The sequence below is a fragment of the Zingiber officinale genome, chromosome 4A, assembly GCF_018446385.1.
Source record: "Zingiber officinale cultivar Zhangliang chromosome 4A, Zo_v1.1, whole genome shotgun sequence".
NCBI classification, from domain to species: Eukaryota; Viridiplantae; Streptophyta; class Magnoliopsida; order Zingiberales; family Zingiberaceae; genus Zingiber; species Zingiber officinale.
The window spans coordinates 130932859-131004947 of NC_055992.1; the positions used below are offsets into that span (position 1 = coordinate 130932859).

At 39.9% G+C, this 72089-nt stretch overlaps 3 protein-coding genes and 1 long non-coding RNA gene across 5 annotated transcripts; 3 read left to right on the top strand and 1 right to left on the bottom strand.

Annotated features, from left to right (window-relative positions):
- The first annotated feature begins 17669 nt into the window (after positions 1-17669).
- Positions 17670-19644, top strand: LOC121973678. The gene is made up of 6 exons (XR_006109701.1): positions 17670-17793; positions 17881-17981; positions 18680-18745; positions 18827-18997; positions 19285-19396; positions 19469-19644. It is a non-coding gene; the product is annotated as an uncharacterized LOC121973678 (long non-coding RNA).
- A 6157-nt stretch (positions 19645-25801) lies between these two features.
- LOC121971231 (probable serine acetyltransferase 2) lies at positions 25802-33733 on the top strand. Of its 2 annotated transcripts, none has more exons than XM_042522390.1 (10): positions 25802-26182; positions 26517-26714; positions 26795-26854; positions 27053-27148; positions 27259-27283; positions 27910-28004; positions 29409-29575; positions 31862-31935; positions 32032-32091; positions 33292-33733. In XM_042522390.1, exons 1-10 carry the CDS (start codon positions 25970-25972, stop codon positions 33324-33326), a joined length of 1023 nt encoding a protein of 340 aa, XP_042378324.1. In that variant the 5' UTR covers positions 25802-25969; the 3' UTR covers positions 33327-33733. The 2 variants fall into 2 exon arrangements, with proteins under 2 accessions (XP_042378324.1, XP_042378325.1); XM_042522391.1 differs by having other exon boundaries at positions 33307-33733.
- An 868-nt stretch (positions 33734-34601) lies between these two features.
- On the top strand, positions 34602-44655 carry LOC121971232 (ubiquitin-like domain-containing protein CIP73). Its single transcript, XM_042522392.1, has 18 exons — positions 34602-34823; positions 35909-36029; positions 36709-36826; positions 38138-38272; positions 40336-40460; positions 40562-40642; positions 40711-40860; positions 40941-41010; positions 41102-41256; positions 41743-41904; positions 41976-42047; positions 42122-42239; positions 42308-42802; positions 42953-43074; positions 43200-43376; positions 43497-43901; positions 44079-44237; positions 44429-44655. The coding sequence occupies exons 2-18, from the start codon at positions 35910-35912 to the stop codon at positions 44501-44503; spliced, it is 2739 nt and encodes a 912-aa protein (XP_042378326.1). The 5' UTR covers positions 34602-34823; position 35909; the 3' UTR covers positions 44504-44655.
- Positions 44656-45107: 452 nt separating this feature from the next.
- LOC121972797 (E3 ubiquitin-protein ligase ATL23-like) lies at positions 45108-45533 on the bottom strand. The gene has a single exon (XM_042524427.1). The coding sequence runs from the start codon at positions 45531-45533 to the stop codon at positions 45108-45110; it is 426 nt and encodes a 141-aa protein (XP_042380361.1).
- Between the last annotated feature and the right edge of the window lie 26556 nt (positions 45534-72089).

The following is a 72089-nucleotide window of genomic DNA, read 5'->3' on the forward strand; positions in this document are numbered from 1 at the left end:
TGGCTATAATTATTTCGTGGTCATCAGGGATCCCATACGTCCGAACAAGACGCCGAGCGCCCTCTTCATCAAACCGACTCTCCATGGTCATATACCAAGGGCCATGAACACCAACAGCGGGCTCAGAGGAGCTTGCCATCTCGGAGAAGCAATAAGAGGGCAAGAAAACAGAGGAACGGGAACGAAAGAGGCAAAACGACTTGGGAGGACCTTGTAAACGAAGGGAGAAGACTCACTGAGAAGGAAACGGGCGGAAAAGATCACCGGTGGGTTGGTAGCCGCCGAAAAACAGGAACTGGATCGTCGGGAGGTCAGCGGAAGAAGAGGCGGAAGGAGGACAGCACGAGCAAGCATGCGGCGAAGGAAGTAGACGGAGGCTTTATACTGCCGAGGTTGGTTGGCCTCCGCCGTCGGATGCAGGTCACGAAAGACGAGGCCCTCATCCGACCGTCTATTTCAAAGCAATCGCGTCCCATCGTACTAAGCGTCGCCGCCACGTGAGAAGAGCCACGTGGCGCCTTGCCACTAGGCGCAATTAATGCGCGTCATACCGCGCATGCTGCGACTTAATGGGAAGGATTTGCGCGATTTTCGAGAAGATTTAAGCAAGCAAACGTCCACGTTGAACAACAAGGCATCCGAAACGAAGAGCCGAGCGGCCGAAAGGGCCGAGCGGCTAAAGGAAGATTATGGAAGCGGCGGCCCGCTCGGACACATAGTCCGGTCGGTCGGACTCACTGCCTCCTTCGACTAGACTTGAAGGGAAGGCAAGTGATCCGGCAGTAAGAATGGGGGACCCACTTCCTGAAGGGTCTTAGCTTGAGAACCGATGAAGGGCTGACTAAGCGGTTAATGGCCGAGCCGATCAGCCGGGTTGGTCCGAGCGGAGTTAGAGATAACCCATCCATGGGGTTGGGTGTCCGACGCCAAGGCAGGAGGATCGAAGGGCCGACCGGGAGCCCGAACGACAGGGGCCAAAGAGCCGAGCGGGCAACCCGCCCGGGCAAAATAAGGGCGAGGGGACAAAAAGGTGGCCGAGCGGCCTATGCGCTCGGCTCGGGATATGGGATATCGGTAGAAGCATGTCTGATGATTAGGCCGTACACAAGATCGCACGATGGAGGATCTTGCCGTCACATCATGGAAAGGTTGATACAGTAGCAGTATGACCTCAGGGACGCTTTTTCTGACGGATCCATATCTGGGCATGGCCCTTCTGACAGACCCATGCCTGGGCATGGTCAAATGCAGGTGATTGCTTTGATTGGCGCGCCCAGGCTTCTTCGAGGGGTCTATATAAGGCCCCAATTTCTTCACCGGAGGTATGCACGTCTTCATCTTGAGGCCACCTTTTTGTCATTCCTCGCCTGACTTGAGCGTCGGAGGACCGTCGCCGGGACACCCCTCCCGGCTCGGTTTTGTTGCAGGTTCGCCGGAGCACTCGAGGATCCAGCAGAGAGCGCCACGTGCCCAGTGTCCACTGACTCTTGGTTCGGACAGGATCACCAACTTAATAAAAAGATTAAGGTGGTTCGAAGTGATCGAGGCGGTGAATATGCATCACCGTTCGCTAAGTTGTGTGTTAAACATGGGATCAGACACGAAACCATAGCTCGTTATATACCTCAATAAAATGGTGTTGCTAAGCAGAAGAATCACACTCTAATGGAGATGATAAACGCACTTCTATTAAACTCTGGACTGCCAAAATTCATGTGGGGGGGGGGGGGGGGGGGGGCTATGTTAATAACTAATTACCTTTTAAACAAGATGTCTCGTAAGAAAATAGATAGGAGCTCTTATAAGTTATGCAATAGAAGACAACCACCCTACAAATATTTATGAATTTAGGGGTGTCTTACTAAAATTTTGGTGTCTAATCCGAAATTGATTAAGATAAGACCAAAGTCTATTAATTGCATATTTATTGGATATGCATATAACAACAGTGAGTATCAGTTTTTTGTGTATGAGTCACAAATACCGGATATACACAATAACTTGATAATAGAATCGAGAAATGTCTCTTTCTTCAAGCATGTGTTTCCGTATACGGCCCGAGAGGAAGCTAGCTTCTTAAAATGGGCATATGAAACACAAGATAGAGATGATGATGAGGACCCAGACGAGGTTGAGCTTAGATGGAGTAAAAGAGCTCGAGTGAAAAAATCCTATGGAATGAATTTTATCAGTTTCATGTTAGAAAGTGAACTCCGCATTTACTCAGAAGCAGTAAGTTCTTTTGATGGACCTCACTGGAGAGAGACAATTGCATCTGAGATAGAATCTATTTTGTAAAACCACACTTGGTAGCTTGTGAATCTTCCTTCGAAAAATAAACCACTAGGTTGCAAGTAGATATTTAAGGAGAAAATGAAATTAGATGACACAATTAATAAGTATAAGGTCAAATGGGTAATCAAAGTATACCGATAATGAGAAGTCCTTGATTACTTTGATACGTATTCTCCTATTTCAAGAATAACTTTCATTAGAGTATTGTTGGCTATAGTTGCTTTATGGAATCTCGAAATATATCAGATAGATGTAAAAAATAATATTTCTAAATGAGGATTTAGAAGAGGAAATATACATGGAGCAACCTAAAGGGTTTTCTGTGATAGGATAGAAAAAACAAGGTTTGTAGATTGGTGAAGTTATTATATGACTTGAAACAAGCATCAAAGCAATAACATGAGAAATTTGATAATGCCATGGAGGAATGTGGATTCAAAATTAATGAATATAATAAATATGTCTATATGAAAACCATAGAGAATGACTACATCATCTTGTGCTTATATGTAGATGATATACTTGTTATATGGTGTAATGATAAGATAATCAAATCCACTAAAGATATGTTGAACTCAAGATTTGATATGAAAAACATAGGCCTAGTTGATGTGATCCTGGTGTTGGTTGCTACTCGGAAAACCTAGAGGTTCCACTGTACAAAAATTTTGTACAAAGGTCTGAACCTTTTCCTAGCTACCATGTGTTCTTTTAAATTAAATTTTGGATCGCCTGCGGAACTTAACACGTTTGATCCAAAACTTAATCTATTTGTTCTTTTAGGTTTTGACTTGGATCTCCTGCGGAACTTAACACGTTAGACCTAAATCACCTTAAGTTATTAATTCCATTAAATATTAATTTCCATAATTGGTTCCCAGTACTGACGTGGCGAGGCACATGGCCTTCTTGGATATGAGAGCAACCACCACCGACTAGACAAAACCTTTTATGGAAAGCTAATATTTAATTTCCTAAAATAACTTTAGGTTAACCGAAAAGAACAATCAAATCACAAGGAAAAATAAAACAAAAGAACACATCATCGAAAAACATATTCGAAATACTAGAATCGTTAGCCTCTTGTATTTGGTATTATTTCCATAAATAACTAGCATGATGCGGAAAGGAAAAATTACTAGTTATACCTTCTAGAAAGACCTCTTGATCTTCTACCGTATTCCTCTTCTAACCTTGGACGTTGTGTGGGCAATGTTCTTCCGAGATGAGAAACCACCAATCACCTTCTTCTTCCTTGCAAGTTTCGGCCATCAAAACATCTTCTAGGATGAAGAGGTTCGGCCACCACCACCATGCTCTAAGGGATGCTAGAAACGAGGCTTGCTTTCTCTCCTTCTTCTCCTTCCTTGATCCGACCACTAACAAAAGCTCCACCAAGAGATAAGTTTCGGCCAACAAGAGGAGAGGAGAGAAATAGGGCCGGCCACACCACCAAGGAAAAGAGGGAGAAAAATAGAATAGAGTCGTTAGCCTTGAAGCCTCCTCTACCCCCTCTTTTATAATCCTTGATCCTGGCAAATAAGGAAAATTTAATAAAAATTTCCTTAATTCTTTTCCATTGAAAAGGAAAAATTATTTAATTAAAATAATTTTCTTTCTCAATTTTATTTGGCCGGCCACATAAAAGCTACAAACAAGGAGAGTTTTAATTAATTAAAACTTCCTAATTTGTCTCCAGAAATTTATAAAATTTCTCCAATAATTTAATCCCTTCATGATTGGTTTATAAAAAGGAAATTTAATAAATTAAAATCTTTCTTTTAAACATGTGGATAAAAAGAAAGTTATCTCTAAAAATTAAAATCTCTTTTAATCTACAAATAAGGAAAGATATCAAACCTTTTCTCAATCTTTTGTAGAAACTAATAAAAGAGAATTATTAATTTTAAACTTTCTTTTAAATCATGAACATGGTTAAAAGGAAAGTTTTCTTAAAATTTAAAATCCTCCTTTAATCAACCAATAAGGAAAGATTTCAAATTTTAAACTCTCTTTTAACCATGTAGATGATTTACAAATAAGGAAAGTTTTACCAAAATTAAAACCATCCTTTTAAACTACAAATAAGGAAAGAGAATAATCTCTTCCCTTAATCTTTTGTAGAAAGCTATAAAAGAAAATTTTAATTTTTAAACTCTCTTTTAAAATCATGATATCCACATAAGAAATAATTTTAATAAAAATCATTTTTAATATTCTAGTGGTCGGCCACCTAAGCTTGGGACCCAAGCTTTGGCCGACCACCATCTGGCTCATCCACTTGGTCTTGGCGGCCCTAGCTTGGGTTCCAAGCTAGCTTGGCCGACCCCATTGGATGGGTAAGAAGGTGGGTATGCGGTGGGTATAAATCTCTATATACTAGAGGCTACGATAGGGACCGAGAGGAGGAATTGGTTTTGGTCTCCCGATGAAATTAAGCATCCCGTGTTCGCCCCGAACACATAACTTAATTTCATCAATAATAATTCATTCCACTAAAGAACTATTATTGAACTACCGCACCAATCCCAAATTACATTTTGGGCTCCTTCTTATTATGAGTGTGTTAGTCTCCCTGTGTTTAAGATAACAAATGTCCACTAATTAAGTAAGTTACTAACAACTCACTTAATTAATATCTAGCTCCAAGAGTAGTACCACTCAACTTCATCGTCATGTCGGACTAAGTCCACCTGCAGGGTTTAACATGACAATCCTTATGAGCTCCTCTTGGGGACATTCTCAACCTAGATTACTAGGACACAGTTTCCTTCTATAATCAACAACACACACTATAAGTGATATCATTTCCCAACTTATCGGGCTTATTGATTCATCGAACTAAATCTCATCCATTGATAAATTAAAGAAATAAATATCAAATATATGTGCTTGTTATTATATTAGGATTAAGAGCACACACTTCCATAATAACTGAGGTCTTTGTCCCTTTATAAAGTCAGTATAAAAGAAACGACCTCTAATGGTCCTACTCAATACACTCTTAGTGTACTAGTGTAATTATATAGTTAAGATAAACTAACACCTAATTACACTACGACCTTCCAATGGTTTGTTCCTTTCCATCATGGTCGTGAGCTACTGTTTATAATTTATAAGGTACTGATAACATGATCTTCTATGTGTGACACCACACACCATGTTATCTACAATATAAATTAATTGAACAACTACATTTATCACAAATGTAGACATTTGACCAATGTGATTCTTATTTCTAGATAAATGTTTATACCAAAAGCTAGGCTTTTAGTATACACTCTAACACCTGGGAATAAAAAATTCTAAGAACAACGGAAGAACTTGTTCTTAGTCAGTCTCATTACGTGGACAAGATTCTTAAGGAATTCACCAAGGATGATACTGCATTGACACTAATGCCGATATATACGAGTCAACATCTATCGAAAAATTGAGGTGAAAGTATCTCTCAGATATAGTACTCTCGAGTGATTGGAAGTTTGATGTACTTGATAAGTTGTGCACGACCAGATTGGCTTATGCAATAAGTAAACTGAGTAGATATACGAGTAATCCTAGTGTTGAGGACTGGAAAGGGATAACGAGAATATTGAGGTACTTGAGGTATACTTGTGAATATTGTAGACGCAGCGGGGACCGGCAAGAGGGGGTGAATTGTCTGTAAATAAAAATAACCCTACTCAAAGCTTTTCAACTCTAAATAAAGCAACACTAAATAGAAAGAGAACTAAAGACAGACTTTTAACCTGGTTACAACCAAGAGGGTTGTTAACCAGGGCGATGGAAAGTGCAGTAAGAAACTCCTTCTTTAAAGGCGGAGAAGCCTTTTACACTTTGACAGCACAGTAGTTGCTAAGAGAATGAGATTACAAGAGTTGAGTTTCGCTCGTGTTCGTTGTTCTCTAAAGCTGCCCGAGACCCTCTTTATATAGGGGTTCTCGAGCTTATCAGATCACCTGATCCTTCGGGATCAGGTTTGACTCGAGAGGGATCGGTCGACCGATCCCCAAGTTCGGTCGACCAAACTTGCTGTACATGCCCGGCTTTCCGTCCAGGTGTAGTCTCTGTTGATCGAGCTCAGGTTCAGTCGACCGATCCTTGTGTTCGGTCGATCGATCGGCCAACGGTCTTCCTGTGCGCTGGCCCGATGAAAACGCTCGACTTAGTCTCTGGATAAACTTAGGTTTGGTCGACCGATCATGAGGTTCGGTCGACCGATCACTTCACAGCTGGCAGATGTGTTGCTGACGCGTCACCAACGGCTGACTTTGGTTAATGAAGGGTTCGGTAGACCGATCAATAGGTTCGATTGACCGAACCGTTGACAAGTCAACTCCAGTTGACTTGCTCCGGTTCGGCTCCTTGAGTGATTGCGGCCATCCGGAATAGGGCTCACCCGAACCCAGTTCCCGGCCTTCTCCTCGAGCAGTCTTCCGTCCGACTTCTTATCCCTCAAACGTCGCGCACATTCTTCTCGCTCCATCGGAGTACTCTTCCGCAGCTCTCTCGTCCTTCAGACGCATCGAGCCCATCGGCTCCCTTCCCTTGCCGTCCTTCTTGCTAGCTGTGTCTTCCGCTCGACTTCCTGCGCTCCTAAGTTCCTACACACTCAGACATAGGGTTCAGACAAAACGCAGGACCTAACTAACTTGGTTGATCACATCAAAACTACCACGGGATCCAACAAATATGAATTGCACTATATGAGATATCCTGTTGTGATCGAAGGATACAACGATACGAGTTGGGTATATGGCATAAAAAGGCTCTAAGTCTGCAAATAGATATGTATTCACTCTTAGAGGTACAACAATTTCTTGGAAATCTTCTAAGTAAACCATAATAACTAATCCACGATGAAATATGATTTTGTAGCTCTTAGCAAATGTGGTAAAGAGACTGAATGACTATGACAATTCTTATAAAATATTTCGAGATGACTGAAACTTGTGTCGACAATTTACATACATTGTGATAGTTAATCAGCAATTGGTCAGACACAGAATTATCTGTATAATAGTAAATCTAGACATATACGTCGTACACATAATACCATCAGATAACTACTCTTAACGGGAGTTATCACTATTGACTATGTGAAGTTAAAGGATAACCTAGCAGATCTGTTAACCAAAGGGTTAAACAGAGAGTTAGTTGCAAGTTCATCACGGGGGATGAACTTAATGCTGATGAGAAATGTTGGTGCAAAGGAAATCTAACCTATGCAAACCGGAGATCCCAAAAACTAGGTTTAAAGGGACAACCTAATTGCACCGACAAAGTTACTCACTATGAGGAAACGACCCAATAGATCAGTGAAGGATAGAGGTCAAGCATATGACTTTTAATTATCTAGTAAAGTAATATGAAATACTTTTAAGAGATCACTTATGTGAAAAAGAAATGGGGCCGCTTCGAAGAGAATTGACGCATAATTTTAGAGCTTCTCACAGAAATAGGCGTGCTTAGGGAGAGTTTAAGATTTATGATTTAGGGTTCAGGGTTGTACTATTTATATAATTGCTTTTACAACTATTTTAAAGTAATTTTGATGGAGTTCAAATAATTTTTATTGAGTTGGTAAATAATATTTTAAACCCTAACTCATAAATCCTAAACTCACACTAAACACGTTAAACAACTACTAAATAATTTCTATAAGTTGTAACAATTGTTGTTAACTTCTACATGACAATAATTTTAAATCATAAATTCATCCTCAATACATTATAATAGTTATTAGATAATTAACATACATGGTAAAAGCTATCCGGTAGCTTTCACAATAATGGTTAATTGAGGGGTATTTATTTTTGAGATAAATGCTCTGTTTATGATTTATAAAATTTAGGACAATTTTTTATCTTTGTCTAAAAATAATTATAAATCGGTCGTTGGATTAAATGGTTATAAAAATATCTTTTTTCTATTAAATTATTTATTAAAAAATAATATATTTTAATACCACTCTTTAACCATAATTGTCATTCCTATGTAATTATTAAGTTGTTATTCCATTCTGATGAATTAATGCGCGAAGTTCTGGTGGAAGGATAGAGTCATCAATAGGTGACAACCCCTCAAACACTAGCCATTAGATCGTCCTAAAAGGACTGATAGAGCCACCAATAGAGATGCTATGGATAGTGTCGAATGCTATATGCAATTGAAGAAACATGGAGGGATGCGATTTCTTGACTTAATTTCTTTCAACAAAGCATTGTTGACCAAACAAATTGAAGGATAATATCATCTCCATAGTTGTTGGTGGCTCGGGTTTTGAAGGGGCAGCACTTTAAATATTTAGATATTATTGCGACAGATATTGAGTTACATCCCTCGTATGTTTGGAGATCTTTACTTTGAGGTCAGGGTGTTTATTTAGAGAGGCTTGTGTTTGTTGGCATGTGAGGAATGGACAGAATATTTTGGCTAAGTCAGATCCGTGGATTCCAAGCCTTCTCGCTTTTAAAAGTATGTTTAATTCATTGATATATCCCTCGATCAGAGTATCACGTTTTATCAATGACAGAGATACATGGGATGAGGATGCACACTATAATAAAAGTGACTTTACGCGTTACATCATCAATGGCATATAGTTAAACGCGCCGTTAATAATAATTTTTACTACGCGTCTAATTATGCATGTTGCGAATAGTATCATATTTATACAAATGAAGACGTACAGAAAAAATGTAAAATACCGAAAATAGGCAAATAATGATAAGGGATTTTTCCGGAATTTTTGGAAAATTTTCGGGAATTTTTCGGAGTTCGTATGGACGATTTTACGGGGATAAAATAGGGCCCCGGGAAAAGCCTGTTTGGGCTACCCATTTAAGTGAGGAAATGTTTATTTATAAATACATTTTTTCTTTTCTTTTTCTTATTTCTTTCTCCCCCCGCCGAACCCCTGCGCCGACGCCCAGTTGTCTTCTCCCGATCTTCTGCCCTAACCGCCACGAGAGCACCGCCGGCTCCTCCTCTCGGCCAATCCATCCTCGCCGGCCGACGAGAGCCAAGGAAAAGCCCTGTCGCCGGCCACACACCGAACCACCGAGCCCTAGATCTTTCTCTTTCGGCGCCGACACCCCGATACCTCTTCTCTTCTCGCGCTGCCGCCACCTGAGGTCGAACAGAGCAGCACCAGCGCCCTACTGCGGACACATCGCCGAGTTTCTTCTCCTCCTCTGAGCGCCGGCAGCCGAGCACCTTCCCTTTGCCTAGTGTTCGTGCCCTAGCCGCCCAATGCCGGCTGCCATCTTTCTGCCCTAGCTTCCGTCCCCGACACCGACGCCGGCATCTGGCGCAAGGGTTGTGGTCACCGGAGAAGGATCGACACAAGGGGGGGCTAGGGCTAGTGTTACTCCTCACGCATGGACCCGAGCGACACCTCTTTCCACCCGAGAGCAGTGCCTTCTTCCTCTATTCTGTCGCGAGATGCCAGGCCACTGTTGATTTCTGGCACAGCCAAAGTGTAGCCGACAGACGCCATTTTTCCGGCCACAAGAAGATTTGTATGGAAGCTTCCGGCTGTGTAGAAGCTTGCTGCCATCGCCAATCTAGGGTTTCCGATGACAAGTTTTAGGTGGATTTTCTGTGAAGTTCCAACTAGAGCTTCAAAGGGTAAGAGCAGTGGAGTATTCTGCTACCGACTATCATTGGAGGTAACCACTCATTGCTAATAAATGTTTTTGGTGTAAAGCTATGTGTGGAGTTTTGGTTGTATTTCTATGAATATTTGGAGATATGCATTTGTATCGGATTATGTTGGAGATGTGTAATCTGCAGTTGCTTGGTTAGATGTGGATTTAGGTAAGTTATGATGGATTCATGTTTAACTTAACCTAATATAATTATGGAAGGCTTAATCTATTGTAGTTGTGATGAATTAAGTACAGTTGAGTTATGTTGGATTAGATTTAATCCTTGGATTTATTAGAGATGATCATATTACTAATCGTAAGTTAATCAGCGAAAGAAAATGATTGTGTTGATTGAGAATTATTGATTAAGGAGATTAATTAGGATTAATTAATGATGGATTGATTAGGGTTTTCCTAATTAAATTGGGTTGGATTTAGCTAGTTGTTGTTTATAAAATTAGCTAAATTGTATATCACGTTATCTGCAGGACTTTGATTCGAGACGGTGTCTCGACGAGGGATCTATTTCGGATTGGACCTTTCTATTGGAGGCGGGTACCTTGACTTATCTTTTTGATATGTCTTGTTGATATGTCTAGTAGATCATAGCTTTTAGTAATAATTATGTTCGTCATTGTTTCGGTATGTCACTTTTGGATACCTGTAACATGCATGTTTGCTCACCTGATATGCATTTTATGCTAGTACCCACATGATTATATATATATATATATGCTCAGAGAAGTAGTGATATACCATGCTTGTTATGTTCAGGACCTAGGTTTTTGATATCCTATCTGACCTATGTACTTTAGATCTTCGTATTTGACCATCGATATTATGATACTCATTTTATGTATATGGATATGGTTATGTTGATCAGTTTATTGCTATGCTTAGTGTCATGCATCATGATTGCATGCTGCGCGATTGTCGGCTCCACTATGGTTGAGCACATCGCCAGTTACATGTACTGCACACACCACCACTCATGTGTTAGTGGTATATCAGACAGGTGTGTGGCGGTTCTGCTGTTTGGCTCCGTTGGTCTGAGGACTCAGCGTGGTAGCCGGCAGACAGTTCCGCTCTGTTTGGCTCTGCTGGCATTTAGTGTAGCAGTGTAGTAGTCGGCAGACGGTGGACTCTGTTTGGCTCCGTTGGTCAGGTGACTCAGCGTGGTAGCCGGCAGAGATACCTCCCCGTCATCGTGTACCGGGAGATGAGAGCATTGAGCTCCCCCATTTATGATTTGGGGTCACAGGACAGGAGTACTCCGACAGCATCCCGTCCACTCAGTCACTCATCAGGTATGGTGATGCTAGAGTGCACGGTTGTCACAGCCCTACCCACTCGGTCTCACCATTGTGTGTGAGATGACTGACTGGCGTCAGGGGTGACCAGGACGCATCATTGGCATCATACACATTTATGCATTTACTGCTTGTGTTTGCTGCACTTATATGCTGCATTTGGATGGATGCATATGTTTGACATGCATACAGGATTTATGACACTTCCGATCTGACGACTTGATTATTCTGATAGGTGGCCCTGGTGAGTACAGTACTCTTTAGCCTTTTCTATTATGCATTACCTTCTTTTGTTCAGGAGACTGTACTCCATAGTTATTACTATTTGATATAGTTTACTATACATGTCAACTAGGTATCTGCTGAGTTGTTGAACTCACCCCCGTGGACTCTATATTTTTCAGGTACCAGGTTGTTATGACGTCGCTTGGAGTATCCTATCTGCTGGTCCCCACGTCACATCAGAAGATTTATCGGTTTCACGTATGTTTTGTTTGTTTATGTATCAGTTTGTTTAGCTCTGTACTTCGGATTTATTTTTGGAGTGTTGATGTTGATATGTGGTATTTTGTATTTGTTATTGGTTGTGTAAGCCTAGCTGGCTAGCAGTCTTTGTGTTTTGGTTTTGTTCCAGCCGAGTGGGCTGATGATATATATATATATATAACTGCGTGGTTGTATGTATATATTCCAGCCGCCTGTGGCTGATGTATATTGTGTATGTAGAAAGTTTCAGATTGTCACCCGTACAGGGGAGGTGCTGCCGAAATTTCTTCGGACAGGGACTCCTCTGGGGCGTGACAAAAAAATACACTGTTAATAAACATTTATATGACGTGTAAAGTGCACTGTTAAAACTTAATATTAACAACGTGCGGAGTGCACTGTTAATAATTATTATACCGAATTAAAATTACTTTTAACGACGCATTATTGGTATCTCGCTGCGGATACACTACTGTAAAATCCTATTTTTTTAAGTAGCCACATGTGCATCTTTTGCCTTCGTAAAAAAAATCCCTGCCGCCTTTCCTCTCTTTGCCTTTGCCAAAAAAAATCCCCGCCCCTTTGCCCCTCTGTCTTCGTGGAACACCGCTGTCGTCGTCCACTCCCCCCCCATTCGAGCCCTATCCCTTCAAGCACCATTAGCGATAGAGGCTCCATCCCCTCCCTCTCTTATAGCCCTCTCAGCAGAGGTGCCCCCCTCTCCGAGCACCATCTCCCTCCCTCCCTCTCTTCAAGCACCATCAACGACAGAGGTGCCATCCCCTCCCCCTTCGAGCACCATCAACGACAGAGGTGCCATCCCCTCCCCCTTCGAGCACCATCAACATTAGAGGTACCTCCACCCTCTTTGAGCCCTATTAATAGCCCCTCTTCGAGGCCCATCAGCAAAGGTGCACATCAGCAGCAGAGGCCCTCCCTTTGAGCCCTATCTCAGTAGAGGTGCCCCAGCGCCATCTACGAAGGGGACGGAACGAGGCGTGGCAATTTTTTTGGCCCGATAATAGTCAAATGACATCTTGGTTTCGATTTCCCTTCTTTGAATCAAGCCACCATGGCGGCAAAGGGTAGCTCGTTGACGGGAACAGTAAGTGATCCTTGTGTTTGCCTTCTTATCTTTGGATCCATTGTGCTAGTACTCAGTTGATCCTTATGATTGGTGTATTTCTGATCCTTAGCTCAAGGTGGATGAGGAAGAGTTATTTAGTGTCGAATCCTGCTGGGTTGAGGCTCGAATGACCTGCGACCACCTATCTGTTGGAACCCCAAGGTGTTTTGATGTGATCAAACAAGCTAAGTTAGGTCCTGCGTTTGTTTAACCCTTGTGTCTAAGTGTGCAGGAGCTTAGGAACATAGAAAGTCGAGCGGAAGACGCGGCTAGCGAGAAGGACGGCACGGGAGAGAGCCGACGGGCTCGGTGCGTCTGAGGGACGAGGTGACCGCAGAAGAGTACACCGGTGGACGAGAAGAACGTGCGCGGCGTTCGAGGGACGAGAAACCGGGAAGGAAGGCTGCTCGAGGAGAAGGCTGAATCATGGGTTCGGGTGAGCCCTATTCCGGATGGCCGAGATCACCCAAGCTAGTGGAGCCGGAACAGAAGATCCGGACCGAGACGAGCTGAACCGAAGTGGAACGACTGGACGGAAAAAGTCAACCAGAGTTGACTTTTGGGGTCCGGGGCGCCCGGAACCATCCGGGGCGCCCGGACCCCTCCGGGGCGCCCGGACCCCTCCGGGGCGCCCGGAACGAGGTTTTTGATCAGATCGAATCAAACTCGATCTGAACGTTGGGGGATAAAGTTTTATTCCCCAGGGCACCCGGAACCCCTTCGGGGCGCCCCGACCAGTGCTATAAATATAGCACTGGTTTGCACAGATCAGAACAACTACTTGTAATCCAGTGCTTTCATTTGTGTTATTTCTTTCTGTGCTTTTAACGCTGTAAGAGGCTACTCCGCCCAGAGGAGAATCAATTAGTACGCCTTCTTTGCCTTGGATTAGCAATCCTCTGATTGTAAACCAAGTAATTCCTCTGTGTCTACTTTCTGTCTTAATTAGTCTCTGCCGTTTTAATTACAAGTTCTTTTAAGTTAGTTGAATATCCGAGAAATGTTCGAGTTTTATTTTATAGGGCAATTCACCCCTCCCCTCTTGCCGGCCTCCAAAGGGACCAACAAGTGGTATCAGAGCAAGGCGCGCTTCAGGAGGACTAACCGCCGATCGAAGCAACAAGATGGCCGGACCAAGCATCGTCCCACCAAAATTCGAGGGGAACTTCGCAGACTGGAAGCGTCGTATGGAGGTATTCCTAAAAACAGATTTTGAAATTCGGTTTATTATGAAATATGGTTTTGTAGCTCCAATAGATAAAGATGGAAAAGAAAAAGAAGAGAGTGATTGGACAAAGAAGGAGCAGAATGAGTCGGTAGCAAACAGCCGTACGGAACATCACCTGCTGAGCGTGTTACCGCCTCAAGAGGTCAATCGCATCGGAAATTATTTATCTGCTAAAGAACTTTGGGAGAAGTTCTTGGAACTCCACGAAGGCACGTCCGAAGCAAAGCTCGCTAGAAGGGACATTCTCTGCAACAAACTGATGAACATCCGTCTGGAGAAAGGTGAGAAAGTAGCCGGTCTACATGCAAAGGTAAAAGAACTAGTTACTGGTCTCGAAAACCTTGGTGAAACGGTAACAAACCGGGACACTATACGCTACGCGCTCAACGTGTTTCCAAGAACTCCGGAGTGGATATCAATCGTCGATGCTTACTACATTTCAAAAGACCTGGAGGTAAGTACTCTAGAAGAGTTGTTTTCTACCCTTGAATTACACGAAGCTAGATGTGCAAAAATATCAAAGGACACAACCCAAACTATGGCACTGAACGCAGCCAATAAGGATGAACCCGAGTCAGACTCCGAAGACGATCAAGAAGCGTACATGGTAAGAAACTTTAAAAAGTTTTTTAGATCTAATAAATTTAAAATGCAGAATAAAAAGAATCAAGGTAGAAGAAAGGTACGGTGCTACCAGTGTCAGAAGGAGGGACACCTAAGGGAAGACTGCCCAGAACTCAAGAAGGTCAAAATGAAGACACCCAAGAAACACAACCTAAAAGCAACTTGGGATGACACTTCTTCATCTGAATCAGAAGCTCAAGAATATGCGGGGATTGCACTGATGGCAAGCCACGAAGGACAAAGCACATCAGAACCCAACATCGATGAAGGGGGAGCGACGTCAGATGGAAGTAGCGAAGCAGGGGGAGATTCAGGCTTCAAGTCTGATATGGTAAGTGAGGTATGCCTCTTACCCCCTGATGAACTTTACTTTGGTATCAAAGCTATGACTAAATCCATGTATAAATTAGAAAATAAAAATGCCAAATTAGAAAATGAAATTTTAGAAACAAAGAGAATTTTGGCAAAATCATGTCTTATAGAGGATTTTGAAAAATTGAAAATGAAAATGAAAAACTAAAAGAAGAAATAGAAAGATTGAAAATATCTAATGGTTCAAATATTTCTACTTTTAGAAATTATGGAGATTTAAATTGGTATTATAGATTTCATCAAAATTAAATTAGAAATATATCAAAAATCTATATACCTAGGAAATACTTGGTTAATCCTGTAGGTAGGAACCTCTATTGGGTTCCAAAAACCTATTTAATTTAAAATTAAAAATTAGACTTAGCATTTTCAGCAAGGAAATTAAACAACTAATTTCTTTATGAGGCTTTGTCTAAGGAAGTGGTTGTTGCTCCAATAACCAAGAAGGCCTAGTGCCTCGCCACGACCTGGAAGCCAAGTATCGAAATGAAAAGTTTAATTGACTAACTGAAAAAGCATTAATTTAAATTACTTGATGCTTTAAAAGAGTTATTTAATATGTGTTAGAAAATATTTTATTTTCTTAAATTTTTTTTATTATCTTAGAAATTTTTATGAAAATTGACTTAGAATTGTTTCTTATGAATATTAACTTAGAATTTTTTTCAATTAATTAGAAAATTTTTTTGGGGGATGCTGAGATAAGTTTCAAACGATTAGTAATTATTTTACACTTAAAGCTTTTGTTTGAATTTACCTTAGACTTATTTATAACCCCAATTTTTATGTGATCAAAGGGGGAGAAGTATGTTAAGTCTAGGGGAAGGTACTATAATTTTTCAATTAAAAAATATTTGGCCTAATTGAAATATAAATCGTTTTTATTGCATATGGTTACCCTAACTTAACTTGGGTTGCTCACATCAAAAAGGGGGAGATTGTTGGAACCCCAAGGTGTTTTGATGTGATCAAACAAGCTAAGTTAGGTCCTGCGTTTGTTTAACCCTTGTGTCTAAGTGTGCAGGAGCTTAGGAACACAGAAAGTCGAGCGGAAGACGCGGCTAGCGAGAAGGACGGCACGGGAGAGAGCCGACGGGCTCAGTGCGTCCGAGGGACGAGGTGACCGCGGAAGAGTTCACCGGTGGACGAGAAGAACGAGCGCAGCGTTCGAGGGACGAGAAACCGGGAAGGAAGGCTGCTCGAGGAGAAGGCCGGAACATGGGTTCGGGTGAGCCCTATTTCGGATGGCCGAGATCACCCAAGCTAGTGGAGCCGGAACAGAAGACCCGGACCGAGACGAGCTGAACCGAAGTGGAGCGACCGGACGGAAAAAGTCAACCAGAGTTGACTTTTGGGGTCCGGGTAGGGATGGCAATTTCACCCGAACCCGATGGAGGATCCGACATCCGACCCGAATGGAGGAGGGTATGGAGGGACTATCAATACCCGATACCTGACCCGAATACCCGATTAAATAATATATATACATATATTAAAGAAAATTTTCTTTTTCAAAAATCAATTTACTATTTTTTGTTGATATTAGTAGGCCTATATAGATGTTTAATCTATTTTTTATAATTATATATAAATTTTTTAATAGGATGTTAATTTTAATATGTTTTTTTGAATGATAATAGCTCGATAGAAAGAAGAAAAATTACACGTATAAAATATATGTGGTCCTTTAATGGGTATGGGTATACCCATTGGATATCCTATACCCGATGGGTATGAGTACGGAGGATATAGAATCCGACCCGAACCCGACCCATTGCCATCCCTAGGTCCGGGCGCCCGGAACCCTCCGGGGTGCCCGGAACGAGGTTTTTGACCAGATCGAGTCAAACTCGATCTGAACGTTGGGGGATAAAGTTTTATCCCCCCAGGGCGCCCGGAACCCCTTCGGGGCGCCCCGACCAGTGCTATAAATATAGCACTGGTTTGCACAGATCAGAACAACTACTTGTAATCCAGTGCTTTCATTTGTGTTATTTCTTTCTGTGCTTTCAACGCTGTAAGAGGCTACTCCGCCCAGAGGAGAATCAATTAGTGCGCCTTCTTTGCCTTGGATTAGTAATCCTCTGATTGCAAACCAAGTAATTCCTCTGTGTCTACTTTCTGTTTTAATTAGTCTCTGCTGTTTTAATTACAAGTTCTTTTAAGTTAGTTGAATATCCGAGAAAGGTTCAAGTTTTATTTTATAGGGTAATTCACCCCTCCCCTCTTGCCGGCCTCCAAAGGGACCAATACTATCATCGTTGTGCTACGACCTATCCTAAATTCCTCTTCCAGTTCCCCTTGCTCTAGGTTTGCCTCTTCATCAACTTATGAATATCTGAATATCTAATTCAAGCTTCTTTTTTTTTTTTTACAGCAAATTATCATGCTACGATTTCATGTATTTGGAGATCAAGATGAATCAAGGTAGGAGATAAATCCTAACCATTTTAGAGGTTTTGTAAGGCCCTTCCTCGATTCGAATGGTTCAGTATGTCTAAACTCCATCACCTGTTCGTAATAACGTCTCCGAAACATCATTTAGTTAACTGGTTGTGTTAAAGAAAATTTCAAGTGTCATCACCCTGCTGAAAACTAGTTGTGTTTGAGCTACAAAGATGTTTTCTGCAGTCGTTTTATCAATAAGCACACGGAGAACCATCACCAAGAAATTGGGCATTGCCTTGCTTTGAATTTCAGGTTAGATAAATTACCCTCTTAGTCCATGAGATGATTAACTTTGAGTGAGTGCCTGTTTAATGCTTTGTGATTAACAACATCGGGCAGCGATCTATCAGTTTGGTGCTTTAACAATGATGCATATATGGATGTTCAGATGATCATGCAACTATGACCTATTTATGAAGTTACCCATTTGCTAAAATTTGGTGAGTGATCTTCAACTATCACTCAAATTTTAAAGACAAAAATCAGAAACTTGCATCTTTGTTAGCAAGTTGATTTTCTTTCACTGTGTTATTATTCCCTAGTGTTTCCTTCAACTATTATGAAAGCTTTAATCCTTCTGGAACCACAAGTTAAGTTACATGAAGTTGTTATCATATCTGATCCTTTTTAGTTTGGTAGAAATCTATATGAACTTTATTAGATGGCAGTAAAATGCCACATTCTATATGTTAGCAGTTACTTTTTATTTATTTTCCTTGTGTTTTTGGTTTATGTATTTCATGCGCATCACCTTATGTAAACTTCAGCTATTTCTATGTTTCGAAATCAACATATATATTTTTATCTTACAATCAATGTTAAGAACGTAAGGTTACTTTACTCATTGTCCGTAGTTTGATGAATTGAATATATGCTAAAGGTTGAATCCAAAAATATGTATGCATAAAAGTTTTTCATGAAATCATCTAAATGAGGTTTAAGAAAGCCAACTGAATCACGTAGTTAGTTATTGGTTCATTCTTACATTATTGTCTATTTGACTTTGAATTCATTGGTTAGTTCCACTGCTAAATCTTTAATTAGTTATTTCTGTTCTTTTACTAGAATTTTCACTTCACCTTTTACATATTTAAAATTAATCTATGTAAGCCTAAGCTATGATCTGAATGCATATCAGCTAACAGAGGAATTGACAAAGTTGGACGAGAAGCTTAAGTTCTATGAATCACTATTGGAAAGCAAGGTAATCATTATATTTCCTTCATCTAGTTTTTATTGATATTTGTTTTGTGAATTAATTGTTGATGGGTGAGTAACTTTGCAGAATCTTGAAATTAAGAAGATAAATGATGAGAAGAAAGCATCCTTGGTTGCTCAATTTACAATAGAGGCAACACTTTGAAGAGTTTATGCGACTCAAAAAGATGATGACACACCTCCAATTGAAGCCATTCTTGCACCACTTGAGGTAGAGTTGAAGTTAGCATGACAAGAGGTATCTGGTTGAAATTTTATTCTAGCAAAATTATTATTCAGCTAATATTTCTTGGAGAAAACATCTCAATTTTGTGTTTCACATCTATTCCTGTCATTATCCAACTACCTTGAATCAAAGAACAACTTAATTTCTGTACGAGATATATGGATCTATTTTTTGTATTATACAACTTAGATATAAAGGAAACTTTTCAACTGCACAACATGATGTTCAAATTTGTCATATTGGGAGGTAGTTTACTATCCTAAACACAACTATTCTGAAGCTGTGTATATGCATTGCAGGTACCTTATGGTTATTCAGATACAGATCTATATATGCCTGTTATGATCTGATATCATTTGAACAGACAGTTCCATGTTATTCAAACTTCAGGCCTTAGTCTTTCCTGTTCAGGTTTAAAACTTGTTCCGTTGAAGATATTCCATCCTTTTTGGAAGGTTAAAATTTCTTCTATTTTTTGTGTAGATTGCAAAGCTACAAGATGACAACAAGGCTTTGGATCGACTTACTAAATCAAAGGAAGCAACACTATCTTATGTAATGCGTTTTTAGTGATGCAAAACCTTGGGCTTGCTCCTGAAGGCAAAGACTAACTTCTATTTAGGAAGACTAGATCAAGCATTTGAATTGCTGAAGAAGCTTGGACAAGAGAAAAGTATAGTGGACAAGTACTGTTAAATTTCATTAATTTTTTTTAGAATTTAACAGGATAATGATTTTCTCTTCAAATATGTTCTTACAAACTATGACTTTTATTAATAGCCAGTTTGTAATAGTAGAATTTAACAGGATTATGTAATAGCTAGTTTGTTATAGATTTCGTATCTTGTTTTGGATCTTCAGACTTTGTTTTGGTATAATGAAAAACTAGGACTTTTGTTAATTTTATGTGTATTTGATTTGCACTAAATTTGTTGTAAAATTTTAGTTTATTGTCTTTGTTAATGAAATTAATTTTTTTTTAATATAGATAAGACCATCAATAACATACATTTGCACGCTGAGGATTATTATCTGCAGCGTGCACTGCACGTCGCGAAAAATATTTTCTACGGCGTGCATTGCGCGCGGTGGATAATATTTTTTGCGACGTGCAGTGCGCACTACAGATAATCTAGTGCTTTCAACAGCTTTTAATTGTGCAGCGCGTAATGCACGTTGTGGAAAGCAAATTTACACGTTGCGAAAAGTTATTTTTGTTGTAGTGGCGGTTTGAACAAATTTTGCTCTCCAAGAGGCCAACTCAGTTTTTGAAATCTTTTTGCACCATAAGGGATGCGAGGATATAAGATTTTGAAAGGGTAGCCCCGAGGCTAATATATAGTTAAAACAATGATCCTGCCCGTGAACATTTATGAGTGAATTGGCTCTATTACCAACTTAATCGCTAATCAATACAATGATGATGATGATGTGGTTGGAAACATGGTTGGAGACAAACAAGAAAGAGAAGAGGGTTAGAATGACAGTCAAGGTTTCTTCGATGTTGTCACTCTGACGCTCAAGTTAGAGGATGAAGATGAGTATTAGGGTTTCGATATGCATAGGTGTGAGTATCCATACCTTGGATGTTGGAAAGGACTACATTTTATAGAGAGATAACAGAAATTTTTCTTCTGTTTAGATTCTCATGCTATCATTATTTAATTCCTTAAATAATGTAAGATTTATTCATATCGCTGCCTTTTTCCTAAAATAACTGAGATTAATAGAGTTTTTTCTTCTATTTCGATCATCGCACTGTCATCATTTAATTTCTTAAATAATGTGAGATTTATTTAGGTTGCTGCCTTTTTTTCATAATAATTTAAGATTTGTATGATGATTATCATATTCCTGAAATAGTCCTCTATCCTGCATCACTTAGGAGCCAGGAGGTCTTAGAGATCGGGAGGTTGTGGAGCCAGGAGGCCGGAAGGCTAAGAAGATGAGAAGTCTTAGTTGTCGGAAGGCTTGAGAAGCCGGGCAGGGAGGCTACAGAACTGAGATGGGAGGCTAAGGATTGGGGAGGCTTGAGGAGCCAGGAGGTCGTGAAGTTAGGCCATGAGGCTGCAGAACTAGGATGGGGGGCTAAGGAGTTGAGAGGCTTTAGAGGCAAGGAGGCTTGAGGCCTTAGAGGTTGAGAGATTTGAGGAGCCGGGAGGTTGAGGAGTCGGGCTGGGAGGCTATAGAACTGGGATGGAAAGGCTAAAGAGCCGAGCTAGGAGGCCCTAATAATCGGGTATCGATTTGACCTTCCATTGGAACCCTATTCGAACCACCTCAGCAGATCCACCAATCTTCTTTTATCCATGTGACGCCCTGTTGATCATTTTCTGGATCACAAGTCTTTCCTTTAAGTATAATCGAAGGAAGCAAGAATTTGACTAAGTGGACATTTGTCTAACCTGAATGATTCCAGTTGCCTTCACTGCTTAAGCCATGTGGCAAATCCCCTACATATTTTCAAAAAGATTACACATAAAATACCGACATGTCTTGGTCATCATGTTCTTAAATGCGATCACTTCTTTTAAACACATCGTCTGCATCATCCACCTTGAATTCTGAGCCTAGAATACACTAGTGAGCCTCTGAGATTGTATCAAATATGATGGGACTCACGGTAGAGAAGATAGGGCGTGTTTTAACAGGTAATGATTATTCTGAGTTTTTTATATGTCCTATGTGCTTGATCCTGCAGTGGAAAACTTGTTCCGCCCTCATAATCACATAAATCTAACGATCAATATTGAATGAATTAGGCTATATTAGGTCAGATAAGAACGTTTCTACACGCAATGTTGGTTCTCCCATCGCCATTTCTTTGTCTTCTTCGTCTACTTCATCTTCTCCATCTTCGAGTTTTCTTTTACCCAGTAAGTTGTTTTAGTTTATCTTCATGATTTTTCCTTTCACTAATCCTTTGATAGTATATTTCATGGACAGAAAATCTTCTTTTGCTCCCTGGTACAAATCCACTACTTCTAGTTTTACTAACGCTTCCTTAGATTGATTGAGGATGATTTATGTAGTTCTGACTAATCACTTGTTAAGGCTTCCGAATGCCAATGATCGATCGGACTGCCCTCGTCCATGCTTTATAACCTTTTTTTTTAAGCCACTTACTGAGCGGGCTATGCTTTCCCGTCCCTGCTTTCTTCATTGAAGTGTCGCTTTCCTGTCCTTGCTTTCTTCATTGAAGTGTCAAACTAAGCATGATTATATTTAAATCATTTATGTCTCAAGAAACTATGCAAATTATCTATCAAATTATCAAACTATACACATAGGATGTCATTCAGTGTTGGCGATACCCGATCAGTGTTGGCCGCAGCTGAGCAGTGTCGATCACGGTCCTGCTCTGCTGGCTGTGGCCCTACTTTGCAAGTCATGGTCAAGCATTGTTGGCCATGGCCGAGCATGTCGGTTGTAGCCGAGCAATGTCGTGCCCGATAGAGAAAGGTCGTGGCCTACAAAGCAGTGTCGCGGCTGGCAGAGTAGGGTTGTGACCTGCACTAGCTGAGTAGTGCTGGCCACGACCAGCTCTTGCCGAGCAGTGCTGGAGGAGGAGAAGAGGGAGAAGAGGAGTACCTGAATATCGGAGGAGGAAAAGCCGAAGGAGGGAGGAGGAGAAGTCGAAGGAGGAAGGAAAGATCGTCGAAGCAGTCGAATCGTCGGAGCAGGGAAGAAATACCCGATCATGCAGAGAGAAGAGATCTAGCGCACGAGACCTAATATCCTAACTTTTACAACATAAATTAAACTAATCCGTCGGTAATCCATCAAAATTGTTATTTTTCGTCAGCTAAATATAAGGACTAGCAATGGAAATCAATTAATTCATCTCTAGTAGCCACAGAAATTAAAATAATTCATGGCTAATAGCAACGAAAAATCAATAAATTCATCTCTATTAGCGACGAATAATTAAAAATATGTTGCTAACCGCGACGGATAAATATAGTCTATCGTAAAATGCAAGTGTAGGGTTTAATACTTCACACCGGTTAAATGTAAAGGGCTAGCGACAGATTAATATATATATATATATATATATATACACACACACACACACGTGTATGATGGAGTCGTCCATATTTAAAAATAATGTAGATCTGTTACATTAATGATCCCTTAGTGTCTGTCTCATGGATATAAGAAAAGGTAAATATAGGTACACAAACATTAGACGCAAGGTGGGGTAAATCTCAGGTAGTCAGTTTCTGAGAATTGACTTTTGACTATTACGCCAGAGATATTATGCGTCCACCGTTTGTGCTACACCTTGATGACGCGTCGTCCAGATTAAAAATATGCACGCCCATTGTGAATAAAAAAAATTAAATTATATTCTAGATCTACCGGAGATGTTACGAAAATCAAAGAGAAGTTTATTGAATTTAAAATTAAAAAATCAAAATTAAATCTTATCTATAGAGATGACTAAAATCTATAATCTCAACTTATCAGCATCGGTTGATTAGGTCGAGCTGCTAAGTTATTAGAGACATTATTGGAAAAAGCCTTGTGGTACTGACTGTAGTGAGGTTTGAGTGGCCCTAGAGCATCCGAGTCACCAAATGTCGAACTTGCATAGTCGCCAAGTACTAAGTTTGCTGAGTTATTGAGTCGCCTGACTACCAAGTCGGTAGAGTAGCTAAGTCATCGAGTTCGAGTGGGCCGCATGGTCGCTAAGGATAGCAATGCCTCGGGCTCGGAACAGATTCCATATCCTTCATTCTCATATCCATTAAATATATATATAACTTATTATTTAATCCGGTATTTAGGTCAGATATCAAATATTGATAGTCCATTTATACTCTCTTTTATTCGGGTCGGATATCGGATCTTCAATCGAGTTAGGAGGAAATTGTCATCTCTAGTTGTCGTTGAATGACTTGAACGAGACATGCGTACCTTGAGTGGGTGAGATGCCGAGTGGGTCTAACTCCTGAGTGAATCATCGAACACGAAGTTAGGAGGCCAAGGCCGAATGGGTCGCTAGGTCAAGGAAAAGGAGACATCGAGGTATGGGTTTAATACAATTCTTTAAACATATTCGTACCCCTCTTGATTCTTTAAGGTTATGATGGACGTATGTTTCCCATGATACAAAGGTAAATTGCGATCACCACTAAGCACGAGTGAGTTGTGACGAATTGAGCTTGTACCTGAATGCTATCATGGGTAGATTGACGAGCAAAATGCATGATAGATAGAAAGAAATAAGGGGATAAAGGTAGAAAAATTTCTTTGCTACTCCTGCTCAAGGACATGACCTCCTTATATAGGAGCTCATCCCCCACTACATTGAATGATCGAGTAATTACCATTCATTGTCTCAAGCCATTTGACCATTAATAGTTGATTATTTCAAAATCGGTGGTTACAAATTCTTTATTAATCACATGTTAATGCATCCATTACACTTGAGCAATAAGCAAAATAATATTTCGGGTGACAAAATGTTGGTTGATTCGTTTAGACAAATTTGACTCCGACCGATCCGATATTCGACATGCATAGATTATGTTCATACACAAGTCATCGTTGGTTTAGTATAACTTTAATCCTGGACTTGCACCCCACAGATGTACTTGAGATAGAATCTCTCCCCATATATATATTCAAAACTTAATATATTATAAACAATCATAATATCATGAAACTTTGAATGAATGACTAAACTCCTGTTATCTTCCTCATGCCCATCCTCATTTTCTATTCATATTTCCGACAAAAATTATACAATAAAAAATTTTAGGCATATAACTTGAATCCCACCTTAAATAAATAGTGAGTTGTAAATTGGAAAGAATCATTCTTTCATTGTCATTAGCCTCTTTAGCTTAACCGTCAAAAGAAAAATAAAAAAGATACACTATGAGATTGACGTACAAATTAGGAAACAAAGCATCCAGTCGGAAGGTTCGGTCGAGATCAGACGCATAACAATACTTCAGTCCGGCAATACTCTAAAAGTAAGAAACTGAAAAAGTATGTCATGGCAGCCGTTTAAATGAAACAACCATAATTTGTTGCGGTTCACATCAATCGCACTGCGGTTTTTTGTATTCTTTTTCACCGCCGTTTCTTTCTTTCTCATCCACTTTAATCGTGTAGACGCAGACAAACAAATTGCACTATTAGCCAAAGCGTGCGGGTCACAGCCACCGCTCCTTTCCTTTCCTTTCCTTTGTTTTCTCTTCTCTGCACAATCATGTTGTTGTCTACCCTCCTCTGCTTTTGTCGCCCTGCCTTGAGCCGCCGGACCCGCAGCGAATTTCCGATTCTCGATCTAATAATTGGACCGGGTCACTTCACTTGGACCACCAACCAGTCTGTTTGACTCATCCATCACTTTAGAGAAAACGACCACGAAATTGATTAGGCAGATACTAATCCGGTTCAATTTCTTACCCGAACCGGATTAGGGTCCTAATGGCTGGTCCATAGGCCATCGTTTAAAAAAATTAAATATGTCTTTTAAATTTTTTACAATTGCACCATTATAAATTATCGAAAATTTGTCTCTATGATTTAGAAATTTAATTCGATATATTAATTCTCGCACAGTTAGGATTCTTAATGAAGAAAAATATTAATTCATTGCTTTATTATTTTCCGACCACTCACTTGCGTTTCCCGTGCAGGCTGTGTTTACTTGCACGAAAGGTAGGCATGAGCCAGGAGGGAGAGACCTTACCTTATCACGATTCTGAACTCGTGGTCAACCATTTTCCGGTCCGGTCCGGTCCAGGAGGGGCTCGCTGTGCGTCGATCTGATAAAATGAATGAACCGGGCCAACTCGTGGAGGAGAGGAGTACCTTCCTCGCTCTGGTGCGTTTTCATTTCCCCGCAGACGGCTGCCCTCCTTCTATAAATTGCGCCGGGCTGCGCCGCTCCTCTCTTCTTCCTCCCCTGCTCTCGAGTTGCTTCTGTTCTCGGTGGTTCCATTCGGTGCTTGGTTCTGTTCTTGAATGGCTTGCCGATGCGTCGTCATCCAGCAGGTGGACGAGGGAGGGGAGGAGGCGAAGGCAAATGGTAGGGTTTCGCTGGGAGGATGCCACCGGGAGACTATCTTCCCCATGTATGCAGTGGGAAGATCCAAGTCGAATTCTATCTCCCGGACGATTCTCGATGTTGCTGGCGACCCCATCTGGGACTCTATTAGATCCGATGCCCGATTCGAGGTTGTCGTCCAGTACTTCCCCTAGTCGTGTTCTGTACTAGAAAGCAGTGATTCGAAGTTAACAGTGTTTTAGTGTACCAGTACTATCACTCGTTTTTGCGCTTTGTTGGGAAGAATTGGTTTTGGGGTGGTGACGTTTCGTAAATTTGTGTTTCCTTGCTCTGTTCGTTCCTCGTAATATTTTTATGATTCCTCTAGCTTCTGGTTGATACCTCACACTATTTTTGTGTGCGTCTATGTAAACATATTTGTACTTCTATTTATACCCATTTGTACGCATAACGTGAGTGTTTTCTTTTTAGTTGCTGTACTCTCAATTTTTTTTTTTTTTGCAGGCGGATAAGGAGCAAATTTTGAGCAGCTTCTTATACGCTAGTGTCTTATCTCATGATTGCTTAGAGCGTGCATTGGGGTTTGTTCTATCAAATAGACTTCAGAATGCAACACTTTTGGCTACACAATTAATGGATATCTTTTATGATGTTATGAAGAATGATCGAGTTATTCAACGCTCAATTCGCCTAGATGCTCAGGTGACTGACTTTGTCATTTTGCTTGCCGGTTGCCTTGGAATTGTTTTTCCATTAGTAAGTTGCACTATTTTCTCATGCAGGCATTCAAGGACAGAGATCCTGCTTGTGCATCATATAGTTGGGCAATATTGTACCTTAAGGTGCAATTTTATTATAGTTGATAGCTGAAAATATAAGAAACATAGCTACCTTAAGTGTGACTTTGCTATGATGTTTTTGCATTTGTTTGGAGTGGATAGGCAAACATAGAAATATCTAAGGTTATTGATCTAATTTATCATAGTTTTCATGAACTTTTTGTAGTTATGTTAGTTTGGTGTGGGGTGTTTCTTTTTCAGGGTTACCATTCTTTGCAATCATATCGAATAGCACATGCTCTATGGAATCAAGGGCGTAAAATCTTGGCCTTGGCATTACAAAGTCGAATTAGTGAGGTGAGTTGATGTGATTCTATTAGCTATGCCCTCTTATGTGCATTAATGATAGCCAAGAAATATAGTTTGCCTTTCTAAGTTTATTTTCATGTATTGTGATCTTTCTCTAGGTTTTTGCTGTGGATATACATCCAGGTACTTGTTAATTTTAAAGTTATACCACAGAAGCCTTTTTTTGTTATTGTTGTTTACACTAGAACCATTTGGTATCAAAGTGAAACATAGCCTAGTGATTAAATATTCTCTACTGTTTGTATGCATTAGTACCATTTCGTGTAAGTGTGCTCCTGCTTTACTAATTTTGATGTTGTAGTAGAGAACTTGGATATCTTATTCTATCAACAAATAGAAATATGACCCTCTATTTATAGCTTATACAATGACTAATTAATCTAAAAATTAGGTAATTGAACTGGGTAATGTAATGACCGTGTAATTTGAATGAACTAATAAAATAAATAGAGGCTCACATTAAGGTTATTGTAAGACATTGGTTAATGGCAGATGATAACAGAATTTTTTTTCATTTTCTTGTTAAGTGCTATGGTGGAACTTAATATCATATGAAATACTATTCTGTCAACATGTTTGATGATCTGTGCCTGGCACTAATTGGCATAGGCTGCTGCATAACAGTCAACTGTTGCCATCACTTCTTTTTACTTCATTTACATACAAAGAATTGGCCATATAGTTGAAATTCATTTCCTATTTTTTCTTAACATTCTAACCCTTCATCAATCTGTGTTTCTTTTTTTCAGCTGCAAGGATTGGCGAAGGAATACTATTGGATCACGGAACAGGTCTAGTCATTGGGGAAACTGCAGTTGTTGGAAACTGGGTTTCTCTGATGCAGGCAAGCATTCAACTCTGCTTTTCCATTAGCATATAACAACAATCCACACACGGACCATCTACTTTAGATATAGATGTGAATGATATCTTTTCTACTTGTATTGCTCATTCTAGATAAACTGGCATATATTTGGATTGTCTTATCACCATGCAAAAGTTGTATTCAGGAGAAAAATTTAGGGAAGATATTCTTTGCAACTCTAAATTGTCTTTGGTGACAGAAGTGAAAAGTCTTTCTTATCTTGTTCATTCTAGTCATTGTGTTCATTGTGCTAATAGTCAGACTTTTCTTCTTGTTAGCATGCTCTTTATTTGTAATTTTCTGGTTTGAACATCTAAGTTGTATTCAGGAGAAAAATTTAGGGAAGATATTCTTTTCAACTAATCTTTGGCGACAAAAGTGAAAAGTTTTTCTTATCTTGTTCATTCTAGTCATTGTGTTCATTCAACTTAATTGTGCCAATAGTCAGAGATTTCTTCTTGTTAGCATGCTCTTTATTTGTAATTTTCTTGTTTGAACATCTAGTTCTGATCCTGTTGGTACACTAACTTTTTCCATATGGGAAACATTACAGTGATCTGGCTTATCTGAACTACTTTTGATTGTTTGAATGAGCTAAGACTTATTGAAATTTTTTTGTGCCTAAGTGGTTTGGACATGGTTCTGCCTTCAATCTTTAGGTAGCTTAAGTCTTTGAGTGGCATCAAGTTATATTTGATTAGGAGCAAAAGTATATGGTGTTTATAATGCCATGAGATTGCAACTGAGCAAGGAAAAGTAGAACATGGAAATGAGATTACGTAATTAGTTGATTGTGAACTTGTGAAGCAAAGGGATATTCTTCAGGATAATTAGGTTACTAAAGGTCCTCTAACATGCAAAAGATAAAAAGAATTGCTGGAAATTGCACTTGTCGTGTGAGTCACTGGTTAGGACCTTTATCAAGATGCTTTTTTCCTTCCATATGGCTCAAATATGTGAATATGATTTAGGTGGATGAGAGGGACTTCACAAATGCTTGTTAATGGCATGAAACTTATTAGCAAGGGTGGATGAAATACATTCATTTGGAAAAAGTATTACAATAACAATTTTGATGTTGCATAGGGTGATCATTAGCCAGCATCAATGCATTTAGTAAATGATAGAGTTCTAAAGTAAGATGAATTGTGTGTTTGGTACATAATTCATAATTTGTTGTTGATCTAGTAAATGACAGAGTTCTTAAAGTAAGCTGAATTGAGTGTTTTTCAAATCTATGGTTTATTCTAATATTTTTTATCAATTAATATTCTGTTTTTGCTTTCAAGTAGCATGCACAACTCCTTATTTTTCTTCTTCCCAGAAGACAAGCTCTATGTGTATTGAAGGATGGCAAGTTTTATTGTTTCTTGTTTTCTACAGGGTGTTACATTAGGAGGAACTGGTAAAGAAGTTGGAGATCGTCATCCCAAAATTGCTCAAGGTGCTCTAATTGGAGCTAGTGCAACAATTCTTGGTAATATTGTGGTTGGTGAAGGTGCTATGATCGCTGCAGGTTCCCTTGTCTTGAAGAACGTACCTCCACACAGGTTGGTTAGTCCATCTTTGATTTGATTAGAAAATGTTAAACTATATACATCATTTTTCTTTTCCTTGTTGAGAGTATCATCAATTTCTTTTAAAGCAATTTAAGTAAATTGTGATTATGTTCATGCATAAGGAGAGCTCAATATAACTCCAACATAACACAATCTATGTACTTATATAATTTTGTTTCCTTTATAATTGTATACAGAAAGTTGAAATGAATGTTGATACTTATAAAGTTGCCTTCTATATGGTTATATCTATACGATTGAATGAAATGGATCTAACACATTGGCTAGAGGGGGAGCCGGTGAATAGACAGAATTCTAATACACAATTCTCGCAAAACAAGTCAATAAAATTGATAGTTTTTGGATGGTGTGCACGTCAAGAGTGTTAATGCATAATGGAAATAAAATATATAAAAAAACACTGGCTAACAAGTAGATTTAACATTATTCTGAGACCTAGTCTTAATCCGTAAAAAAAACACTTGCTAACAAGTAGATTTAATATTATTCTAAGACCCACTCTTAATACTGACCTATGACTCGTTAGGTGAGTCACCTTCAAAATGTTTCACTATAATGACTCTTCATTTGGGTTAAGTCTCTTACAATTCCAACTATGGAATGGATATAATAAATAACTCCTCTTGAAGACAATGTATATGTAAACCTAAGTTTAGAGAGATTACTGCTTAAACCTTCAACCTTGTCCAAGGTCTTGGAGATCTTTGTGCATTGTAGGTACTTGTTCAAAGGAGTTTCATAAATGTTTTTGCAGGACCTTACAAGCCCAAAACTTCAAAGAGATTTTAAGCAAGACTTCAACATATACATTTTGTTCACCTCCAGTTAATTAATTGGACACTAGTGGTTGTTGAACAATCAACGACTATATAGCCTGTCAACTGAAAGACTTTCCAATCAACTGAAAGCTTGAATAGGAAGCTTTTGTTCACTAAACGCTCAGTCAACTCTTTGGTCAACGACTACAGTGCTCCAATTCATTGGAATTAACATGCCAATCAGCTGAATCTTGTTGATGATCCTCCTTCACTCAACTTACCTCCTCATATGCCTAGAAAAGTCCTAGGACAATCTAAGTCAGACTATGACTCGGCACCAACTTTCCTCCAGTCAAAGATTCAAACCAAACCACTGGATAGGTAGCCATACCCCACCTAGCTAAATGCCATTCCTAGGATGTTGTTCAAATGCACAAACCCCAAGATCACATTTCACTTACGTAATCTGTCATGCTTTCATTTCTCTAGAACTTCAGCCTTGTCAAATGCTCCTTGCCCTAGAGTTCACCTTGTGATTAATTGGATGCGCCAAGTTTCCCAAACTTGCTCAATGTGTTTTTATTCTCTTCACTTTGAGTTCACTTCATTCTAGGCCACCCTAGAGTCCACCTCGCATCAGACCTCCATGTGTATTATGACAAATCCTAGCACACTTTATGTAGACATTGTACACAAAGGTAATCTAACTTGCTTTGCCAAACACTTGGCACCAATGACCTCTTTGCTAGAAAATACTATGGACATTGGAATTGCCAAGTTCTCATATACCGTGTCTTGTGCAATAGACTGCTATAAGGGCTGAGTCTTGGTGTCATATTAAGGTGCTTCTTTTTACCTTTGTGACTGAGTTTGAAGACTATAGAGCCACTGTTTTGGGAGGTAAATCCGGAAACATTACTACTATCCATAAGCCTATACCCTACATTTTTGGTGATATGCTTATTATATTATAGAATTTTATGTAATTGTTACACTGGCAGTTGTACTATACTGCGTTTCAAGGTAGTAATTGATTGCTAAATTGTAGGTGTTTTAGGACCACCCTGATCAGAAGCTACGGTTTCAAATATAATCCAGTTAGTTGGGTGGATAGAATGATGCTTTTCAACAGAATGATGTTCATTAGTTGTTAAAGCTGGATGTAGTATCCATAAAATTGTTGTTTGGCAGTGATAAATCATCTGAACAAGTACATCAAAGATGTCTTTCTAGAGGAGGCTATAGCAGTTGTGTTGTGCTGTAGTAATCTATAGTCATTAGTTTTTTAAATATTTAAGCGCATAGTACTCAGCCTATCAAAAAAATTAAGACAAACCTTATTTCAGTATGTAGCATACTTCTAGTGAACATTATGTTCCAAATAATTTTTTAGTGCCATGATATATAATCAGCTATTTGTGTATCAATTATTTTTGAATCCTAGTTGTAAGTTCAATGTGATTCTAACACTCGTACTTTTTATTTTCACTATCTGAAGCATGGCTGTGGGGAATCCAGCTAAAATTATTGGGTACATTGAAGATAAGGACCCATCTCTGACAATGAAGCACGGTATCAATATGACATGAAAAGAAAAACTTTCATGATTACAAGAATTTTGATCCCAAGCTTCCTTCCTAACAATTCTGATATTTTATCCAAATGCAGATGCCGGCAAAGATTACTTTGAACATGTAGCTGTTGGTTCTACTGATGGATCAAATTATGGTAAATTTTCTACTCTGAGCTGTTTGAGTGCTTTTCTGTTGGTGCTTTGTTAGAATAAGTCAAGAACTAAGTATCAAATTTACAAAGAGTGATAACTCAAAGAGAACACCATTGTGTCCTAATAATTTAATGCCACATGAATCTCTTTTTGGAATTGCTTTTGGATCAATAGAAGAAATATCCTGGTAGACTAGGTAATTATTACATAAATTTACCCTCTCTAGAACCATTTTAGTGGTTACATTGAAACACACAATCATGCCACTGAATTTATATTCCTAGATGAATTGATCAAACATTCTGGTCTTATCCACTGGTTAAAATTTAACCAATATATCTTCTGTTTTGGCTGTATCACTTATACATATGGTTTCTTTTTTGTGTTATGCACAACCTTTTATGAGTTTCTCTGCAACTCAATAAATTCTTATTATTGGATTACTTCTTCACATGTGAACAATCAGACTTATTACTCCTTTGCTTGTCCAAAATTATTCATGTTACTTTCTCTATGATATCGGGTTGAAGGTTCATGACGTTATTATTGTTGTCATCATCCTCATGATCATATCAAGTCATATTTGTTCCATAAGATGATTTTTATTAAACAATTAATAGAACTATGAAAAAACTTACACTAGTTATCAAATTAATTAATATAGCTAGATAATTATCGTCGTCTTTGAACATGCTCAGGCCATCTTAACTTATTGTCCACATTTTATCATCTGTTCGAGCTACTGCTCCAAGAAACTTTATAGATATTAGCATTCAGTAGGTATGCATTGGCACAAGTGAAACTTAGCACTCTTGTGAGCTGAAACCAAAACCAGGTTGGCACAAGTGAACTATCCATGTTAAGCATGCCCCGCCTGTAACTTGCCTAGTATGTCTAGTGTTACTGGTCCCAGTCCTGACCCATTATCGACCTAGACAACTTCAGTTTTGCATGCATTAAGGTCACATTAGCAGAACAGCAAGGACAGGAGTAAAAGGCTTCTTCCTTCGCCGCTGCTCTCACCCTCATGCAGAAGTCATGAGTCAACAGACCCAGGCACGATCACCCTCTATTGTCATTTGTCACTCAACTCCATCTTGCTTAGCCAAATGAGCATGTTCATGGCTAAATCAAAGACTTGCAGCCAAACATCTTAATTAAATTTGACCTGAAAATGTCTTGCTTGGTTTCCTAATCCACAGGAATCCACTGTTCAGGAAAAAAAAAGCTGAATTGAAGCAACGTAGTCAGATCAATCTTCCGATCACGTGAGATCATAGAGTGCATCTGGCTTATCTTGGCAAGCAAAGTTTGGCGTCGTTTGTCGAAGGTGTTTACTCCAGAAGAAGCAACGAGGAGCACTAACTTGTTCTTTTGGGATCTCTGCAATGAAAACATTACAAGTCCACAAGAACAAAGTATGTTCACTAGGCTAAAATGTAATTAACTGTACTTGGGATGCATATTATCTAGTTGTACTAGTAACTCAAGTTAATATGCATTCATTGTGGCAATGCATTCAAGACATATATATATATATATAGCTTGTAGATGGTAACAAATACGCCTGTAGTTTCAGATTCATATTTAAGCAGGATACTGTTAAGTTCGTGCAAGATCCACTTCATCAAATGCTAAAGGTTTTTTCTTTTTCCCCGTGTTGGTTTTGAGGATTTAAGTTTCCGCGCTCTCTCTCATTTTATTGTTTTTTTTTCACTGCTTGATTTTGCTTGCCATTGTATCAGCCCATATAATAAAGTAACAAACACGATGGTGCAGCCTTTTGCGCAGCAGTTCTCGTCCTCGTGCCGTGACACTCATACGTCATGAATCTTGTATGGGAATTTAACTCTTGCTATTAGGGAGAAATGCTCTGCTTTTTGCCCCCATACATGCCTTGGGGGATGATAAAAACATATCAAATCTTATTGTTGAGGTGTTTGGATAATTCCCCTAAATTTGAAAAATTAACTAACGATTTTTCTAAATTTTATCAGATTTAAAAAAGTTGATTATTTTTTATATTTTATTTCATATCGTTTAATTTTTTTAATATATATCTATTGTAATATATATATTTTTATTTTAAATATAATCGTTGTTATTTTTTTTGACTTTCTATTGTAAAAAACATGACATTAATTAAAGCATAAGATTAAGCCTGATCCAAATGTTAAATTTTCATTAAAACCTGATCCAAAATACTTTTCATTATTATTATTTTACTCTCATATTTTAATTATTTTTTTAAATAACCTCTTTAATTCCATCATCATTATTTTACAGTTTATATTTTTCATAAATTTCTGAAGGTATCTCTTATAATTTACTATTATTATTTACGTTTAAGTATTATTCATTAATTTTTGTATTTACGCGGACAATCTAATTAATAATAGAGGACACATCAAGACATTGACAACATACAACATAATAATAACAAAACTACAAACAAATACGTCCAAAGTTGGGTCGTTGATATGAAATCATAACGGGCCGGGCCGTAGACTGTAACCCGATCGGCGCTCTGGGATTTCCCGCATAGAGTCTCCTCTGCTAGCGAAAAGCCCTTTCGAGTCCTTTCCAGAATCGGCGGTGGCTTTGAGACCGCAGGAGCCAGGAAGGAAAGGATCCAGAAAAGGGAGGCGTGGTCGATCCGTTTATTTTCTGCCCCATTTCAAGAAGAACAGGGGAAGGAAGAAGACATCGATCCGTTTGCCGGCTTCGAGATAAGGTTCGATCAGATCACCCTATTTCTGTTCTCGTTTTTTTTTTTTTTTTTTTTGTAGACATGGATATATTTTTCTTTGTTTCAATCGTTGCTATTAGAAATGATAATATTTTTGCATCGGATTCTATTCGTTTTTTTCAATCATTTCTCTAATTTTGTTGTTTCTCCTAGAAAAAGTGAGCTTTTGCGAGATGTTAGAGCCTGTTATTCTCCTCGTTTGTTCCTACGTTTTTTTCCAGTCCTGTTTGGATCTGAAATGGAAAAACTATTCCGAGAACTTGATGTCATTGGCTATTCTCACACATTCCTCTAAGAAAGCTCGAACTTTTAAGTTTGTGTTGTTTATCTAAACGTTGTTTAATTTATTATACCTACCCGTTTGCGTCTCAGCTTTCCCAAATTTTTGTTTGGATTTATTGAATGGAGATTTATACATGAAATTCTGCGCCGTTTTCTTTTCTCGTCTATATCATACAAGATAAAAAAATAATAATCAAATTTTCTTCTTTCCCCCTTGATTCGAGGGAATGGGAACAGTCCTTTTCTCAAGTAGCAGTTTTGAAAAAAAAGAAATTGCATTGGTATTTAATCTCGTATTTGCTTTAACAAGTATTATATAAGGTATTATTTGTGTACGAAAATGGAGTTTTGGTATTATGAAATTTGGAAGTTCAAAAACGTAAGTTATGGGTTATTGCAAGTTGGAACTATGTTGGATGGTTTGATAAGCGTGATGATATAGTAGATTTCGTCCATCTTTGGCACTTGTACACCGAAAAGAAAAATGAAAGTTTATGTGCATCCATGCGCATAACTCCACTATGATGGTTTGCCCACCGCTTGTGATATTTATTGTCGTTTAATATGAATGATATTCTTGCTTGGAAATCATTATTTAGTTTTTTTTAAGATTGCAGTAGGTGTACTATAGCTCCATGTGTTCTTGCTCTAATACATGTATATACTGTCATTTTCCCCCTCAAGTAGTCACAAGAAAGTCATTAATGGACTTGAATTAACATTTTACTTTAACTAATTTCACACTCCATCACATGGTTATGATTTTTATGCATGTTTATATTCAACAGGATGGCTACTGATCAAAGCAAGTGTTCGACCTCAGGAATTGGTGAATCTTCAGATTCAACTATACAGATTAATGTCAAGTCACTGGATTCCCAGATCTATACATTTTCTTTAAACAGAGATGTAAGGCTACTATAGATGTTTCAAGTAATTTCTTATGAGTTTGCTTAGCCTTCTGATGTGCTTATGGAGGTGCAACTAGTTTACTATAAGATGTTAGCAATCTGTTTTTTCCTTATTTTGGTGGTGTAACTTGGTTTTTGTATAACAAAATCTTTTATAATTTATGGGTGTTGTTTCTCTATGCGTATGGTGGCGTTGGGTGCTAGGTAATCTTGTAGTAGGATATTCTAATTTTGCAAGTTGAAGTTGTGATTCCATTTTTTGTTATGTTTTTCTTAGCTAACTCATGGGAATCTGGTCTATTGTAGACTAGTTGGTAATTTGGAATATATCCCTCTTGCTAGGGTTGCAATAAAATTATAGGACAAAACCACTCCTACTTAAATAAAACATCTGATTACATTAATAATGCCTAAGCCTCATTGTAGTGTTTAATAATTGCTTCGTACTAAACATTTACTACTTCATATTATGTATTGATTTTATTAATTGAAGATAAGCTATTACTATTTATGGTATATGATTATCATATAAATTATTGCAATATGATTATTTTGTTCTCATTGAATACAAAAAAAAAGACTATTCATCCATTTTGAATATCTTATATTTATATGCTGGACAAACATATTATCAATGGCACTAATTTAGCTTTCTTTATCTTCAAAAATTTTTCTAGACACCTATTCCTTCACTAAAGGAAAAGGTAGCAAGTGCTTCAGGTATTCCAGTAGAGCAGCAACGGTTGATATTTAGGGGGAAGGTCTTAAAGGATGATCACCTTCTTTCTGATTACCGTATCCTTTATTTCTTGTTTCTAGTTAGGTATGCTTTGTTAGCTAGCAATAATTAAATTTCATGAACAATATGTTTAAATTTTAGTTTGAAATCATGATATCCACAAGGATATGATAGATTGTTTATTCCTCTTTCTGATTTCATCCTTGTCATTACTAACCTATTACTGAAATTAAAATTACGTAGAATGGTACATAATGTGTAAGATTTTTTTGCAAATAGAAATGAAGTAGTATTCATATTTAAATATTGCCCTTTTACAATTTAGTTTTTTCGCTTCTTTTCAGTTAAATCTGACAACACCTTCTGTAGTTTATGAACCTAAATTAAATGGACGTAATTGAAATTTGATTTTTCTGCAGTATGTAACCGTGTCTATTGGGATCTATGGAGTAAAGATCAGTATTGTGAGACGCAATATGTGAAGTAACTTATATATCTAGAGAAAATTTTGTATGTAAATGGAATCTTTATGCAATCTTGATTTGATTTTAAAGCTACGTTTCTTGTAATCTGATTATTGTATTAGATCTCAGGTCAAGTAGAAGTTGAAGTTTCTTGCCTTTTCTTTAACTTTTAACTCTTAAGTTATATGATTTGTATACACAAATACAAGTCATATAACATGGTTACACTGGTGTAACATAAAATTTTCATCATTCAATCAATCTAAAAGAAATTCAATCTTATAAAGTTACAGCAATGTGAAATTAAAAAATAATACTGTAAATCAATCTAAAAAAGTTCAATGACATAAAATTTTCATTAGTCAGTCAATAAAAAAGAAATTCAAACATATATAGTTACAATAATGTGTCATCAAAGAAAAATAATACTGTGAATCAATCTTAAAAAGTTCCATCAGATAATCAAATGTTTTTGTCCATAAAATTTAATATGATGTTATAACGGAAGCACAGTTAGTAATAGGACACTGGAAGTTTAAATTTAAAGGACAAGATAATAGCTTCATAAAGACTTAGATGTCCAATTTCCTTCTTTATTTATTTATTTATTTTTGCCTTGCTATGAAACCTGGAGAATGGAAGAACAACCAAGGTAGAACTTACTACAAAATACATGAATATAGAAGGCCAGCCAAAAGTTATATAAGTTAACAAGAGATATAATATGTTACTGCAAGGGCCGTCTTTTGTGCCCCATACCTAGGGCTTAAGCATGGGTCTTAGCACCTTTCCTGAAAGGTGGTTCACCGTAATTGCTACTGAAGATACCTTGGTTGTGGCACCAAGCACTGTGTGAAGTGGTGCATTTTCAAAACGCTGGATTTACTATATTTGTTCACAAAGGACATGCAAACTTGTACCTTCACAATCATACAGATCTGGAAGATGGACACACACTACATTTGGTTGCTAGACCAGTTGAGGCTCAAACTCAATCTGGGACTGTTTCTGGAGGTCAATCTCACAATAATGACCAAGGTAAGTCTAGATTATTTATTTCTATTGTGGTCTTCAGATACTCATTCTCTTTAGTATGTTACTAAGCTTTTATTATCAATTTGTCAATGCCTTACTAAGGATAGATATCAAGTAATGTTTTCTTGTTTGCATTTAAAACGTTTAAATTCCAATGATAGCTGTTCCTACTTGATTATGATTTCTTGCTAGTTCTCGTATTTGTAGCTCTATAATTTTATAACACGGTGTTAAATTTAATCATTCAGCACTGACCTAGTTGTCTTGATTTTACTGGATTAGCTATTACTTGTAAGAATGGACTATTGCAATCTTGCTGCTTCTTTTTTTCTTACTGTTTACACATTTACCTTAATGCAAAGTTAAAATTTCCCCAATTTGATGAATATTTAAACTAGATTAGGTTATCTGATTATGTGAGCTTCAGACTTTTGTTGACATTAATCTGTGATAAGATTTTTCATAGTCAAGGTCGTCAGCGGTTGTGGAAGTGAAGTCTCAAATAGGTGTTGTAGATGATAAATTGAGAGAAAATAGATTGAGATGGTATGAACGTGTTTGAAGGCAACCAATAGATCTTATAATTAGAAAGGATAATGCAATTAGAGTGAAAGCTAGGGAGGGAATCCAATGACACAAGTTCATGTAACAAAAAATTATTTAATTGATTTGTACATTTCTAGTAATTTGGTACCAATTGTCATCCTTAAACTTATCTATCAATGTGATATCTATTTTTGCTGATGTCTAGCAATTTGCCATTTCTTTTGGACAACTTAACTGCATTTTGTGCTGATGATAAATGTACTGTTAAAACTGTGGTTTGTGTCTGCGTCACTCAGTATAAGTGGTACGTATCAGTTTAGTTAAGTGGCACATGCCATCTAATTCCAGTAGTTTATTTCCATCTTGCATGTGCTAGCAATACAACTTGGATGTTCCTTGACAGGGTTGTATATCATAGAAAATTGTCAAACACATAGTAAAGGTCATTGGTCCTTGACTCCAACAATAAAAAAATATTGTTTTTTTTTTCATTCTAGCAACGCTGAGCGCTTTCATTTTAAAGACAACCTCGATGGCAGATATACAACTTCAACAATATCAATATTGAATTATTGAGATAAAGGTGTTCCTATGGGAATTGGATGGTTTGGCAAACATCATAAGCTGCCAGATTATGATGGCAATTTATTATGGTAAACAATATTATGAAATCATGATTCAATATGAAGCAAATTATAGACAAAAATTATTTCTTTTCAAGAGTTGGAACGTGGCAGTATGATTGATTGAATGGTCAAAAGTTAAATGTTTCACGTGTCAATATGAGTTGCATTGATACAATACAGTTTTGTGCCGGTGTGAACTTATATAGAAATAAGGATTCATCATATTGTGTCTTTGAACATTTCCATACCATCCTAATTTAATATATCTCATTTTATCTAATGGGATCCACCTAATTCCTCTTGGCTAGTAGTATTTTTATTCTACCTTTTTAGTGGTCTCACATAGTCATCTTAGTATTATCACCTCTGACACAAGTCAAGAATCTAGACTGACCATAGGCCTTTGTACTAGATTGCTTTGTTATAGTATGTGTATGCACTATGTAATTACAGTCTGTTCCAAGCATGAACACGTCCAACCAGGTTTTTGAATGTTGTCTTAGAAGTTAGAACCTCATGTTTGTGTGGGCAGTTTGGATGCCTCCAGTTAGCCATTGATCTGTTTCTACTGGATTTAGTATTTTGTAGTTTGCCAATGTATTTACTGTTAGGCTGATCCCATAGCATCATCAGATTTCTAATTAATCAAATAGCAAATATAACATTTGGATACAATTCTGTTATTATCCTTTCACTATGACTACAAAGAGATGAAATCTTCAATGCACATATGTTCTGATTCTTTCACTATCATCTATATTTTATTTCACTTATCCATTTGACGTTTTCTCTTTTTTGAAAAGTCACTAAAGACTTGTCTATATGCTAAATATACATTGTTATACAACTCTGTTGTCTAAGTAGTTGTATGATATAATTCTCATAAATTTGCAGGAACTGATTCTTCAACCAATTCACCTCCCAATAGGATTGGACAAGTTTCACATAGTGTTGTTCTAGGAACTGTTAATATTTCTGACCAAAGAGAAGGAATGGGCTTGTTACCTGATATTGGTCGGGTATTTTCCTTACTTCGGAAGTTGTATGACTTCACCTTTATGAATTTCTGTCTTTTGATCTCTTGTGGGTTTATCTACAATATGTTTTATCCTTTTTAAAGGTTGTTGGTGCAGTACTGCAATCTATAGGAGCTGGGATTTTATCTCCTGCTGGTGCTAACAACACCCCATCTGTTGCAGTAGTGAGCCTTTCTTTATATATTTCTTATTCTGACTAAATAAAAAGTAAAATAGCGGTTTTTATTGAAAGAATCAGGCAGCTCCTAGTAATAGCACAGGACATTCACAAGATGCTAGTGGCAGAGCTCAACAAAACAATCAAACACAGCCACCTGTTACGTTGGTCAATCAACCCTTTCAAGTGCAACTCGCTTCACCAGCAGCACTACAACCAAATATGGTTGAATTTTCACTCTGTTTAATCTTTTCTAAGCTTAGTTCTCTTATGCCTTCTTATTGACCCATTTTTCTGTGCTTTAGGTCATTCCTGATTCTTTGAGGACCTTATCAGATTATATCAACCGCATGGAGCTAATACTACAAAACAGTGGTGATTTCTTCTCCCATTAAAAATTTTTATTCAATGAAATATTATCTTACAAACAATTGAGAAATCTTCTCCATGAATATAATATTTGAAGGTTCTCAGTCATCTGCACCAAGCAATACACAGAATATTCCAAGGTCAGATAACACATCCTTGAATGGGAACAGAGTACCTACTCCTGACGTGTTGGGTTCAGTAATTGACCAAGCAAGAGTGCTTCTTAGCGGAAATACAGCAACTGCCTTTTCTGTATGTTCTTAGTTTTATTTTTAGAATATTTGAGTGCGATTTTTGTTTATTTATCTATGTGTTCCTTTATTGGAGTACTTTTTGCCACGGTATATTTGCTTAGATGATGGATCTTTATTTTTGTTCACTATCTGGTGCAATCAAATTCAGACATTGCTTCCCAGGGTTTCAATTTTTAGTAACATGTGTAATTTCATTTGTTTATGAAAACCTTTATTTTTTAAAGAAAAATATTACCTTGAAATTTTCAAATTTGCATTCTGCAACATCAAGAATATGAGCTGTTCAATAGTAGGGTAACTGAAATGGAAAAGCCTCAACAACTGTAAGCATCTAATGAAAAGATTTTTTTTAATAAAAAAAGTTTAGTTTTAGCGGTATTATGCTGAAGAGAATTGAAGAGATATTTATCAGAATGTTTACTTTCTATTTCTTTCATAAGTTGTTGTCATAATATGACATAGAATTGCCGTTGTTTCTCTATAGCATATGGCCGAGCGCTTGAGAAGAGAAGCTACTTCTGATCCATTGGTTCGTAGTCAGATACAAACTGAAGCCATGCATTTGGGTTTAGTCATGCAACATTTAGGTGCAATGCTTTTGGAGCTTGGTCGTACAACTATGATGCTGCGGACAGGATCATCTTCTGTATGCTACCTTTTAACATTCTAGAAATATAATCAGTATTCAGTAGTATCACAACCTTGTATTCGATGCAGGATGGTTCTTTCGTGAACTCTGGCCCAGCAGTTTATATATCTTCCACAGGACCAAATCCAATAATGGTTCAGGTTATTATACATTCTTTTTATTGCAGATGAATTGTTAATTTTAAGTAAGCAGGTTTGTCATATTTTTGTTGCAGCCTTCTCCTCCTCAATTGAGCTCTTTTTTCACTGGTGCTTCACCTTTGATTAGTGGACCTTCTAATATATTAAATGCTGGGGACTTATTGAGAAATATAAATGTACATGTACTCTCTGGTAAGAGATTTTTATTTTTGCTCACCTTCTCTCTCCTCTTTGGTTTATGCTAAATTTTAACCAACCAGGGACTTCATTAGCACCCAGTGTGTCATCTTCTGGTGCAAGGGAAAGTACAAGGGATCTTAACCATACTGGACGCCAAAATATGGAACAAGCAAATCAAACTAGCAATGCTTCAGGACCTTTGGGGAATGCTGCTCCAATGCGAGGAATGACAGCTAGAACAGTTGTTGCAGCTATTCCAGGACGTTCTCCCAGTGAACATTCTGGTTCTGGTCCTGTCCTTAGTGTTCTCTTTCCTGTACATGTGGGGTCACAACCATCGAACCCCACACCTTCCACGTCATCTCAAAATTCCCATCCTTCTATAATTAGTGGAACACAACCTGCTACAGCACAGACTGTTCAACATTCTTCTTCAGAATCTGCTATTGTTCCTCAAGTAGTGGCACAAGAACACACACAGACTGATCATTCTGGCACTGCACCAGATCAAACAAATGGATGTGCCCCTGCCAAAAGCATATTAGACACGGTCGGGCAGCAGTTAGTTACTGAAGGTAAAGTATATGAATAATATTGTTTCTCTTACATTCATTGTGTCTATGCTTATCATCATTTGTGTTAGCATACAAACAATATTGTTTCTCTTCCACTCAAGTGTCTATGCTTATCAACATTTGCTGGTTCTTCTCTCCCTTCTATTGTAGGTTCTTCATCAAGAAATAGTTGTGAGAATATTGTAAGTGATTGGACTGATAATAGCCTTGATTCTGCAAACAAGAATATTGAGACGCACGTTCCTGGGATTTCCACAGCAGCTGGAAAGCAGGTATGGCTATGATATCTTCTATCAGATGACATCTCATTTGGAGGTTTGATAGTATTGGGTTTACAACTATAGTGGATTTTTTCCTCCTATGTATTTGGACCTTCATTTTCAGTATTATCTTGCAGCATTCTTTGATTACTGGTGGGATGGGCGGGTCTGCATCCTCGAAACCTGTAAACACTTTGACTACTAAGGAAAAGTCCTCTGAGGACAAGATGAAGGCCATTGCACAAAGTAGCAAGTCTGGTGGGACTGATAGGACTACCCCTTTGGGGCTTGGATTGGGCGGTCTGCAACCCAAGGTGAGAAAACCTGGGTTACATGCATACCAGAGTTCACAACTTTCATGCATGATTTTCACCACCTTTTTCCCTGTGATAAGTTTTGCTTATGATTTATATTCTTATTGAAATCTTGTTCAGAAGCGGAGAAACGGAGCGAAGCCTATAGTTAAGGATGGAAAATCCCATGATTCATCATCCGTTAGTCAAAATCAAGAATCTATTTCTAGGGGCCAAGAGTTACTGAGATCAATTGTTTCCCATGTCTCCGATGGTAACCGAGACAGTATGAATAGTTCCTCTGGTCCATTTCCTTCTGCTGCCTTTAATCAGTTTGCACGTAGCATAAATTTTGTTGGGCAAGATTCAAGGGAACGAGTAAATGCTGGTGACTTGATGAGCCAGGTCCTTGGTAGCCCTGCTTTTAATAATTTTTTGACGAATTTTGGTGGAGTTCCATCAGTTAGTGTTAATGAATCTGAACCAGAGTCTCAAAGTTATAATACAATCAGACCAGACGAGAGGATACACAAAAGTGAATTGCAGGTACATGCTTGTTTGTTGAATTTGCTGATTGAATCATCCCAACAATTTTTCTAGTTTCATAATGCTAATGTTACATACAGATAAGTCTTTCTAGAATCAATGGTCTTAGATTCTATACTCTGTTCTACTTCCTATTGTTCTTCAGCCGTTTATGTATTTTGCTGATAATATTGTCAGTCTCAGATTGATCTTCATGAAGCACAACAAAAGATTGAACAGAACGACTCTCCTGGAAGTATTTTCCGTGCCATGCTGGAAAGTGCCGGTGGTCTTTATGGTGAAGATAACCATGAGGGTCTTCTTCAAGAACTCGGAGATGATGTAGAGCTCAGTAATGTATGCAGTCTATTTTTCATTAACTTTAAAGCTTAATGCGCTAAGCTAACTGCTCAATCATTAATTGATAGATTCAATAAAAATTGTTTGCATCAAACTATTGATTTGATTTCATTGGACATCTTCACAATCATCTAATAAATCATTATTTGACAATGGGTCTGAAATCAGTTGGTAAATTGTGTTGTCAGGAATATTCAGAGATATTGCATCGTCATATTCAGCAGAGGCTCACTAAGGAATCGGAATCAAAAGAGAAGTTTTAAGCTGGAAGTTTATCGTCGATACAGACCGAACATTAATTTGCGTAATATTAGCTGTTATTTTGGTACCTTTTTTCTCTAAAATTTATCAAGAACTACCGATTGTATTATTATAAATCTTTTATCAGATACAATTACGATTTTGTAGTATATCATGGAATTTGTTGAGCAGGTTTCAAGTTTTTTTTTTTTTTTTTTGAACAGCTCTACTGTATAGTGTTATGGTAGTCTTGTTATGTGATTCTACATGTCTAACTATGAGTCTATGAGTCTTTGTTGATGATCCAAAATTCCAAAATGATCCATTTTTAATTTGTATGTATTATCTTTAAATTTAGGTTTAAATATATGTTTTTGGAGTTTGATAAAATTTGGAGAAAAAATCTATCATATTCAAAAAAAAAAATTAATATTTTTCTTTTTTCATTTAGTATATTCATATTAAATCTATTATATAATAAAAAATGGACAACTAATTGTGAATACCAATAATAGTTTTTTTTTTAATTCAATAAATATTCAAACCTTTCTAATTTAAATAGGTAAAAAACGGTAAAATAATTTTTAAAAATGGGGGAAATTGCCAAAAATTCGCGCAGTTTAGTTGCTACGCCACAACCACCTGCACTTGCGCGGCAGCAGGAGGCGGCGTCGGCGGCGGAGGACAAAGGACGGTACGGCAAAGGGGGCATTCCCGATGTTCCGCCAGCCACCGATCCGCGCACTCCCGGTGGAACGCGTGGCGGCAACCGGGAAGCACCCGCGCCGCCTGCCCCTCCTCGATCTCTTCCAGGCAGACTGCGCACTCCTGCCCACGCGGTCCCACCCCCGCTCCGACGACGACGGCCGCGAGCTGATCCAGCTCCGCCGTCGACAGCCCCGCACCCGCCTTCCCTTCTGCTGCCATCGCCGCCGCCTCTGGTTGGTCTCCGAGCATCGCCGACCACATCAAGCAGACGTAGACCGTGAACATCATCCCAATCCCGAAGCAGACGAGGAAGAGCGTCGCGAACGCGAAGAACACCGCCCACATCTATTCTATTTTGATCGAAAACGGGATGGAGATCGAAGATGTGATCGCTTACTATTTATACCGTAATCGAACGGCCCTGAATTCACGGATGGAAAGGTGCGATACAGCTGACTTGCCTCGTATGGGACGAGTATGCGAAGCGTCGTCTGAGCGCGAATCCGTAGCCTCCATAACGTTACAGTAGTTCGATCCGTATACATCATATCTAGACCGTTGAAGGCTCTCCTGCGACGTAGTTACGGACGATGGGGATTCAATCAGATCGAATCGAACGACTGTAAAGGGACTTTTATAAGCAGTCCTACGAAGAGCGCTACAGCTTCGTCTGTGTCTAACTGGCGCAAGAGAAGAAGGAGGGCTTCACGAGCAACGCGGTGCGCGTAGTAGGGTCTCATCGATGACGTGGAAGCGAGCGATTGGCGAAAGGAGTGGGGGCGACTTGAGTGCGTCATGCGAGCTGGAGAACGGTAACGACGTCGCGTTTTCGTCGTCCAGCGTTTACGTGCCGAGTACTTTGAGACCACACGCGTCGCACGTGATGGGAGGCGAGAAAGTTTAGGTGATGTAATGCATGACGTCAGCGTTGAAAGAGTTCACCATTGTTCGGAATTATGCCGGATCAATTTGGGAAGTAGGTTTAGGGTTTAGAGTTAAAATTATAAATGTACAATAGATTAATAATTTGTATATTTGTATAACTAATATTATTATTTATAAAATTTTAAATTAATTAATAAATTAATTATTATTTTAATAATAACACTTAATAATATTTATATTTTTATATTATAAAATAAAAAAATTATAAAATAGATTGGAAGCCTTTGGATAAAAAATAGTAATTTATCAAATAAGACATCTAAGTTTCTGAATTAACCAAAAATTAATATGCTATTTTGGCATTTATCAAAGAATGTATCTTTTCAAGTGTATTTCTTGTTTTACCCTCCCGATAAATCTAACTTTTTCAATCATTTTTTCTCTATTATTTTTTTCTCTTTTTTCTTTCCCCTCTCCTATGCATGTAACTTTTCACTTATTTTTCTGCTTCTCTCTTCCCTTTTTTGTATTTTTTTGGGAAGGTAAATATATTATACTCTCCAAAAGAATAAAATACAATCATATGATGTTTACAAAGTGCATAACAGTTTTATGACTTTATAAGACATCATTAACCAAACTTCATGCATAACATCATACATCAAGGTCTCACTAATGTCTACAAAGTACCAAACATGATTTGGACTTTGTATGACATCCGAGCATATCACAAAATATTATCACACATTATAAAAGGATTATTTGATATCTACAAAGTGCCAAACATGAACTTGGACTTTATGAAATATCTTCTCAAAGCAAGGTATAACATTCTCAAATCGGCTCATGTTAGTGCATTCCATATGAGATAAATCATGGAAGATAGAGCAAGATGTCTTGCTTTCATTTGCCACCCTCACCTTTGTAGTGTTGCTGAAATGTATCAAGAAAGGAGGTCATATTGGTGATATCAAAAGTGATATCAATCTATGTCTTGACTTTATCAAGTAGGGGCTTAACAATATCACAATCAAAGAAAATATGATTATTGGATTCATCTTGTTGGTGACACAACGCGTATATTTTGTTTGACTCATATGAGATAGTGTCCACCGTTCTTAGTCTTCCATAAGCAAGTAACCAAGATGTAAACCTATGCTTGGGCATAATATATGGCTTCCATATCACCGAAAACCAATCTACTTTAGCAGCTCTTGGACAGAAAAACTCATATACTAAAGCCGACCGATTATTTTCCCTCGCAAACCACTCTATCATCTTCATGTTTGTCGCGCCAATAGAGGTAGTTCACTGTACAAGTTCATCACGAATATAAAGTAAACATTTAATAAGGGGGGAGTTCGAAGGCTTACTCCTTCATCGCTAAAAGTCCATATTTCAGAGATAGTGATGATGAACCCATCGCACTCAAAGGGACTCCCTTCGATTTTGAATATTCCATAGAATCTGACATAAGAGAGCTATATTCCATATTTGCAAATCACGTAAACCATGTCCTCTTTCTTTGAGTAGACATATAGAAGCCCAAGAGATTGGTGGATGTTTTGTTGACTATACAAAGGAATGAGAGATGTCATATATCTTGTCAATAGCTCCACTTGAAATTGGAAGGATAGACAACCAAAAACATTCCACACCTTGAAGTACCGATCTTACAAGTTCTAACGTTCCGACATGGGAAAGTGTATGCTTCGTCCAAGATACAACCTTCTTCCTTATGGAGTCAAGAAGTGCCCCACAATTTGCAATCCTCAAATTTTCCATTGCTAATGGAATACCAAGATATCAGAAGGGAAATATGCCTTGTTGAAAATCGGTTATGTGTAGTGGCTCCTCCCTTAGTTGGTAACTAATTCCGGCCATATATAAGTTGAATTTCATGGGATTTGCTCGAAGGCCCACTTTATCACCAAAAACCATTAGACAATCCATAATGAAGTTAAGAGTAGAAACATCGGCCCTTGCAAACAACAAGAGGTCATCAACATATGCTATATGTGTGAGTTCCACTTCTTGACATTTTAGATGATAATGAAAAGCACATAACCTTGAGATAACTTTCATAGAACGTGAAAAAACTTTTAAACATAGGTCAAACAACAAAGGGGAGAGAGGATCACCTTGTCTCAAGCCCCTTCTTTCATTAAAGAAACCATGTAATACACCATTTAAACTAACGGAGTAAGAAACCGTGGTTATGCATTCCCTTATCCATCCACAAAATTATTGGGAAAATCCAAAACCAACAAGTGCGGACATAAGAAAACTTCAATCAATCGTGTCAAAATCCTTGCGTAAATCAACTTTAATCATACACCTTGGAGAAATCCGCTTATGAGCATACTTCTATGAATTTATTCTAGAAGAGATGAGAGAGGATACGTCTACTTCAGTACCAACAGTATAAGATGAAGTACCACAAGAGACTGCAACACGTGTCACACATGATACACAACCACAGAAGTGCCTTGTCATAGTGGGAGGATTGTGAAACAACCTGAGAGATTCATATTTTTGGGAGAGTCTTCGGACTTGATCCCGGGTAAACATGAACCTGATCCCCGGACATATGACAAAACACTCCAATATATAGATGCAATATCTTAGCAAAAGGCAATGAATTCTGAAATAGAGTCAATGTATTCTGGGAGCTTGTAGTGTTGGATTTTTCGGGCCGTGAAAACCGCGTTTTCGCGTCATGGAAACCCCGAAAGCCCCAGCCACCGGATCCGTGTAAAGAAAAATCTTTCAAAAAATACGAGTACGAGTTTCAAAATTTCGATCTACAGTAGATCTACAAAGGGTAAACCTTTTATACCTTCATGCGTGCCCTTTTCGTATCCCGCTCGTCCAACGGCTTGTCGGATCTCAAGATTGTCAACGTAGACAATCCTCTACACGTATCCAACGAACACACTAGATGGAGAAGGACCAAACAAGGTGTGCTAGCACCTAGGGTGTTCGGCCAAGGTAGGAGAAGGAAAGCAAGAAGAGAGAGCTCAAGGAGGAAGATGATGGAATGAATGAGAATAATCACCAAAATGAAACTAATTCCTTCATTCATGTGGCCGACCACATTAAGATGGGTGTGTAACTCCCATGGAATGCCAAGAGTCACAACTCTTGGTAACTCCCATGAGGTGGCATCCCACTTAAGCAACCATGATGATGTGGAGCATCATCATTGGTCCACATCTTGCCAACTCACCAATGAGGTGGCATAAAGTCAAGTTAAACTTGACTCTTCATCTTCCTCTCAAGTCAAGTCAAACTTGACTTAATCTCTCTTATGGTTGATCTAATCCGACCATTTAATTCAAGCCAATTTAATATAATGAATCTAATTCATTTAATTAAATTGATTCAATGAGTCATAATCTAAATTAGACTTATTGAACACATGAATCAACTTGAGTCCAACTCAATTAGCCTGATCCGGTAGTAAGAGTGGGCCCCCCCTTCTTGCAAAGTCAACGCCAAGTGGAAGTCACCGGAACAGCCGCCCACCCAGAGGAGAGTGTGGTCCGACCGGACGGACGACCGTAGACGGTCGGTCCGATTGGACTGTCGGCCGGTCGATGGAATCGAGTACTTGGAGGGGTCCGGCCGGCTCGCACTTATAGTTGGGAGGCACCCTGTCAAATCGGGGTTCCGACACTCAGTTAAAAAGGTCATGGACCGAGCTGACCTTTTGACCGACCGCAGTCATAAAGCACCCCTGTTAGTCTCCACAAAGCACAAGTAAACCATTGCGGATGTCCGGTCGGATGTTTAGGTATCCGTCCGCTCAGACTACAAGTTTGGAGCAAAGGAAAAGGCCAGAGGATTTCTTTCTTTGACAACCTGTAGGTTTCACGTGTGTGCCATGCTCCAAATCTTGTGACAGGGGATTCTGCTGTCCCATCGAGGGCATGCTTTGACTGTAGCGATATGGGTCAGGTAAACTTTCTGACAGCCGCGTACCTAGGAAAGGACAGAGGACACTTATGCACTTCGGGATTCCGCTGTCCCATCGAGGGCATGCTCTGACTGTAGCGATAGGGGTCAGGTAAGCTTTCTGACAGCCGCATACCTAGGAAAGGACAGAGGACACTTATGCACTTCGGTACGCGTGCCCAAACTTGACACCGCTCTATATAAAGAACCTCAGGTTTCACCGGCAAGAGGATTCGGGTACGTACTCTGAGACTTCTGGAGCCACCTTGTTCATCGTGATTTACCTGACTTGAGCGTCGGAGGGTCGTCGCTGGGAATCCCCTTCCCGGCTCGACTTCTGTGCAGGATAGCCGGAGCATCTCGACACTAGTTGGAGATCTACCAGGAAGCGCCACGTGCCCAGCGTCTGTTGACTTCTGGTTCGGACAGGATCAAATTGGCGCCGTCTGTGGGAACGCTCCTGCATCCGATCGGAGACAATGGACGAGGCTGGACGACAACACACGGTGACGCTTTCAACAGAAGAACTCGACGCCCTGGTCGAGATAAGGGCCGCCAAACTCATAGAGCAAAAACAAAAAGCATCCGCCGAGCGGGCGGAGCAGCAAGCAACATCTGCGTCTCATGGCCGAGCGGAAGCACCTCAAGCCACCGTCGCATTTCACCGAGCCTTGTTTCGCACTCCTGAAGCTGCACCAGCTCGAAGAGATAGAGGCTCCTCTTCAGATGAAATGCCAAGGCGGGATGATAGAAAAGGGAAAGCCCCCCGGGCAGACTCATCTCCCGAGCGGACCAATCGCCAATTCTCGGAAGATATTTTACGAGACCCTCTGCCCAAGCACTACGTGCCTCCGACGATCGGCGAATACAATGGAACAACGGACCCGGATGATCATCTGGGTAAGTTCGATAATACAGCCACGCTCCATCAGTACACAGATGGAGTAAAGTGTAGAGTTTTCCTTACCACCCTCTCGGGATCGGCTCAACGGTGGTTTCGAAGGTTGCCGGACGGATCCATCACGAGCTTCAAGGAATTCCGAACGGCCTTCCTCCACCACTTCGCCAGTAGTCGGCGCTATCAAAAGACAAGTGTCAGCTTGTTTGCCATCAAGCAAGAGCCGAAAGAATCGCTTCGAGGCTATATTCAGCGATTCAACCAAGTGGCGATGGATATCCCAACGGCCACATCGGAGACGATGATGAATGCCTTCACGCAAGGCCTTGTGGATGGGGACTTCTTCCGGTCGCTCATAGCCGCCCCGAGATTATGATCACATGCTACATCGGGCCAACGAATATATAAATGTGGAAGAAGCGCAAGCCGCTCGGAAAAAGGAAACTCCAGCCGAGCGCGCACCTGTTCATGCCGAGCGGAAACAGCACACCGCTCAGCAGCCACCCAGAGGACCGAGGGCCGAAGCAATTCGATCCCCTCACGTCAGATCGCACGTACAAGAAGTGGCTGCCGCTCGGCCCAAGCCAAAGAAGAGGTGGACCCCTATGTTCTGCAAATTCCACCAAACGGATACGCACAACACGAGGGATTGCCGAAGCCTTCCCTTTGTGTCCAATCCTGTTCCCCGGAGAGCCGAACGACGGTCTCCTCCCCTCGACAGGAGGCAAAGGACCCAGGAAGCCGACCGGACCCGCATAGAGAGGCGACATCACCAGACGCCCGATCGGCATAGATCCCCAAGACAGGAGAGTCGCCGGACGTCCAGAGAACGGTCCCGACCGTCCGCTCGGGAGGAGGAAAATAGGAGCAATACTTCCCGGGGCGAGATCAACGTTATTGCTGGCGGACCGACCGGAGGAGATTCCAACCGAGCCCGAAAGGCGGCCGTCCGGCAGCTGCAGATCCACACGGTCGGCTGTAGCCAAGAGCGGGCAAGTGGACCGGAAATCACTTTCGGGCCTGGAGACTTGGAAGGAGTAGAAGTGCCCCATGACGACGCGCTGCTCATTAAAGCGGTAATAGCAAATTACACTATTCATCGCATATTCGTTGACACAGGGAGCTCGGTCAACATCATATTCAAGAAGGCGTTCGATCAGCTGCAAATTGATCGAGCCGAGCCTCTATGGGTTTACGGGCAACGAAGTTCAGCCGGTCGGACAGATCCGGCTGGCCACCTCACTGGGGGAAGAGCCGCTCAGGAGGACCAGGACAATAAACTTCGTGGTGGTCGACTCTCCATCATCCTACAATGTCATTCTGGGACGACCGGCGCTCGGCGAATTCCGAGCGGTTGTTTCAACCTTCCACCAGAAGATAAAGTTCCCCGTGGAAGACAAAGTAGGAGAAGTGCGTGGAGATCAACTAGCAGCTCGGCGATGCTATATAGAGATGATCCGAGCAGAAGCTTCTTCCGCTCGGAAGGCCCCCCGAATCGAGGTACACGCCATAACCGAGAAACCTCCTGCTTTAATTTATGATGAAAAGGAGGAAGTTCAGATCCATCCGACCCGATCGGAGGCCACCACTTTCATCGCCTCGGATCTAGAGGAAAAACAGAAGAAGAAGCTGATCCAATGCCTCCAGCAAAATCATGATGTCTTTGTTTGGTCGACACACGAGTTGCCCGGAATTTCGCCGATCCTAGCGCAGCATGAGTTGCATGTCCGACCTGACGCTCGGCCAGTGAAGCAGAAAAAAAGAGATTTTAGCACCGAGCAGAATGCCATAATCCGGGCGGAAGTAGAGAAACTTCTGGAGGCCGGCCATATACACGAGGTGCAGTTCCCGAGCTGGCTAGCCAACGTGGTATTGGTCTCCAAGCCGGGCGGCAAGTGGAGAGTTTGCATTGACTTTCGGGACTTAAACAAAGCATGTCCCAAAGATTTTTATCCTCTGCCCCGGATAGATCAGCTGGTGGACTCTACGGGCGGCTGTGAATTAATTTGCATGCTCGACGCCTACCAGGGCTATCACCAGGTACCGCTCGTCCGCGAAGATCAGGAAAAGGTTAGCTTCGTGACTGCCGACGGCATACTGTTACAACGTGATGCCGTTCGGATTGAAGAATGCCGGGGCCACCTATCAACGCTTGATGAACAAAGTGTTCAGGGAACAGATAGGGCGGAATCTGGAAGTTTATGTGGACGACATTCTTATTAAATCCGTCCTAGCGGCAGATCTCTTTAAAGACATGGAAGAGACATTCCGAACGCTGCGCAAATACGGAGTCAAGCTGAATCCCCAGAAGTGCCTGTTCGGAGCAAAGGGAGGACGTTTCTTGGGATACGTAGTGACCGAGCGGGGAATCGAAGCCAACCCCGGCAAGGTGAAAGCTCTGCAAGACATGCTTCCTCCCAGAAACACAAGGGAAGTACAACGGTTGACCGGTCGGATAACTGCTTTGTCCAGATTCATCTCCAAAACTGCCGACCGGAGCCTGCCATTCTTCAAGATCCTGCGCAAGGCTACTAAGTTCCAGTGGAACGAAGAGTGTGACCGAGCATTTGAAGAGTTGAAAACATATCTGAATTCTCTGCCTATACTTGTCAAGCCGATCGGGGGTGAGTCACTTTATATGTATCTATCGTCAACTGAGCATGCTGTAGGCTCAGCACTTGTGAGGGCGAACGGTGAAGAGCAACCGGTGTATTTTCTGAGCCATATTTTGAAAGATGCTGAATCTCGCTACACCGGGCTCGAGAAGTTGGCCTTTGCTTTGGTTCTAGCCGCTCGGCGCCTTCGACCGTATTTCTTGGCTCACACAATCATTGTCCGGACGAACAGTCCACTCGGAAGAGTCCTGTTGAATCCAGAAGCGTCCGGACGGCTTATCAAGTGGACGACAGAATTAAGCGAGTTTGACATCCAGTACCAGCCCCGCTCGGCGATTAAAGCCCAATCCTTGGCTGATTTTGTGACCGAAGTGCAGAGGCCAGAGCCGGAAGCTCTGTGGAGGATATATGTGGATGGGTCTTCCACTCGACTCGGAAGCGGGATTGGGATATTGCTTATCTCACCGCAAGAAGAAAAGATGCACCTATCCGTCCGGCTGGACTACAAGGCCACCAACAATGAGGCAGAGTATGAGGCCCTTATAGCCGGATTACAGGCAGCACGGCATGTGGGAGCTGGTCGGGTGACTCTCTATTCGGATTCACAGTTGGCCGCTCAGCAACTTTCCGGCACCTTTGAAATCAACTGTGTTCGGCTTAAACTCTACGCTGAGGCCTTTGAAAAACTCAAAGCTACTTCCGAGAAGTGCTTATTCAGAAGATTCCCCGAACGGAGAACCAAGCGACCGATGAGTTGGCCAAACTTGCGAGCTCAATAACGCCGGTCGCCATTCAGCAGCCAATTGAAAAAACGCTGATGGTGGCGCATGTCGACCGGATGCAAGGCCTCGCGCTTCCAAGTGACTGGAGGACACCTATTATAGAATTCCTCCGTTCGGGCACCACACCATCCGATGAATATGCAGCCCGGCTCCTCAGAAGAAGAGCCGGTCGGTTTACACTCATCGGAGACCAGCTTTACAAGAAAGCTTTCTCGCGCCCGTTACTGAAATGTGTAAGCTCGGAGGACTCAGCTTACATCCTCCAGGAAGTACATCAAGGATCATGTGGAGGTCATCCGGGCGGACGCTCGTTAGCCAAGAAGATCCTCTTGGCCGGATACTTTTGGCCAACTTTACAAACAGATGCCGCTCGGACAGTATCTACATGCCTTTCATGCCAGAAGTATCACAACTTCTCCCACCGACCGGCAGAGGAGATGAAGGCATCAACCATCTCATGTCCGTTCGATCAATGGGGAATGGATATTGTGGGTCCATTTCCGATGGCGACCGGGCAGAGGAAATTTTTACTAGTGGCGGTAGACTATTTCTCCAAGTGGGTGGAGGCCGAGCCGCTGGCAAAGATCACTGAGCAAATGGTTAAAAAATTCATCTGGCAGCACATCATTTGTCGGTTCGGCATCCCTCGCCGACTGGTGTCCGACAACTGGCGGCAGTTCACAGGGAAGATGTTGGAGGATTGGTGCCAAAGCTACGGCATTGAGCAACATTTCACGTCCGTGGCCTATCCTCAGAGCAACGGTCAGGCTGAAGTCGCCAACCGGGAAATTCTTCGTATTCTGCGGGCTCGGCTCGACCATTTGGGAGGGAGTTGGCCGGATGAAGTGCCGAGCGTCTTGTGGGCTATCCGAACGACGCCAAAAGAAGGGACAGGAGTCACACCGTTCCATTTGGTATATGGCGGTGAGGCTGTCATACCGGTCGAAGTCGGCGTTGAGTCAGCCAGGATCCAGAACTATGATGATGGCAACACCGAACGAAGAAACATGGAGCTGGACTTGGTAGAAGAGGAGAGGGCAAAGGCGTCCGTTCGGCTGATGGCATACCGTCAGCGGATGAAGCAAAACTACAACTGACGCGTAATTCCCAGATCGTTCCAAGTCGGCGATCTTGTCTGGAAGAAGTCGGCCGGCGACGTCGGCAAGCTTGAAGCGCCATGGGCGGGCCCTTTCAAAATCATCGAAAGCTCCGGGGCGCATATTATCTGGAGGATGAGGACGGACGGCAGATAGGCCGTGGGGCGCGAACCACCTCCAGCCTTAGGGCGGGGTGAAAGGTGTATCATTGAATCACCATGTATTTCATTTTTCGACTAAATACTTGAAATGCAGATGAAAAGTCAAAGGAGCGAATATAAGGCATTATCATCGTGGCCCGAAGGCCGATCGGCCGGGAGGTTTATGTGGTTAAGACTTGTAAGCAAATAACCCGTGCTGTTCGGCCGGAAGTAAATTGGTCAAGCCAAACGCTCGAAGATCGAAGGCCGTTTGGCCGGAGGTAAATGGGTCGAGCCAAACGCTCAAGATCGAAGGCCCCGTGCCATTCGGACGGAGGTATATTATCCGAGCCAAAATACTCGATGAAGTAGATCCTGAGCCGTGCGGCCGGAAGGCATTATCCAAGCGGGGAAAGGCAAAGAGCTACGCCGAACGGAAGTGTCAAAATTAGACGACCGTCTAGCCCAGACGTTAAACCGTAAAGCCCGCCTATAATATCCGCACCGACGAGCACCGTCGTTAAAGATCAAGAGACGAGCCGTCTATAAACCCTCCGGCGGAAGACCGACGAGTACCGTCGTTAAAGATCAAGGGACGAGCCGGCGTCTATAATCCCTCCAAGCGGAAGACCGACGAGCACCGTCGTTAAAGATCAAGAGACGAGCCGGCGTCTATAAACCCTCCGAGCGGAAGACCGACGAGCACCGTCGTTAAAGATCAAGAGACGAGCCGGCGTCTATAAACCCTCCGAGCGGAAGACCAACGAGCACCGTCGTTAAAGATCATGAGACGAGCCGGCGTCTATAAACCCTCCGAGCGGAAGACCGACGAGCACCGTCGTTAAAGATCATGAGACGAGCCGGCGTCTATAAACCCTCCGAGCGGAAGACCGACGAGCACCGTCGTTAAAGATCATGAGACGAGCCGGCGTCTATAAACCCTCCGAGCGGAAGACCGACGAGCACCGTCGTTAAAGATCAAGAGACGAGCCGGCGTCTATAAACCCTCCGAGCGGAAGACCGACGAGCACCGTCGTTAAAGATCAAGAGACGAGCCGGCGTCTATAAACCCTCCGAGCGGAAGAGAGACGAGCACCGTCGTTAAAGATCAAGAGACGAGCCGGCGTCTATAAACCCTCCGAGCGGAAGAGAGACGAGCACCGTCGTTAAAGATCAAGAGACGAGCCGCCGTCTATAAATAGTCCGGGCGGACTAACCGACGAGCTCCGTCGTTAAAAATCGAGAGACGAGTCGGCGTCTATAAATAATCCGAGCAGGCCAACCGTCGAGCTTCGAGGTTGAACATCGAGAGGTTCGGATCGTCTCATAACCAGCGATTCTTGGTAGCAACACAGAATTATGTGCGGCCGAACGGAAGAGCTGGAGAAAATACTCCAGCGATTCTCCAAAGGTGTGATGTGACAGGAGATGAGCGGACAGCACAAGTGTTAGCAAGGGGACAGTGCAAGAAGATAAAATACACTAAAGGAAAGCATTTCATTAAAATTAAAACCTTAGGCCGAGTGGCCTAAATACAAAAGGGTTCATGATCAGCCGAGCGGCTAAATTACAAGAATTACTCGATGTAGTCGTAGAGGTCCCTCGGAATGTTGCTCAGAAGCTCCACCTGATCGCCGCCCGGAATATTGGTGGACTCCGGAAGAAGGCCCTTCGACTTCAGATAGGTCATAGTAGCCGTAATTGCCAAGTCGAAAGCCGAGTACATCCGCTCGCAAATTTTCTCCGAGAACTCGGGCGATCGGATGTGGCTTTGTCGGAGAGCGGCGACTCGGCTCGGCTCGGCATCCTGGTATTCTTTGAAGGTTGCCTGGGAGCTTGTGAGGGCCTCATTCAGACGTTCGATCTTCTCCGCATCAGCCGAGCGGCCTGCCTTCTCCCGATCGAGCTGCTCCGTCAGCTCCTTTATCTTCAACTCCAGGCCCCGGGCCTCCACGTTTTTCTTCTCCAGATCGGAGATGGCTGTGTTCTTCCGAGTGGTGGCCAGAGTTATCTTTGTGTCAAGCGACTTGACCTGTCGCTCGGACTCGGCTAGGGCGTGGGCCTGGTCAGCTGTTTTCTTCTGCTCAGCAGCCAGCAGAGTTTGAGCTTTCTTCAGCTCTTTTTGCAGCTCGGAGTAGGAAGGTCCTTGGGAGCCGCTCGGACCGCGCAATTGCCTTATCTCCTCGTCCGCCATAGCCAGACGGTTGGAAACTGCTATCTCTTCCACCCACCTCTGAAACGAAAGGCGCAGTTGTTAGAAGCCGAGCGGAAATATTTTAGGTAAAACAAAAAACAAAAAACAACGAAGAACTTACCCCCGTAGCCGCTTGCATGTGGCTGTTGGCTAAGTTCTGGAGAGGGATCAGTGCTACGCGCGCCCGAGCGTCGGCCCACATCTCGGCGAGGGGCCCTTTCAAAGTAATAGTGTGCTCGGGCACGGTTGTCCGGTCAGCTTCTGGCAGCAACTCTTCAGTAGGGAGATGAAGAGTAGCCCGTACTGTGCGGCCATGACCAGGGATTGCCCGATCGGGATCAGAAGCTGGCGCAGAAGATCGCGAATGGATGGTCGAACGTTGGACTGAACGGCGAGCAGGGGGGAGAGTGTCGACCGGAGTGGCCTCGACCGGAGCAGTCAGCTCGTCCCAGTCAGAAGGCGTCCGGTCGGACGAAATGGTCTCGGGCACAGGCGCCTTCCCTTTCGCAGTCGAGGCGGCCCGGTCAGAGGGTTGGACCGCGGAGGTAGCCGAGCGTAGCGGGGTCTCCACTCGGCGTCTCTTTTGCAGTGGCTGATCCTCCTCCCGAACGGACCCTTCCTCGGGGGCCGTTGGTTCCCTGGAGGGGGTAGCTCCGCTGTCCACCTGCTGTTGAGAGGCCTGAGCGGCCGATTCAGCCTGGGTGCCGCTTTCTCCTTCGTGAGAACCGACCGGCTGAATACCCAGCGCCTTCATTTCCTTGGCTGCCACGGCCTCCAGCACCGCTGCCTTTCTCTTTAGAACGCCGGCCATCACCGAGTCCATGACGATGTCAGCTGCAGGAAGAGAAAAAGAAATCAGTTAGCAATTAAAGCAAGTGCCAAAGCAAAGTTCTTACCGAAGCCGGTCGGAAGTGGGGTCCGTATAGGACTCAGCCCAAAAATGTACATCACTCCCTCGTGAAGAAGCTTGTTGATGTCAAGCCGTAGACCGGCTAGTACATTTGCGGCGTGAAGATAATCCGGTCGGGTCTTGAATTTCTTCAGTTCGGGAGGGGGAGGTAGACTGACTTGCCACTGGGTCGGAAAGTTTGGCTGACTGGGCATGCGGAGGTAGAAATAATAGTCCTTCCAATGTTTATTTGAAGTGAGTAGTTTATTGAAGAAGACCAGACCGGGCCGAGCTTGGAACATAAAGGTGCTCGGCTCGGCTTGCTTAGGATAATAGAAGTAAAAGAAGACCTCCGGTCGGAGGGGGATGTTGTGAATCTTAAACAAAACGACAACGCCGCAGAGCAGATGAAAGGTATTTGGTATTAAACTGCCGAGCGGCACGCTAAAATAGTTACAGACGTCTACTATAAAAGGATGTACGGGGAACCGCAGACCGGCGATGAATTGGTCGCGAAAGACGCAGAAACCGCCGCGCGGTGGTCTGTGAGGCCGAGCGGCAGGACCAGCTAGGCGAACTTCGATATCCTCGGGGATTTCAAAATTGTCAGCCAAAATATCAAAATCCCGTTGTTCGAAACGAGATCGCATGGTAGTATACCATGGGCCTAAAGATTGTTCTTCGGGATGAGAAGAACTGGCCATGATCGGGACAGAAGAAATCAAAAAGGAAGTTTCAAAGACGAGGAAATGGAGTTTCAAAAACTAGAGCAGAAGTGCGAATTAGATATCGGAAAGGAAAAAGGAGAGATCTAAAACCTTACTGGGGGAAGAGGGATCGAAGAAAGGCGCCGGATAGCGTCAAAGGGCAGAAGCGAGATCGCCGGAGCTCCAGAGCGCAGAAAGCAACAATAGAGGTGACGGAGGCGTGTGAAGGTGAGGAGGAAATGAAGAATTTATAGGGTGAGGGCCGGGCGGCCTCCACCGTCGGATCCAGGTCACGGGAATCAATGCATACATCTAGCCGTTTATTTCGAATTGCTTCGGTCACATCAAAATATCATGCAACCGCCTCCGTACTCTGATGGCATTGCTTCACGTGGCAGTCAATCATTCGGAGCATTTAATGAAGGAATGATCGACATTGATGTCAAAGATTGGCGCAGAACGCAAGGAGATCCGGCGAAAGCCATCATTGATTCATTCAAGGATATCTCTGCCTCTGACCGGGCGGAGAGTATTAGCATGGAGGAGCCGTTCGGCTAGACTCACAGTCCAGTCAGTCGGACTATGCGCCTCCTTCGACTAGACTTGAAGGGAAGGCAAGTGATCCGGTAGTAAGAGTGGGCCCCCCCCTTCTTGCAAAGTCAACGCCAAGTGGAAGTCACCGGAACAGCCGCCCACCCAGAGGAGAGTGTGGTCCGACCGGACGGACGGCCATAGTTGGACTGTCGGCCGGTCGATGGAATCGAGTACCTGGAGGGGTCCGGCCGGCTCGCACTTATAGTTGGGAGGCACCCTGTCAAATCGGGGTTCTGACGCTCAGTTAAAAAGGTCATGGACCGAGTTGACCTTTTGACCGACCGCAGTCATAAAGCACCCCTGTTAGTCTCCACAAAGCACAAGTAAACCATTGCGGATGTCCGGTCGGATGTTTAGGTATCCGTCCGCTCGGACTACAAGTTTGGAGCAAAGGAAAAGGCCAGAGGATTTCTTTCTTTGACAACCTGTAGGTTTCACGTGTGTGCCATGCTCCAAATCTTGTGACAGGGGATTCTGCTGTCCCATCGAGGGCATGCTTTGACTGTAGCGATATGGGTCAGGTAAACTTTCTGACAGCCGCGTACCTAGGAAAGGACAGAGGACACTTATGCACTTCGGGATTCTGCTGTCCCATCGAGGGCATGCTCTGACTGTAGCGATAGGGGTCAGGTAAGCTTTCTGACAGCCGCATACCTAGGAAAGGACAGAGGACACTTATGCACTTCGGTACGCGTGCCCAAACTTGACACCGCTCTATATAAAGAACCTCAGGTTTCACCGGCAAGAGGATTCGGGTACGTACTCTGAGACTTCTGGAGCCACCTTGTTCATCGTGATTTACCTGACTTGAGCGTCGGAGGGTCGTCGCTGGGAATCCCCTTCCCGGCTCGACTTCTGTGCAGGATAGCCGGAGCATCTCGACACTAGTTGGAGATCTACATCAGCGAGCCTTGGAGCGCCACGTGCCCAGCGTCTGTTGACTTCTGGTTCGGACAGGATCCAATTAGGATTACTCTTAATCCATTTGATTCATCAAATAAATCTAATCCTCTTGGTTCATCATATGAACCTAATCTCTATCTAATTGTCCTTAGTGTGTGACCCTATAGGTTCTTGTAACGTTGGCAATGCCCCTAAACCTATTTAGGAGCATAAGTAATGAGCGGTATCTAGCAACACATCATTACTACCCAATGTTACAAGAATGTTGAGATCCAACATCACCTTGTGACTACTAATTGTGACTCCTCACAAAATATGACAAGTGTCCTTCTATCCTAGACATCTAGATTGATCAATGTGAGGCATAGACCGTGTCATCATTTGATCAATCTAAATCTTGAACTCCAAGTAGACTCACTAAATCAAATGAGCTCAATATCTCATATTGACTCATTTGGACATGACCATACACTTCGTGGTCTCACTCTATCAAGAATATCGATGTTCCTCCCGTCATATAGGAGGGATAGATCCCATCTACATCACTCACATCCCTCTGCATAATTCGTTACATACCCAGTAATCGCCTTTATAGTCCACCGAGTTACGGGTGACGTTTGACGAAACCAAAGTACATAACTCCTTATGTAGGGAACCATGGTGACTTCAGGTCTAAGGAGTAGTAGTCATACTAATAGCCATATGAGAAAGTATATGACACTCATATAACGATCCATGATACTTTCTCATGGCGGGTCATTCAGTATACATTCTCCAATGCATACCCATGTGTCAACTTGATATCTCTATATCCATGACTTGTGAGATCAAGTCATCGAGTTGACCTACATGCTAGTCTTATTGCATTAACATTGTCCCTGAATGTTAATACTTGACTAGGAATGATTAAGAGTAGTGTTCCCTATATCATCTCACTATCGGTTCAACTAATCGATTGATATAGGTGAGAACCTTCTACTCAAGAACGCTATTATACTTAGTTTATTTGGCACCAATACAAGTAAGTATAATAACCAAAACAATAAATACCTTTATTTATATATAAGAATATGATACAACAAGTCCATAATACAATCATCAAATGATTGACTCTAGGGCTCTAACTAACATGTAGAACCACCAGATGGTGTAAAAGCTGTTGGATGTAAGCGGATCTATAAAAGGAAAAGAGGGACAGACGGGAAGGTAGAAACCTCAAGACAAGGCTTGTTGTGAAAGGGTATACTTAGAAAGAGGGAATCGATTATGAGGAGACTTTTTCGCCGGCAGCTATGCTAAAGTCTATCCGGATACTCTTATCCATTACCGCTTATATGGATTATGAGATTTGACAAATGGATGTCAAGACAGCTTTCCTTAATGGAAGTCTTGAAGAAAACATCCATATGAAGCAACCAGAGGGGTTCATTGAAAAGGGAAAAGAGCATCTAGTGTGCAAGCTGAATCAGTCTATTTATGGACTGAAGCAAGTTTCAAGATCTTGGAACATCCGGTTTAACGAAGTGATCCAGTCATATGGATTTATTTAGTGTCCGAATGAGTCTTGTGTATACAAGAAGTGTAACGGAAACATGGTGATATTTCTTGTACTATACGTAGATGATATTTTGTTAATTGGCAACAATGTCAAAGTGTTATCGGACGTAAGGGTATGTTTATCCAAACAATTTGATATTAAGGACTTAGGAGAATGTGCACACATTCTTGGGATCAAAGTCATAAGGGATCGCAAGAAAAGGATGTTGTGCCTATCTCAAGCTTTATATATAGATACAATTTTTGCTCGTTTTAGCATGCAAAACTCCAAGAAAGGTTTCTTACCTTTTAGGCATGGAGTAGCTTTATCTAAAGAGATGTCTCCGAGAACATCAAAGGAGATAGAAAACATGAAGGCGGTTCCTTATGCTTCGGCTGTGGGAAGCCTAATGTATGAAATGCAGTATACGAGACCTGATATCTGGGAGCATCACAACAACAACAGCAACGATCTTCTTTGCTGCTCGGTGCAAAAAAGGCTCCTGCAATGATACTACACTCCACCGACAACCAAACTTCAGCTCTAGTTAGTTTTTTTATTATCGGTAATTTTTTTAAGTTCTTGCACTTGTAATTTGTAACTAATTTCTAACTATTAGTGAATTGCCCAATGAAATCACTTGACGAGTACGAGCCTTGGAGTAGGAGTCGCTGAAGGCTCCGAACCAAGTAAAAAATTTGGTCATATTAGCATTGTCTTTTATTCTTCCGCTGCGTTTCTATTTTTAAAATCGAATTTTTGACGATCGCTATTCACCCCCCTCTAGTGTTATTTTTGATCCTATAAGTGGTATCAGAGCAGGTACCGATCTGAATTGGTGCAACCACCAATCAAGTAAAGGGGAGTCCTTTTTTGAAAGAAAAATTATATATCATTTTTGATTAAAAATTATTTTTACGCCTTTCATTTTTTCCTTATATTTTTTTTAAAAAATTCATTATCATTTTTTCACCATTAGTTAGTATTGGTGAAATAACCCTTTTGACAAAATTTGTCATAATATATTATTATTGTTTATTTTATTATTTTTTTTCAAAATTGGTGAAACACCTTTATTAGTAGGGGAAGCCTACTGAATTAGGGGATGCACTTAAAGTTAGTATAATTTACCAAAATACTCCTATCAGTAATAGTTTAAATGATGTGCATGATAAGTTATATAATATGAAATTGTCTCAAATATAGTCCATGAAAATATAGTTTTACATGATTCAAATTTAGAACTACAAAATAATCTAGATTCTGATAAGTCAATCAAGACTTTGATTAGATCGACATTAACTTTGACTTGGTCAAACAAAACATTGATCAAATCAATTCAAGTAAATTAATTAATTCAAAAAATTTAAAATTAAATAACAAATTAGAAATAATTAATTCAAACATTAAGATAAATTTAAAACTTAAAAATAAAAAATAGATCTAGATAAAATTAATAAATATCTTAATAAAATATTTAATAATCTAGATAATATCAATCTAGAAAATTCTATTCAAAATTAAGATAATTTAATTAACAAAAAATTAAATCTTAAAGATAATAAGATAGATAAAATTAATTTAATAAATTTAACTAATAATATAAGCTTAAAAGATAAAGAAAATATAAGGATAAAATCAAATACTTTGATAAAATTAAAATTAAATTCAGCAAATTCAAAATTAATAATTAATAAAAACTTAAGCATTAAAAATAATCTCTTAAAGAAAGATAATTCAAGTAACTTAATAAAATTAAAATTAAAATTAAAAGAAAATTTAAATATTAAGTATTCTCTTTTTTTAAAAAATAATTTAATCAATTTAATTAATTCAAAATTAAAAGCGTAAATTCAACCTAAACTACAAATTAAACCTTAACTAAAACTTAATTAAATTAAACTTAAAGACCGTTTCTAAAGTTTGTCTAACCAAGCAAGAAGAATCAAACCAAATTCACATAAAACTAAAAGTTCAATAATTCAAGGAGAAACTCCAAATTAGAAGGTACCTCCACAATAATAGTTTACCCGGTTGGGTAATTAGGATTAATTAACAAGAGATAAAAGTTTAACTTGATCAACGGTACTGGTGAAGTTTTGGATGATTGTAGGTTAGGGAAACTCTATCTATGCATGTCTAGGACGATATGACTTCGATCTGATGCATTTGACTTAGTGGAACTAACTGAACCTACCCCTTACGAATCCTAACTAGTTAGACCAAAGTTTTGTACTAGGTTCAGTGGATAAGGTTCAGTGGATAAGACTCACCATAGCCCAAAAGTTTATTTAAAGAATGTCTACTTGTTGAACCAAAAACTAAACTTGAATCTAACATAAAGTTAAATCCAACCCTAAAATTAAACTTAACTAATTTCATAAAACTATAGGATTCCCTGATTAAAAACATAGATCGGGTGAGATGATTAAGGATTTAAGATTAAATTAAAATTAAAATAAATTAAAATAAATAAAATAAAATAAATTAAATTAAATTTAAATAAAATTAAAATTAAATTAAAACTAAATAAAATAGAATAAAATAAAAATTAAATTAAAATAAAAAACAAATTAAATTAAATAAGGATTAAATTAAATTTAATTAAATACCAATATTAATTTAATTAAACACTAAAATTAAAATATAATTAAACATATTTTAATTAATGTATCATATATAAATTATTAAAAAAATTATTATTGCAAAATTATTTTAAAAAATAATTCTTGTGAAAATTATTTTAAAAATACTTTAAAAAGTTATTTTAAAAATCTTTTAAAAATCCTTTTAAAAAAGTTTTTTTAAAAATCTTTAAAAAATTATTTTAAGAATATTTCAAAAATTATTTATTTATTTTTTTTAAAAAAATACTTTTAAAAATCCTTTAAAAAAATCCTTTTAAAAAAATTATTTTATTTTTTTTTAAAAAAAACTTAACTTAAAACTTAAATCTTTATTAACAAACAATCAAAATTCAATTAACTTAAATTTTAAACTCTATTAAGCAATTAATAAGTACATAATTAAAATTTAATTATTTAGTCTAACATTATTTTAAGATTTAGCTTAGCTTGATTAGTACCCTAATTTAATAAATTAAAACATTAACTTTACTCTAGTGCACTTTAGATCGAACTTGAATTTACAAGTTAATTAATGCTTAATCTTTATTTAACTTAATCAACTTTAATTTCAATGAATAAAAAATTTTAACTTTACTTTAATTAAATCTTAATTTATATTAATTAAAGATTGACTCAAATTGAATCTTAACTTGTTTACTAACTTTAACAAATTTCAACTTACAATTTAGTTAATCCTAACTTAACTTTAATCACTAAATTTGTTTAAGTTAAACATAATCAAAACTTAAAATTAAAACTAGTACTTTCATTTATTAACTCAATCAGTTAATATGAAATGTAAGTTGTTTTAATCAAATAAGTAATAAATTATTGGATTGAGTCAAGTAAAAATTAATCAAATAAATCATTGATAATGATTAATTATCATTGAATTAATAATAAATTATTTCATTTAACCTAAAATTTAATTTTAACTTTATACACCTAAATATAAGGTTATTTTTGATTAATGATTAATCAACTTAAATGAACAATCATAATAAGTTGTAAACAATCTATTTGATGAACATCTATATTATGAATAGTAAATTCCCTAGACACTAAAGTAGAACTTCTTATAGCTAATAAAGATAATTAACCAAATGATGCTAGGTTAAGGGAGAGCAAGGCGCTTGAAAATGTATTGCACAATTTAATATGCCCATACCCTAGTACAAATTAAGGGGGAGTATTAACTTGAGGGAGAGAAAGAGTTCAACTATTTTGAAAATAATTAATTTCAAAACTAATTTGCTTAAACTCTTTGAAAATATTTTTTAAATTTATTGCAAAGTTTCAAAATTATATGTTTGAAAATTTGAAGTGATTAAACTTTAAAAATTACAAAATTACTTCAAAAATGGATGACTTAGAAAGTATTTTTGAAAACTGCTTTAATTTATCTGTTGAAAACCTTCTATTAAACTATGGATTCAAACATATTTTTAATGCTTTTTGAAAATATTATTTTTTATTTTTATTGATTTTTTTTGTAAAATTATTTTAACAATCTTTCTAAGGAAAATTTTTCTTCAAACTTATTTTGAAAGTTTTGAAATAGTTACTTAGAAAGTTTTGAAAAAGATCACTCGGATATTTTGGAAACAGACTACTCAAAATTTTCTTTAAAAAGATCGCCTTGAAAAATGTTTTGAAAATACATCATTTGAAAAAAAATCTATTTTCAAAACCATATTTCGAAATTTATTTATTTTTATTTGCCTTAGAAACTTTTTTGAAAGGTTCCTTGCAAATATTTTGAAAATCTTTTTGAAATTTTTTTTTAGAATATTTTAAAAATTTATTCTGTGTAAAAATTACTCTCAAGATGTTAGGAAAATTACTTTGAAGAATTTTTTGACTATATTTTACCTTAAAAATCTTTATTAGAAAGTTTTTTTTTACAATTACTTTGCAAATAATTTCCTACAAAAGTATTAAAACATTAAAACAATACATTTGATGAACACCTTTTCTAATTCTTACTTTAGTAAATTTTGTTTAAAATTATTTCAAGAAAATTACTTTGAAACTTAAAGAAGTTTTTTACAATACTTTATTTCAACAAAGCTCTTAAACATGATTCCTTAGAAGTTTTGCTTTAAACTTCCTTTAAAAATATCACTTAGACATTTTTCTTGAAAGTCTTACTTAGAAAACTTTGAATGTTTGAAAATCATTTTGAGATTTACCATATCTTGAAAAGTTATTACTTTTGAAATATTTTGAAAACTCACTTGTAAAATTTTAGTTATTACTTTTGAAATATTTGAAAACTTACTTAAAATATTTGCTCCTCCCTCAAATGAACCTGAGCTTTTATTTAACATCACCTGCAAAGTTTGTTTACAGTAATTAGTATTCAAAGTTTCTTACATGACCATGATTCTTTGAAACTTGCTATGTCTTTCATTTTTTTTTGATGTATACCAAAGGGGGAGGACAGTGGGTTAAGTTAGAAAAATTGAACTCACTTTTAAAACACTTTATGCTTATTGTATTTTTTCTAGCTTTAACCCGGATTGTCACTACATCAAAAAGGGGGAGATTGTTGATGCAAGTTACAGTAATAGTCTGGTTTTGATGTACGACAAATAGATTAAAGTTAGATGAGTTGTTTGTCTAAACACTTCTACCAAGTGTGTAGGAGTTGACTGCTCTGAAGGACCTGACACCAGGCTGAAATCCAGTAGGTCTATGGGGCTTGATAGTAGGTGCGAAGTCTAGATAGGTCTGCGGGGCCTGATATCTTCCGGGGAGTCCGGTTGGGTCCATGGGACCTGACAACCGGCCAAAGTTCAATTGTGTCTGCGAACCTGACAACTGGCGGGAAGACCTGGTGGGTCAGAGGCAAGTCGAGTGACAGCAAGTGGTAAGTAAAAGTAAACAACTGGAGGAGAGATCCAGTGGGGACGCGTTTCCTGTTGAGAGAACTGTAAGCGTCGCTCTAGCTTAGGTCCATTTGGAAAATCTAAGCTGAGACGTTGACTAGATCCTGATCTTTGGGAGACAGGATCTAATTACTACTTATGTTCTATTATGTGCTAACTCTGTTTTGTAGGGAAAAATCTATTTTTAGGTTGTCTAGGACTAACCTTTTCTACAGGGGAGAAAGCTGCTGAAGAAAAGGAGTCCGAGCACCCGGAAGGAGTCTAAGTGCTTGGATCTAGTTTAACCGGGCGAGCCACAGGCAACTAGGCGGTATATATGGGCACCCAAACTCGAAACTTCATCCACAAGCTGACGTGGAGCGTGTCGATTGGCCATGACACGTGGTCCAAGCGCCCGGAGGGGTTCCAGGTGCCCAAATGGACCTATTTAAAGGCCTTCAACCCAGAGCTTTGCAACAACAACTGCAACGATCTTCTTTGTTGCTCGGTGCTCCGAAAAGGCTCCCATAATGCTGCTACGCTCCACCAACAACTGAACTTCAGCTCTAATTAGTTTTTTATTGTCTGTAAATTTTTTTAGTTCTTGTACTTATAATTTGTAACCAATTTTGAATTATTAGTGGATTGGCCAATCAAAGCACTCGGCGAGTGCAGGCCTTGGAGTAGGAGTCACCGAAGACTCCAAACCAAGTAAAAAACTTGGTCGTGTTAGTATTGCCTTTTATTCTTTCGTTGATTTTCTATTTTTAAAATCGAATTCTCGACGATTGCTATTCACTCCCCTCTAGCATTCTTTTCGATCCTACAGACGGGTACCTTTTGCCACCAAGTCTTTAAAACCATCGTGTAATGTCCACATATTATAAAATTTGAAGGGACTATTGGATCCTCTCTCCCTTGTAAAAGTTGAAACTATGCTACAAGAGTGGTCCAATAGACAACGCGGGGTGGGGGGGGGGGGGGCAGCGTAAATTCCACATAACTTTCATAATCCGCAACAAGCCATTATGAATTCATCATAGCATAATCTAGCTTGCAAGTCCATGTCAAACGACACCCGATAGAGCGAAGATCAACTAAACCACAAGTGTCAACAAATTACTCCAAATCATGTATTACATAGTTAGAAACCGGTTCCCCACCTTCTTTGTCTTGGATTGTCAAAGGTGAATTATAATCCCCCATAATGAGCTAAGGTTCTGCAATCATTTCTCCAAAGAGGGTAAGAGAAGTCTATAAGGGTCTCCTTGTTATGATAGAATGAAGACCATATACAAATGTCACCAAAAAAGACTGAGCCATAATTGAGCAACGAACACAATAATGTATATATTGATCCGCTGTATTGAGAACATCCAAAGTGACCCTATGCATATCCCATAGAAGCAAAATACGACCTCTATTATAATAAATGAAGTTAGTTTCCATCCCATACCTGAGAGTTTTCTTCGCATAATGACATATAAGGAGTCTTCATTAAGCTTGGTTTCAATAAGTACTATAACTTGAATTGCTATGTTTTAGGGTTTTATGGAAGCCCCTAATGTTCCAAGATGCAATCTTCATCGTCCACAAGATGAGCGGTCGCTCTAACCCGTAAATGCCTCCTATTTTGCCGAGTCTCCACATGTGCCAAAGTTGAAGTTGGTGAAGATGGCAGTTCCGCTTCATGTTTTTCCAAAATAGGTCCTGGAATCAAATGAGGGATGAAGGTACCATCCGAAATGACAGTGTTCGTGTCCTCCATGCCTAAAGTGACAGAAGTAGCCTCATTTGAATCAATTTACTCTTGATACACAGCAACCTCCCTAACATCGGCTTGAGTATCGATTGAATTTGATGATGAGGTCACTCTATTCTCGGATAGAAGGGGTGATACCATAGCTGGTTGTGAAAGAGGATCGGATACATTTGGACTAATAAACACTACATGGGGCAGTGATGATTCTATCTCCTTTGGAACCAATTCTTCAACAACTGTTGTAGCTAATGCAAGGTCTTGTTTCAGAACACAATCCATTTGTTGTTGAGTGTCATCAACGGCTTCTGGAGGCCCTTGAGTAGGAATTGATAGCCTTTTTCTATACTGAAATTGTTGTCTTCCTCTTGTAGATTGTGAGCGATTGGGACAACGGTCATTTTGTATCGATTTCCAGTCGGAATTCTTGCAATCCTCTTTACAATGTCCAAGTCTTCGACAGTCATCACAAAAATCGAGCATTGCTTCATAAATGATCCTTAGGTCAAGTTGAACACCGGTAGGTAATGTAATTGAAACATCTCTTATTTTCTCATCATGAACCAAGACCTCCACCAAGAGCCTAGCATATGTCAATCTTTCTCTTATACGGATCAATATACATCGATCTTCCTATCTCCGAGCTAATGAGTCCGAGAACTTTGGGGGACCAACAATCCTGTGACAATCCATGAATTTGTACGCAAGCGGGGATATACCTTCCATCCTCATCAAACAAAATATAACGTGGCATAATCTTTAGAAACAAAGGAATCCCATATGCAAAATATGGTCCCCTAAGTAAAACTTTGTCATGATCTTGCAATGTATCAAAATGATATACAACCCAACTACTTTTGTGCACAAAAAATTTATATGACACTCTCCATCTAGATGCAATGAAAGAGACTTTATTCCTTCCTAGATGCCTCCCCATGAAATAACCAACAAGACAAAATCCAACTGAATCTTCCACAGTCTCAATGTCTTCATACTCAAAACTCAAACGCTACCTGGTTGGTTGAGATTGTTATAATCGGGTCGCCATCTTAGTCTGTCGATTATCCTTTAAGAGGTTGTGAATCATACTTATTTTGTCCTTGAGGAACTGCTACTTGAGTAATCCTCTCATCAGTAGGTGGAACTTGATCGGCTTCATATTGAACCTCAGCTTCATCATCTCCAAAAGTGATGGAGTGAGCTTCTCCGATGAGGTTAGGTAAGGGGGCTGTTTGAGGGAAGGAGGCTTAATTCTTTGGGAGAGGAGGAAGGTGACTTGGAGGGTCACTTGCCAACTGCATTTACCACCTCAACATCTTAAGATTGATTGATGTGGCATCATGACTTGAGAAGAGAACTATCCAACCGATATTGCTTGGGGCATTATAGCTTCAAGATTTGATGAGGATGGTAGTGGCTTAGACCCACCTCATCAGTAGTAATGTCAACGTGAGGAGCACACCCCAAGCCAAAATCAATTCAAATATGCCACAGAAGCTTCCAAAATTACAATACTTCAATTAATATTTACAATTAATGACCATTAATGCACAATAATTTCCAAGTAGAAACCCTTTCATTCAACGTGGTGGCCGGAGAGAAGCTTTTCGCTGGAAAAGAAACTCCAAGGACGTGTCTTGCAATGAAATTTGCCACAGCGGATGTTGCAATGGAAATTTGACCAGACAAGAGCCTTCGTTTTTTTAGCACCCAAACAGGGGGAAAGAAAGGGAACCCAAAAAAAACCAAGGAGAAGAAAGCCAAGGAAAATACGAAGAAGAAGGGGAAGAGAGGGACAAATTTATCGAATAGATGATCGATATATCTAGTGAGAAGATAACCCTTATACCGAAGAAGATCACTCTGATATAGCTAGTGGGATTCCCCTTGGCACCATCCAACTCCACCCAAGAAACATCGAAAAAAAGACCGCCCACCATGAGTGGACAACCGCCACCAAGAGGAAGAGTAAATTGGGGAAGAGTCTTCCAAAGTCGTCGAAGAAAAACCTAGAAGTCACTCACCTCACTGTGTGGAAGATGACCAAAAATCCTAGAGAGAAGGTCTAAAGTTAGACCTTCTCTCTCTAGAAAATGGACACCCATGTTTTGGGCTGCACGCATGCTACATTGATGTATTAAACGGGTTGAGAGCTCTTTCATGTGGTAAAAGGTGATTTGCTCACCTCAGCACCCCACAAACCCGTCCCTAGGCTAACACAGAGGAGGTAAATCACGGATGACTACTAACCATTAGTGCAGGTGGCAAGATACGGGGGGAGGCATGCTTGAATACACCAAGTTTTGATCCACTGAGAGCTCTTTCACGGAAATAGGTACATATGTATAAAATCTGATTTGAGAGGTAAAGTCTCCCAAGCTGCAAGTCAAACCATACAAGGCAGCTAGGAGTTTATCCTCTACAGTTAAGGTAAATTCCTTGATCAC

What these genes read in the sequence shown, in the direction of transcription:
- LOC121972797 (XM_042524427.1), bottom strand. Translation starts at nt 45,533, where the DNA reads ATGTGGGCGGTGTTCTTCGCGTTCGCGACGCTCTTCCTCGTCTGCTTC.
- LOC121971232 (XM_042522392.1), top strand. Translation starts at nt 35,910, where the DNA reads ATGGCTACTGATCAAAGCAAGTGTTCGACCTCAGGAATTGGTGAATCT. An exon ending in TCACCTTCTTTCTGATTACC is followed by an intron (nt 36,827 to 38,137) that starts GTATCCTTTATT and finishes TTGTTCACAAAG; the next exon opens with GACATGCAAACTTGTACCTT. An exon ending in TGTTACCTGATATTGGTCGG is followed by an intron (nt 40,461 to 40,561) that starts GTATTTTCCTTA and finishes TCCTTTTTAAAG; the next exon opens with GTTGTTGGTGCAGTACTGCA.
- LOC121971231 (XM_042522390.1), top strand. Translation starts at nt 25,970, where the DNA reads ATGGCTTGCCGATGCGTCGTCATCCAGCAGGTGGACGAGGGAGGGGAG. An exon ending in TACAAAGTCGAATTAGTGAG is followed by an intron (nt 27,149 to 27,258) that starts GTGAGTTGATGT and finishes ATCTTTCTCTAG; the next exon opens with GTTTTTGCTGTGGATATACA. An exon ending in TACTGATGGATCAAATTATG is followed by an intron (nt 32,092 to 33,291) that starts GTAAATTTTCTA and finishes CCTAATCCACAG; the next exon opens with GAATCCACTGTTCAGGAAAA.